Genomic DNA, 72,089 nt, shown 5'->3' with positions numbered 1-72,089 from the left:
AGAGTTCAAATCATGATTTAGCACTGCTACTGAAATTAAGCTGACTATAGGAATAATTCATCATATCAGAAGGATACTTCTTTGTTTTTGAGAAAATGAATAATTTCCACAAGGAACGTATTTTGTGTGGGAAACAACGGAAATTCGATTTGCCTCCTTATAAAATGTAACAAAAAAGCATAGATTTCTAAACATGATTCAATATTACTTATTGAAATCATCTTAACTTTACAAATTTAATTTCAGAGGATTAAACGAACAATCAGTGATAAAAAAGGAATATCTGATATAGGATTATTTTTTATGAAAAGAATAGGCAAAAAGGAACATATTTTTGTAACGAACATGAATAATTTCGATAGGAAGTAGACAACACAAATATTTCCCTAGGAAACTATACATATTCAACTGGTATTGATGAAGAGTTTGCTAGGGAAAAGGAAATTTAGATGGTACTATTTTACGCGTAAGTATTTCCGATATTTTCATCAGAAACCTTATAATTTGCGTTTGTTTTTTATGATACCAAAGAAGACGACTTTGTAAAAAGATCTACATTCGTATACACCACGTGGCAAAAAATGAAAATTAGAAAAAGGGGGGCGGGGGTCATTCCAGAAACGCCTGTGCCCGAAGTAACTCAATTTGTTTTACAAGAATGCCATTTTTTTTACCATTGCTACATGATGATATGATGTTGTTTATATTGTAGTACATCTCGTCATACACATCCTACCGATTTACTTTGGAACAATTGTGTCGTTGACATATGCACATTATAACAGTAAAAAAACAACGTAACATCTATTATGGCAAGTTAAAGATAGAGGACTTCCCAATGGACAGCGTTACTGGAAAATTATACTGTAACTTTCTCACAAAGATCATCTAAGACCAACATAATATACAAGTTTACAATCAAGCATATAATAAGCATGTTTGTGTACAAGTCAATTAGTAAAAACTTTGCATGATTTCGCTCTCATTTGAATTTACTGACATTTCATAGCTGTATAACTCAAAAAAGGATTATATGTTTTTTTGAACCAAAAAAGCATTTTTTAGTTTAAATGGATACATACAACATTTAATACCGAATATCTAAGATTTGACTCCAAGCGTACTTTCTCCTTTGGAATTAATAATTATGTATATTTTATTTAATTTAAAGTGAAAAATAAAATAAAACAGTTTCAAGCAGAATACCGGGCTCCGGTCCTTAGTCACACTTCAATGACTTTGGTAATTCATCATATTGATCTGATGAAAAGACGGCTAGATATATCTACGTGTTAAGGATGTTTGCTCATCTTGTTTTTGATTTTTTGCCAGATATTTGGAATCCTTTGGTTATTCCACGTAGTACTATTACAAAATTTGCCTGCTAACCCCTACTTTTCTTTTCATAATTCTATTACATATAGTTTTAAAAGCCATATTTGAAAATCATATTAAATCCTTGTTATTTTTTCATAGTTTTTAAAAGAAAAAAGATGCCAAAGTTAAATGAATGAAAAATCTAGAGAGAATCATTTCCCGTCAAATTTTCAATGGCTTATATCTCGAAATCAAGCACACAGACCCTTCGTTTATTTCTGCTTTTTAGTTCCTTTATTTATATACCATCAATTTATAACACTGTTTTAAAAAGCTTGTTATTTTGAAACAAAGTGGCGAACAACCTTAACGGTTTTAACTATTATACTTAAAGTACTACATAAGGTAAAATGGTAACAACGCCCTAAGGGGTTTGATCTGGTGGAAATTAGAGATTGAGATATAGTTTAAGTAGATTGTTGAATTCTGAGATGCTACGTGTATAAATTTGTCTTAAAGGGCCTTCATTTCTAATCATCATAAACAGTTATTATTTAAAATTTTCAATGGTTTCTAGGATTTAAATATTTCCTTTGACGTCAATGTGCTTGAATATTAGATACAAAACTAAAAATAATTGAATGATGGCTTTCAAAAATCAGAACTAGGGATATAATGTGCTGGGAGGGTCAAGTGTATTCGCACGCGTCATCCGTCATATTGTCCAGTACTTGTTCCTCAAAACAGACACTCAAGATGAAGAACAGGAATAAAATCCCTGTTCATTGATAATTTTCTACCTTTTCTATGTATTGTGTGCGATTTTGTCCCATGTACATTTACTCCATATCCTTTTATATTCTACTTATCTGTTCTTCAGCTCAAATAGTTACTATCCTCTTCCATGGATCAAAGTTGAATGGAGACAATAACTGCAACATAGCCGAAGCGAAAATGTCAAGTTAATTTCACGTGAATCTCATGTGAAAGTTACGCAAATTTCACGTGAATCTATTGTGAAAGTCACGTAAATTTCACGTAAAAATAACATGCATTTTTTAAATAACGTATTTCAAATAACATCTAAGTTTTAAAATTTAATCAAAATCATGAAAAATACCAATTTTGTTTTTTGTAAAGTTCATGTGAAATTCATGTGAAAAATTGTATGTGAGATTCATGTGAATCTCAATTCATGTGAAATTGTCATAAAAATTGTCACGTGAGTTTCATGTATAAGCTCGTTTGAGGTGAACCTCACATGAAAATTTTCACGTGAATTTCATGTGAGATTGATGTGAAATTCACGTGAGCAAATTTTGCCTGTGTAGTGCGGCGTGTATATAATTATTAAGGTTTATTATCTGCTAAAACACTCCGTTTCAATCAGTTAGTGTTACTAGTATTTAATTTGATTTTATCAGAATTCTTGGTGTCCTTTTCTTGGAAAGAAGTTACAACCCTCTCTAGGGTCGGGTGGCACATTGATAGTAAGCAATTATGTCATCAGTGAATATATGACGTTTTGGTGTTCATACGTATACGATACAAATCAACGATAATTTTTGGAAAAGAAATAATTGTTGAATTGATGTGGAATGGGAGTATTGGGGCTCAAGACAGGGTTTTGTCCATGAAACACTTTCAGGGCAATTATTATGATGGCTTATAATTTAGTCCGTCCCATTATTCCGCTCATTTAACTTTCCCTTAGCGAAACGCAAGGACTTGTATGACGTAGGAAACTACCGGATTATATCGTTACTATAAACCAATTTACGATAGCAGCCAAATCACTAATGAAGTGTTAATATCAATTAACACTGAATTTCACCTTGCCTGAACAGTGATGGCTGTGATTGCATTCCCCTAAAACAGATGTGTCAGGTTACCGTAAAAAAGACACTCTTAACGGACCAGGAAGTTTTCAATTAAACTCATCAAACGAAACGCAGATATTCAGATCTTATATTAAAGAAAAAGTAATCCGATACTAAGTCTAGCATAAATAAATAATTATATTTAAGAAATAACATTCCTTGAAATAATAACCAAAGTAGATGGGATAATTACAAAACTAAACATACTGAAGATGAAGATTCAGTTACGACTTATCTAGCATTAAAAAATATTACAAAAATTGATTTTCTTTGATAAGAACAATTCAACAGTGTGAAGGTCGAACTATTGTTAAATCAAAACTGCAACTTCTGATAGTCACAAGTTGTGTTGTTATCATTGTTTGCATTCATTTATCCTATAATTAATTCAGTAACACAGCAATTTTTGGCGATCTTCATTCATTAAAGTGGATCTGGAAACTGGAAGAAAATGTGAATAGAGTTAATGACATACCAACAAAACATTATGTCTTTACATTTTTCTGTAAATATGTGATAAAACCAGGAGAAAAAAATTGTATATAAGTATATTTGTCTTGGAATAGAAGATACGTGTTAAAAGTAAGTTAAACAGTTTATTTAACCTTTCTTTGTAAAACAAGGAGATGTGGTATGATAACCAATGAGACAAGTATCCAACAGATTTCAAATGACGTGAATGTCAGCAAATACAGGTCCCCGTTCGGCCTTCTCTAGTTCACTTTAGTATTCCACAAACAATTCGAATATGGCTGTGATATTGTTTTTATTAAATGAAGTTAGTTTCTATCTGTCTGGAAAATATTCTTAGGAGTGCGTGTCTGGCTAGCCGGATGAACATTGTGGGGACTATTTGTTTGGCTACTTATAATAGAATCTTTCCTGCTTACTGGATGAATTATGCTAGGAAATCTTTCAATAGGTTATGGTGTTTCCGGCTAGTTTTGGATAAAAGAATGAAGTGTAAGGCCCGATTAAAAAAAAAAAACTTTTAGAAAGCGTGCCCGTTGCATATAATCATTTGTAATATCATAATTATTAACTCTCCGAAATATTTTTTTCTCTCTATATTTTGAAAGTGTATTATGAATTACAACATCTCTCGGGCATTAATACGGCTTATGATTTTTTATTCCTTTTAGTATCTTCTTTTCTTTTAAATACAAAAATAGAACTTTTTTCAATTTTTAATACAATGGTGACTCATTGTAAAGCTAAGAACTAGGCCAGTAACAATTATGTACATCTATCAGCAGAATTGGAAAGTAACACCTGTATTTCTAAATTGTATTCACACCAAGGTGGAAATTATCATCTCTGTATCTTCATAGATGTATACATCTATGGTATCTATAATAATGGTATAGTGCAAATGTTGAATTTCAACTGGTATTGGAAATATTGAAATTTAACTCGCAATATATAATGTATCAAATATCACTTGCATATCATTTTTGTCTATTAAATGGACTTTATAACCACAAAGTTTCTCCAAAAAGGTATACCGTAAATTAACTACGTTGTGACATAGTTAACAACTCGTTGATTAATATTCTGAAGGTTACAACCGGTATACACTTGTAATTGACCTTAATGACCTGTACCAAGTTAAGTAAAGCTGTCTGTAATTAAGTGGCTGCTGGTGCTATAACAGAGACAAAATGCCTGACTGAAAACGAATAATTTCAACAGAGAAAACTGACAAATATAAGGGAAATATAAAATTTATTACAAAAAAAAATAATATAGTATTGCCCTTGGGAAATCATCTCAGCTAATTTTGAAAATATTTTAGCTAATTTTGAAAATATTTTTCCGTCGAATTATCTGAATCCTGAGCTGTTGTAAAACGTAGTTTGCGCGAACTATTGATGATTGCGAAACAGTGGTTGACAGGAAATTCGACGTGACCTTTACTATCAACTGTAGTATAACTAATGAAATGTGAGTTGTAATTTGATAGAACTTGGGGGATAAGAAATTGTCATTTAAAAGACTGAACAGTGATAAAAAATGCAATGAATAGCCATTTCTCAGATTATATATGAGAAAAAATATATATATATGAGCTGAGTAGTCCCCCAAGTTGTAAGATATTAAGTGAGGTGGAATTCAAAAGAGGGTATAAAGGGAGCCTTCAAGTCGCATGTGGTGAAAATGTAAAAGAGAGAGAGAAAAACAAAATGAATATACAAAATATGATTCACAATAACATAACTGTAAAGTTTGAATGTATCTAGAAAAATAAAACAGCAACTCGTCACATGGCTGAATATTTAGAAAACTATAAAGTTCACATGTGTTACTTTTCACGTTCCCTGCAGGCTCTAAATTGAAATACGCATTTCTCGGCAAAAATTCAATGATACAAGTTCCGTAAATTACAGTAAAATATAAGTCTACATGTATCAGGGGAAAAACAGCAACTCTTCGAACGACTGAATATTCTATGAAATCGGTTAATTCGAATTCAAATAATTGTCACTATAGATAAGGCTTAAAGTTAAAATACATTGTTTCTTCTGCTAAACGATATTGTATAAAGATAGTCTAAGTGTCCACTCTTCGAATGGCTGAATAGTTCATAACAATTAAAGTTAATTCAAATAAAAGTTCAATTATGGTCAACAAGTTCACAGTTAAAGTACATTGTTCTTTGATAAAATAACATACATTCAAGTTCGATAATGTCCAAATATCGAATATGACTCAGATATTTTTAGACAATGTCAAAGACTTCTGTGCTTTTCGAATCGTGTCCTTGGAAATACAGTAGAATCAAAATATTTTGAAACTGTAAATTCACCACATCTAAGAAATCCAAAAAAGGCTACTGTTCAAGCCGTTTCTAACATACAATCAGTAAAGGTAGAGAAAACACCTGCTCTAAGAGAATTGCAAAATCTCCCAAGTACCTGAAAAGTAATAGGAAGACGTGGTTTTGAATTATGCTCTCCTTGTATACATTTGACGGCGCGCATTACTATATTGAGTCTATGGAGTGTCGATTCATTTGTAAAATCAAACGGATGGTCACAGTTACTTTGGATATAAAAAAACCGAATTCCACATAAATACAATTTAATGGTTGTATGTAAAAGTCTCAAGTTTTTGTAACAATGTGCGACAAAATAAATCAAAATATCATCAGAAATCGGAGGCATGGGTTTACCTAACCAGACAACATCGTTGCTAGCAAGAAATGAGGTATAAGCTCGATATCCAACTTTATAAGTCTGAGATGTTCTAGTTGATAACTCATGTCGCCATAAATCCGACACTGTAGACTTTAATTCCACATTTACTCGTGAGACTGGCGGGCACTTGTGAGGTACTTTGTCTGCTAAAGATGCAAGGATCTTGAAACGCTCTAGCTGTAAACGAGAAAGAGAGTCACTGATATTATTCTGAACTCCAGGAACGTGTTCGGCTCGAAAACAAAAAAATATTTTTACAGGCATACAAAGTAAGAGTTCTCATAAGTTTCATTATCAATAAACATCTGGAACGACCTTTTTCAACAATATGTACGGTGGCATCCTTGTCACATCGAAATAAGATTCTTTTAGTAGTCCATGAATGACCCCATAACAAAGACTATAGGATAGAGTTCTAGAAAAGCCATGGAATATTTCTTTTCACATTGAGAATATAAATCATCCGGCCAAGGAGAGCAAAACCATTTCCCCTTGAAATAACCACCATAACCAATGGTAGAAGCCGCATCTGTATATAACTCGATATCCCTAACACTAGTTTAGTCAGAATCATAAAACATGTTAATGCCATTCCAGTTTACCAAAAACGAGTAACAAAAACGCAAATCGGTACGACATTCATCGGTCAAATAAATTTTGTCTTTGAGATCCTTGACAGTTGTTGATAAAGATATAAGATATGAAACACATGAACGACCCGGAATTATAACCCGCATGGTAAAATTGAAATGCCCTAACAATTGTAGAAGTTCACCTTTAGTACAAGATTGTCTGTTTAAAAACTTCTTGATAAATTCACTGATGCAACTTGTTTTATCTAAAGGAAAGCGGGTCTCCATCTTTTCCGTATCAAATATAATACCCAAATATTCAATAACTGTACAAGGGCTAACAACCTTGTTTTTAGCCAGTGGAATATTAAGTCTTTTAAAAAGAGTAGTCATTAATGCCATAGTTCTCTCTGCGCAAGAATCGGGTTTGTCTATAGTCAAGAAATCACCTAAAAGGTGAAATGTTTATTCAATTTTGTAGATATTAGTAGCAATCGAGCAAATTGCTCTGGATAAGTTATCGAAAATATTTGGCGAGCTCCTACAACCAAACGCTAGCCTATTAAAGAAATAGTATTCTTTATACCATGTAATGCAAAATAAATGCCACTGGTCCTTTCTAATACCGAATTGTTTGAAAGCGGACTCTATATCGAATTTTGAGCACAATAAAAAACGACCTAATTTTCGTATAACTTTGATCGCATCGTCTATTATGACATACGGCATTGAACAATCTTCTTTACTGATCAAGTCATTAATACTACAATCATCATCAACGTCATGTGGGACTGATAAATCCAATATAAACCGCTTTTTTCCCGGAGTACTTCCCCACAGCAAGTCCCAAAGGGTTGACTCGATAATAGTTAAACGGTGGAATTTTATACGGACCTGACAAGAAACCTTTTTCACATTCTTTGTCAATAAGCTCCCGCACGGATAAAGGTTGAGAGCGAGCTGAAAAGTTAATCTTACATTCAAGAGTCGGTATATCAGTACATTTAACCATAGTGTCAAACCCCTCGTTTATCCCACTACAAAGATAATTTTACAAAATTTATATCCGGATGTGTTTTTTCAATAAATCACGTAACAAGTTAACATTGATCGGTGAATTTTCGATAACGGGAATTGTTACTAGTCATTTTTTATCTTCGTTGATTGTTGTCGACCCTCTAGAAGATTTGTTCTTTTGAGTATCTTTGTTGCAGTTAAAGGCGGAATGAAAAGCGAAACAAGAACTGCAAATATGAGTCAAAGAACAACCCTGTCTGGCACATCCCCTTGTGGTGTTATAGTTATTGTAGATCTCTTTCCCATCGTGCAAAACTCGTGTTCTACCCCTCCTATCAACGCAAAGATGGTCTATTCTTCGGATAAGTATTACGTTCTACTGATTGAGAAGAAAGAGGGCAACAATTTGTTCCGTGATTGATAGCGAAACAAAGTCTACAAACGTCTGTTCTTGCAGGCGGAGCTAAAAGCGTAAGAATGTCATTGTCTTTTACTCCCCAGTCAAATTTAACTTTGAAATCGCAAAGGGCAGTTTCAGCTTTGGCTGCAAAAAGCTTATGATATTCATAGAATTTCTCACCGTAGCTAGATTCAATCTGTAATATGTAAGCTAGTTTACAATCTAATTCTTCGCTGCGTTGAGGAAAAACCCTACACACCACGCGCTTATATTTGCCAAAAGCGCATACGAACTCTTTAATAGTGAGCGATCTATGAAGCCGGATATCCTTTTTTCCTGGCAAATTAATTTCTAGACCACTGTTAGTAAGTAAAGTATTAGCCGCCTGAACGGATTCGTAATCTTTCATTAGTAATCCGGCTAAATTAACGTCCCTACCTTCAATTATTTGCTTTTTAAATGAAAAAAAGTGGTGAAATGATATTCAAAAAGGGAACAGACGATGATGGCACTCCGTTAATAGTAGCTGTGTTAAGTGTGGGATTTATCCTGCAATCGCTTTCACTAGGAGAAACACCGTACCATTTGTATAATGTAAACACATGATCATCTGCTGTGTGCACTTGATGAAACCTATTTCGTCTTGTATCTTGTATATTCACAGAAAACTCCGCTGATATTAAAAGGAGTATTAGAATTATTCCTATTGGTGTTAGAATTCATAGAATCCCTTAGTTCTATTACAACTTCTGTGGAATTTCCTATCAGATGTGGAAGTTCATTAGACGAATGACTGGTCACAGTTTGTAAAGTTGGCGAGCCTTCCTGGTCTTCATTTGACAATTGTTCAGGTTTGGAAACTGATTTGAGGTTATCAAAATAAATTTGTTGTAACACTGTTTTACTTCATTTTGAAGTAATGTTTATTCTAATATTTGTCAGTTCTTCCTTGAATTTCTTAACTGACCAAGACGAACAGTCACTTTCTTGTCTGTTGATTTGAATTGAATACAGAGAAAACCGACTTGCAGATTTCCCTTTTCTTCGAGAAGTCATAATGTAAAGTAATCCGTAAAAACATGCAAAAGTTAAAAACAAAACTTTAGATACATATAAAAAAGTGTTGTAATTCCAGAATAATAATATTTTTGGTTAGATAAGAACTGCTAACGAAACTGATCGAAACAAGAAGACAGCGTTATCTATCAAAATAATTTCAATAATAATTGTTTTTACGGCTATGATCTGACCGCTATCTGACTGCTAAGCTATAAATTCTCGACGAGACACAGAAACAAAAACAAACACCCGAAAGTAGTTATGGATCATTAAGAGAAGAACTTCTCAAACGAGCAATAAAATACAGCTGTCGAAACAATTATAAACCAAATTATATGCTATATATTCAAATAATTTAACAATAATCAGAATCTATTAACATTTATTATTTCATTGCATTTCAAGGGCGAGGACTGCAGGGTATACGTAGGGCCTGCATTTCTTTGGATCCAAAACGTATTGCTGAAAATGAAAATGAAAACCAAATGTACAGAACATAATTTCCTTAAAATTTATTTTACAAGAGTTATTTTCAAAGGTATTCTAACCTTTTCTTAACTTCCCAGTATCACAGCATAATGTACATTGTATGTACTAATATGTCTTACATGTAAGAGATAACTGTATTGTATTTGAAGCTTTACGGACGTCCATCTGTTGTTTTACTGTCGCAAATTGAGTTTTCCTGGCGACGCCTATGATGTTAGAGTGCCTCCTCGCAATTGTGTTGAGCCAATCAAAATCACTAAGAATTCAAATGAAACATACATGTAATGTAGTTATTCGAGCATATGTTAAACCTGCTGTAAAATGGTTCTAATTTTAAATGTAAAAGATTTAAAAATCAATTGAGTATGATAATTTATAAAAAGGATATTTTGTATGGCCGGAAAGACCAACTTATAAGAGATATTCTGGGATATAAATGATTGTTTAAAGGTTTGTGTTTTACCACATAGCACCATAACCTTTATTTTTTTCCCTTTGACATTGCAATTGCTTTGGTTAAGTATGAAGCCGTATCCATCGTTCTTCTTGAGGAACCAACTGTTCTTGAACATTTTTGGTAAATTAGATTTTTTGTCTAACTAAAACTGTCGACTTTAAATTATAAAATTTAATCACTGAGGTTAAAACCGTATTTTCATACATGCCCCCCCCCCCCCCCCCCAACATCAGTGATCGGGTTTCATACGGACCCCTGCTGCCTCGAGATTTACTACGACACAAGCGCAAAGCATTGACACATATCCATTACGAAAAGATATTCATTTTATTTCGTTTCTCTGCTGTGTACCATAACAAGAACATTTGTTCGTTTTCAAACGAAGATTAAAGTCGGGATAAAGTTTAACAATTTTATAAACAATCCAATTAGAATATATGAGACTTTACAATATTGAGTTCCGGGTTTACGGTTAGTGTCCTTTTTCTGAACTCAATATAGACTAATTTTAAGAAGTGCACAAAAAACATAATGATTAAGATAAACATGTAACTATGCATTTAGTAAAACATGCCTATTGTAAAGATAAATCTGTTGAAACTGTATTTGACATGTAGATATAAAATCCATTACCGGATTAGTAGAAATCTGCATTAAAACAAAAAGATAATAACATGGAACATATAAGCTAGAGATGACAATTGAAAAGTGTACAAAATTAAAATTTGAAAGATATTAGTCCAACTAGTTGTAATAATTTTTGTCCGGTCTATAATAGTCTGTTTTCCCTCATTAGTTGATGAGATTATGTGGTGAATATTTTTTTTTTAGAACATTTCTAACAATCTCTGCGCATACTACTCTAAAAGATTCAACTTTCAGTATATTGTTAACTTTAAAAGGTAAAAACAAAAAAGAAAAGAAAAGAATCCTTTAATCATTTGATTCGTTAAGGCTTACCGGTACAATATTGCTCTGTTTTTGTTAAATTATATGTTTGGTATATAATGGAATTATAATTAATTAGTTTGGTAATGAAAACAATACGTTATAAATTTATTGCGTCCGAAGCGCTTTTCTTGATTTACCTTCATCATGAACAGTCAAAGCAGAATATTTGAAAGCAAAGGATGTATAAGAACCGAAAGAGTTGAAGAGCTATATGATCTAAAAGGACCTAAAACAATAGCCAAATCCACCTAATGTCAACTTTGCCTGATGGAGTTGAAATCTAGTTTCTTTATAATTTGATAATTTTATAAAAGATTATTTTGTTTCTGTTGTAATTTATCTGCATTGACCTTTTGTACAAATTTATTGCAGGTATTGCACAAGGTCGTGCCTTTCTGTTTTTTTTTTAAAAATTGCTGTATGAAATATACTCTGCAGAACAGCTGGCGGCATTTCAGTTTGTTACATGTAAACGGCATCCTATAATAAAACTAGGTTAATTTTATTTTGAGTTGCCCGACAGTTATTTCGAACATTGTTTGATAATGTATTGCTGACCATTGGTTGTTGTGCTTGTAATTATGTTTTTAATATTTGTCATACCAATATTGTAGTCTAAGAGTAAACTGCTTCCTCTGAACTGATCTTTTTATTCTACGTTCTTTTAAGAATTTTGTTTTCCAATTTATTCAGATTAAAAAGTGAACGACTCGGATCTAAATAAATGGAGAGAATGTGTCCATGGGACACAGATGATGCCTCGCTTGCATATAACGTTATAAAGGGGCAACACTAGAGAACTGTATGAGTGACGACACCCAAATTCGAACTTGATCTGTGTTTTATGGTAAAAACATTGTGTATAAGTTTCATAACATTTGGTTGAGGCAAACTTAGGACGGACGGACATGGGTAACACTTAATACCCTCTTCTACTAGCGGCTAAGGCATAAAAAAGAAGTTCAACCCCGACACATGTTAACGTGCCAGTCCCTATTCAGAACCTCGTTAGTGCTTGTCTTCATATTTTATTTCCGGGAATTTCGTGTTTGAAAAATATTTTTGATAGTCTCTGTTAGATTCATTTACAATTCCTTTTTATCTCGCAACGATTAAAAGAATTTTATAGATGCTTGAATATTGTTGAAAACGGTACGTTCACCTGTAGATTATTTTTCTTTGTCTGTCGTATGGTAACTGTTTTATTTACTTATATCCGACATTCCCTTTGATTCACATTTGTGTCGCAGATTTTAATTTTCTAAAGTTGTTTTGTCTTTTGGTCCATGTAACATCTTCTCCAGATGTGTACAAAATATATTGTAGACACGCCTTTGTCTGTAAATTTTAGTACAACTGAGAAAACATTAAATACATATGGTCAGCGTACCTGGGTCAACAATGTGTTGTAAATATAAGGACAAGATAATGTTATTTTATACATGCATGTACGTCGCGACAGACACACGGGCAACATAGTGTTAGTTTATACATTCATGTACATCGCGACAGACATATGGGCAACATAGTGTTGATTTATGCATACATGTTCATCCCGACAGACATAAACGGGCAAGATAGTGTTAATTTATACATACATGTACATTGCGACAGACCTATGTGCAACATAGTGTTAACTTATACATACATGTACATCGCAACAAACCTACGGGCAACATATTGTTAATCATACACTTACATGTACATCACGACAGATATAATGCAACATAGTGTTAATATATACATATATGTACACTGCGACAGACCTACGGGCAACGTTGTGTTAATTTATACCTTACATGTACATCGCTAGAGACCCAGGGGCAATCTTGGTGTTTATTTATACATACATGTACATTGCGACGGACCTACGGGCAACATAGTATTAATTTATACATTCTTGCACACTTCGACAGGCCTACGGGCAACATTGTATTAATTTTTACATGATAAGTACATTGCGACGGATCTACGGGCAACATAGTAATAATTCATAAATACAATTTACATCGCAACACACCTACGGCAACCTAGTGATAATTTATATACATATAATACAGAATGATATACATATAATATGTTAATTCTTCATACACTATTTGGTTGAATTGCTTCTAGTTCTTTCCAAGTATTAATCCATAAAATATCGAATTCAGTTCAATACTTCTTAAGGGGATGATGGGTAGTAACAGCAGACGAAAACATGAGAAACATGCTACAGTTATTCTGTACTTTATATCAATTTAAAAGTATCTTCTGTTTGACAAGGTGTATTCGAAAATTTACTTTGCTCTTTCAAAAAGTCAAAAAAAGACGAACTAATTAAGTGGTAGGTGCATGTACACTAGTTAAAAGGGTTTCAACGGTTGTGAAATTTCAAATTTAGTCGAACTATAACAGGTACATGCGATACACGTTAGAATATACAATTAAAAATAGGATTTGAAAATATGCGATTTCTGTTGATGGGATTTTGAATTCTATTTATGCAATTAGATATTTCTGTTATTTGTTTTTACATGCTTAACTCCCGTGTTTATAAATTATATCAAATTTTTGGTTTATTAAACAATACAGTCAGTACGTTTGCTCCAAGTTATATCGATTAAAAAACAGCAAAAAAAAATCCCATACTTAATCCAGAATAATTTGTGAATTTCTATGGCATCTAGCACTGTAGTAAAGTAATGTAGACAAGATTTACCTAATAAAAAAATCCAACAATGAAAATTCTAATGAAAAATCCCAGACAATTTGTGTAGACTCTAAAAAATGTAATAACGAGATCTTTATATTGTTTCATAAATAACCATTAGACTGAAGCTTTGCAAGTTAATGCCTTTAGCGACAAAGCCATACATAGTACAATAATACTGATCAGTCGCTTGTGTTAATTTATACATTACATCGTGTTAATTCATACGTAACATGTACTTTGCGACGGATCTACGTGCCACAAAGTGTTTATTTATACATACATGTACATCGCGACAGATCTACGGGCAACATAGTTTAAATTTTTACACACATGTACACCGCGACAGACATACGGACAACATAGTGTTAATTTATGCATACATGTACATCGCGACAGACATACGGACAACATAGTGTTAATTTATGCATACATGTACATCGCGACAGACCTGCAGGCAAACTTACCTATTATGTCTGTTTGTTTTGCTAATACATTGTTGTCAATATAATGGAATTCTATATGACTGTCATACAAGTGAAAGGTTTAGCTTGCTATAAAACCAGGTTTAATCCACCATTTTCTACATAAGGGAATGCCTATTTTTTCTTGGGACCAAACCTTCTCCCTTTTCTGCACCAATAGTATAACACCACAACATAGAAAAACACACTATAAAATATCAATTGGAAGGCTTAACTCAATCAAAAAACGTAAATTAACACACAATGAATTTTCAGTTTGTTACATGTAAACGGCATCCTATAATAAAACTAGGTTAATTTTATTTTGAGTTGCCCGACAGTTATTGCGAACATTGTTTGGTAATGTATTGCTGACCATTGGTTGTTGTGCTTGTAATTATGTTTTGATATTTGTCATACCAATATTGTAGTCTAAGAGTTAACTGCTTCCTCTGAACTGATCTTTTTATTCTACGTTCTTTTAAGAATTTTGTTTTCCAATTTATTCAGATTAAAAAGTGAACGACTCAGATCTAAATAGATGGAGAGACTGTGTCCATGGGACACAGATGATGCCTCGCTTGCATATAACGTTATAAAGGGGCAAACTAGAGAACTGTAAAAGTGACGTCACCCAAATTCGAACTTGATCTGAGTTGTATGGTAAAAACATTGTGTATAAGTTTCATAACATCTGGTTGAGGCAAACTTAGGACGGACGGACAAGGGCAACACTTAATACTCTCTTCGACTAGCGGCGGGGGCATAAAAAACCCCGACACATGTTAACGTGCCAGTCCCTATTCAGAACCTTGTTAGTGCTTGTCTTAATATTTTATTTCCGGGAATTTCGTGTTTGAAAAATATTTTTGATAGTCTCTGTTAGATTCATTTACAATTTTATCTCGCAACGATTAAAAGAATTTTATAGATGCTTGAATATTGTTGAAACGGTACGTTCACCTGTAGATTATTTTTTTTTATCTGTCGTATGGTTATTGTTTCATTTTCTACATAAGGGAATGCCTATTTTTTCTTAAAATGTCCTGTACCAAGTCAGCAAAATGGCCATTGTTATATTATAGTTCGTTTCTGTGTGTGTTACATTTTAATGTTGTGTTTCTGTTGTGTCATAGTTCTCCTCTTATATTTGATGTGTTTCCCTCAGTTTTAGTTTGTAACCCGGATTTGTTTTTTTTCTCAATCGATTTATTAATTTCCAACAGCGGTATACTACTGTTGCCTTTATGTATAAAGTCAGGATATGACAGTTGTTTTCCATTTGTTTGATGTGTTTGAGCTTTTAATTTTGCCACTTGATAAAGGACTTTCCGTTTTGAATTTTCCTTGGAGTTCAGAATTTTTGATATTTTACTTTTGACTGCAAGGGACTTGGAAAAGGTAATTTAATTTTTGAATTCTTGAAGAAACGAAAAAAACATATTGTATTGCCGATATTTTGTGTTACCTAAATAATGCTTTTATTTATTCTAATAACATTTACGATAATAATTTTACTGCACCAGATGTGAATTTCGACAATTAATGTCTCTCCAGTGATGCTCGATGCCGAACTATTTTGAAATCCAGAAGCTAATACAAACGTTTAAAAATAGCCAAAAAGGACAAAAAGTAAAGCACAACCCGGACAAGGAATAGAGCTATGCAATGATTAACAAATTGATAAAATAGCAAATAAAATAGTCCTAGTTAGTTTACTTATAAAAAAAAATAAAGCTGTTGTAAAATATGAATAATTATTATTTAAGGATACAGTAAGCTGTTCAAAAAGTTGGCAAATGCACATGCTAGATGAATCAATCTGATGTCTATCAAAACAACATGCCATTCATGTTTGCCCATGTATTTTGTTCTCTGTAGCTAAATAACCTGTCGAAAAAAAAAAAAAAAAAAAAAAACAATAGGAAAATACTAGTCCTATAAAATGTTCACAAAATTATTTTATAGTGCATAATTCGGCATATGTCTCAACCCCCAAAACAGCCTGTTCTTTCTCTTTCTAGTCACAGCGCATATTTTGATCCTCTCAATTATAAATGAAAGTAGCACATCGACTTGTGCATTAAAAAGTCAAAGAATGCTTTTTACTTCGTTTTATTACTTTTCATATCTTTACACGTTTGGAATATGCGGTCAATTCTTAAAATTGGCAATAATTACATTCACAGTAAACATAATAAATCTTTTAAACGCACATGGAAGAAGGAATAACTTATCTTTAAGAAAATATACAGTCAGTTTATTAGTTTAGTCAACAGTTATGTGCATTTACGCGAAAATGGATAATCGTTATAATTTGTAAGTGTAATCCAACACTAGTTACACCTCACACCGAGATTACACCATTGCATACTAAAGTGGTTACTCGAAGAGAGTAATAGTTAAGAGTTCTCACATCATAAACAGTCTTAAAGTAAAATATTTACACTGTTAATATTTACATGATTATTTTATTCACCACGCAACTTCCTTCTCCTTCAAACATGTCAGGAAATCAAATATAACGAGAAAACCTTTATGAGTTAAATTTTAGGAGCTCGAGTATCTGCAAACAAGAAGTGGCTACGCAGATTATATGAAATTGTCTTTTGGTCATCTTTGATCATATAGCTCTGTAACTGTTTCGGTTCTATACATCCTTGGGTTTCGAATAAGCTTTGAGCGTTCCTAATGAAGGTAAATCCAGAAAAGCGCTTCGAACGCATGGAACTTATAAAGTGTTATTTTCATTTTATAACCAAAAAGATTATTATACGACCCATATTAATGTCGTTTCTTTTGCGTTAATAAAATAAAGGAATAATGCATTGTAGAAAGTTTATATGCCTATACTGTCCACATAAAATCGGTTAATACAGTAAAGTTGCCTCTTATTTGGCTCCAAGAGTTAATACAGGCTAAGTAAAGTCATTTTAGGTCGTTCACTAGCTCATTCTAAAATGATGCAGATAACACATTAACGTTTGTACAGTGGATTACTGCACAGACAGGATCTTGGGCTCAGCTTTCATAATTATTGAATTTTTCAACGATGAATATGAATACTAAATTGACTGTTTCCTTTTTTTTAATTAGCTATGTCTGCTTCTTAAGTCTGTTGCAGTAGCTTAGTGTGATAAATAATGTAGGAAGTGTCTAATATAAAAAAAAATATCAATATACCATGCTTATAATTGTTTACGCCAGACGCCCTTTTCGTCTACAAAAGATTAATCAGTGACGCTCGATTAAAAAAATTTAAAAAAGACTAAATAAAGTACAAAGTTGAGGAGCATTGAGAACCCGAAATTCCGAAAGGTTTTGCCAAATACAGCTAAGGTAATCTATTCCTGGGGTAGTATACTATTGTTGGAAATACTTTTAACAGCACTTTGTGGTACCATTTGGTCACTAATTGTAAAGTACCATGATTTCCTATCTAAGGACTGGAAGATGTAACAGGTAAACATCGATAATTTGATAATTATGCATATAATAAAAGGTAATTAAGTTGAAAAAAGTGCATTTTGAATTCTGGCGCTATAGATACCTTTGAAAAACAAAATTGGCGCACAAATATATATCTCAGTAATTGGCGCAAAAGGGCTGATTCTGATAGGGCGATTGGTTTAGATGTTGAATCGTGTTTTTCGAACACTCTATTCATTTTTGTGTTTGTTAGGGATTTTATCTTGTGTCTAGTGACAAGCTTTGAATATAAAGCTATACTTTACATCTTGTATTAACACAATAATTGCATTTCCCTTTTCTGTCCCTTTCAACAAAAGAACCATTTCCATTGCTTGAATTATTCAATACTTACAATTTCCTACCATTATCTCTCATCTCTCATGTTGTTGTCCGTTAATAGAAACGGAAGTTGTTTATCGATGTAATTTTCTTAGTCAATTTTACATTTATGTAATACGACTACAGTTCTAACAATTCCAATGAACAAAACCATTACTTCCGTTATGACAATGTTTAGACATTTGCGATGTTTATTGACATCGCTGACTGTTGTATTAATTGCAGTTTAAATTAATGTATGTTGGAATCGGTATGATCTAATCTGAACATTAAATTAAACTATGGATTAAACATGTATATGAAATTAATGATCTTCCACCCAGATAATTTTTGTGGACAATTTTATAAGAACAAGTATTTTTGACTTTCGAAACTTTCACCTCTAAGAGTACGAAGATACTGCAAACGCAAGTGTTGTGCGCATGGAAATAATAATATACCTTATTTGATGAGATGGAAAAAAGGATTTATTCACTATGAACATTATACTTACCAGGGGAAAAGGCCAGGGTTGATATAACCTTGTCAATGTATTTTTTTTAAAAACGTTGTATCTTCAATAAAAAGTAAAATAACAAAAATACCGAACTCCAAGGAAAATTCAAAACGGAAAGTCCCTTATCAAATGACAAAATAAACAGCTCAAACACATCAAACAAATGGAAAACAACTGTCATATTCCTGACTTGGTACAGGCATTTCCTTATATAGAAAATGGTAGATTAAATCTGATTTTATAGCTAGCTAAACCTCTCACTTGTATGCCTTGTATGACAGTCGCGTACAATTCCATTATATTGACAGCAATGTGTGAACAAAACAAACAGACATAATTCGTAAAAATGTAAAAAATAGGGGTACAGAAGTCAACATTGTGTTTTAATCGTAATCACTATAAAAACAAACAAATATGTCAACAAAAAACAAACAAAATGGCGTCTTAGTAACTGTCTTCCTATTGGACAAAATGCATGTTTATGCCTATACAACTGCTTCATTTAAGCTTCAATCACGGTGTTGCTAAAATGTTTGCTCGATGCTTCATCACACCCTTGCTTCATGATGATTTTAATACCCTTTCTTAAACAATGTTTTATAATTATTTTTGCTTATATAATATTTCTAAGTCGAAAAATATATTCTGTAAGTGAATTGTCTGCCTATTTAGATATATCCGATTGCAATTTCAACGTTGCTGTCTATCATGATATAGGCTTATTCACTACTATGTGCTGTAGGCGTAGATCATATTATCATGGAAAATGGGGGAAAAGTGAAGAACAGATTTGATAATAACACCTGTTCCTTTTACAATTTCATGAAATTAAAGTAAGCTATTCATTTCTAAATTCGGATAAATTGAAATGAGTGAATAGACACTCATTCTAAGCAAATTGAAATAACAAGTCCAACTTGGGTTTTATGAAAAAAAGAATGAACAACGTATACAAATGTACGTTGTTTATGGAACGGAAAAGGAGTTAGGCTCTAAAATGGCCCCTATTTTTAGCTAAAATTTCAAATAAGGATTTATTGACCAATATCTTGATGAATTATAGCTAATATAATGACTAAATAGTAAATGTGTCTTTTTGTTCAAAATTAGCGTACTTTTTTCATGACGTTACAGAAGCACTCATTTTGATTTTTCCACGAAAATTCAATGAAAAGGAGTAAACTTCCTTTGATTTTTTTCCAGGAAACAAAGAGCGCATGTGTCGACATAAAAATCTTTTAACTTAATGTTGTTATGACATTTTACATGTCTGACTTGAATATTTAGTTTGTGAAGCTTGCGCTCTATGTTTCCTATGCCTTAATTAATTTGGTTGACATGTAGACGATTTTGTCGAATTTCGCAAAAAAACTCTATTTTTTTTTTTAACTATTTGTGATGTAACAATCAACGCGTTATAATAAAACTTAGTTCTATTTATTATTTAAGTTTCTCACGTGTCTTTTTGTCAACTTAAACCACTTTTTATCTATTAGACATTGAATTTAATAATTTAATAATCGGGGCCAAATATTGCCCATAAAGAACTTGCACCGTACTCCTTTATACTTCTATACTTCATTAAAAACAACTTTCAAACTAACAAACAGGTTTACGGAAACTGACTTCAACAAAAAACAGTCAATATTCTTATAGGAAATATTCCAGTGAATACGATATTCCACAAATTGCATTTCTTACCAGAATTTACACGATGAAGCATTGCTGTTGACAAGAAATTCAGTTCTCTTTGTTGCCCTGCCATCGAATGCAACGGTATTTTCACTTGTCATGAGCAATTCGACGGTGGCTACTATTTGACAAGGAAATGTTTATCATTTGAGAGCACGTAATGCCAATCCTGGTTTTTGATTGGTCTCGTGTTGCTAAGTTTCCTTTATTCGACTGATGATTGCGATTGTTCTCTAAGTACTTATTTATGTGTTATTTAAGGGTAAAGTTTGATATTTTGCATATCATTCTGTGTCCATTTTAGTTTTTCAAATTATTTTAAACTCTTAATTACATGTTATTCAAGGTGAACTTTTTCTTTAACTCTTAGCACATGTAGCATTGGGCTTTAATATTTAGTTATCATTAATACTACAGACTTAACGGACACATACAAAAGAACAGCAACTTTTAAACAATTTTGAATAATTTTTCACTTTTTTTTATGAATAATGGAAGTTATTACAACATTAAATGCATTTAAAAAAAATCAAAATATGTATATTTCAGGATTCTGATGACTATGAATGATACAAATTGTCCATTTGGTTTTGAAGTGATAGAAGGGATTACCAATGCTACTGAACTTGACAAACTGATATGGCCTTGCGAACTGAGAGTATTTTGGGTGGAAATATATCCTTTTGTGACATTGGTACGTGGTCTCCTGTCATATGGTACAGTCTTCATTATTGTATTAGGCTTAATGTTCAACCTTACCTCTTTATTGGTATTGACCAGGAAGCACATGCGAAAGTCAACAATGAATCTATATCTCTCCGCTCTCGCAATATATGATTGCCTTGCTTTGACTATGAACTTTATGATTGGAGTACTTCGAGGACAGAACAAACATATAAACAAAGATTTCCAAGACCATGAAGATCTCTGCAAATTCCATGGCGTTATAGTGGAGGTATTTAATTTACTATCGATATGGATTATTGTATCTTTTACAATCGAAAGGTTTATTATGATTAAATTCCCACTCAAAGGAAAGCAACTGATGACGCCAAGGCGCGCAGTGTTCGTGATAATTGGCGTATCCCTAGGCGTTCTTGTCTTCTCAATGCATAAAATTGCCGTTTCGGGCTTTGAGGGGGATTCGGTATTTGGATATGCAGCCTGCAAAACAAGAAGAGCTATATTTGTAGAGATCATTTATTTCTACGTAGCTTTCAACACATGGTTTCCAACTCTAACAATAGTAACACTCAATACATTAATTCTTCTGGAAATACGGAAGAACAAAAAGAAAAGGGAGCAAATGACGTCACAGTCAATGTCAAAGTCTGACGAAAAAGCAACAAAACTTCTGTTACTTGTTTCATCTGCATATGTTGTGCTGGTCCTACCTCTTGGATTGATACAATCCACAGAACTTATATGGAATAATACACAGAAGGTTCTTCCAACAGACCCAGACTATATCTACTTCATGTCGACAAAAATAAGGTTAAAATGGGCAAGAGCATTTTTCTTCTTCTTTTACCAGCTGAATTTTGCTGTCAACTTTTTCTTATACGTATCTTCTTCATCTGCTACAAGATTTCGGGCAACTCTGAAGATGCTATTAGGAATAAAGGTTGATGAACAGGAAATGACATGGAACAATACAATGAAATCAAGAGCAACTAAAATTAATTCGGTTGCACCCGCACAATCTGACGACGGACCTTCAAGCAGAGATCTGCATTCCAAAAAAACCGAATTCATTCCTGAAAGTGAAGCATGAAACGAAAAATTGTGAATTAAAAGCAAGCGTTATACTGACCTGAACATGAAACTTGTATTAGGGAATAGTGTTCCTATTTAAATGTTGTCTTTATTTCATCTGGTATTATGTAAATAGCTCATCATAGATAAATGATAATTAAGAGTAAAGTAGCTATAAAATGTATTTTCTTATCACTTCATTGTACATACTAGTAACTATACCAAAAAATCGACAACTTTTAGAGTTACAGGTGTAGAAGAATTTAAATAATATATCAATTTTTAGAATAATAACAGGCTGAGAAAAGTATAGCATTTTTATTTAAAATAATCATGTATAGTTTAGATATATTTAATTTTTAAACGGACTTAAAATGCATAAATCGCAAAATTTACATTTTTCTTGTAAATAATCGTTGGGTTTTCAATAAGTTCTATTAGTTTACGTTTTTGTGAATTAATTGGTACTTGAATTTTGCAGGTAATTTGAATGCTTATAATATGATTTTAAGTTATAAAAAACGGATCGTTCATAGCTAAAAGGTTAAAAAATTTATAGCCTTGGTCCTTTTGTAATTGCGAAGTGCGCACAAATGTGCATGGTGTGATGTTCAACGATTCAAATTTGTACAAATGAAACCTAGAGATAAATATAAACGGTACGTTTACACAGAATTTTAAATTAGCAAAGGTTGAAAAATGAAACAACACTTTATAAATTCGTGTGTCCAAACCGCTATTCTGGATTTACCTTCATCAGAAACCCTCAAACTTAAACATTTGAAGGCCATGGATGTATAAATACATAAAAAACTTTAACAGTTGTATGACAAAAAGGAACAAATAGAGAATAACCAAATTCATTTAAGGTCAAATTTGCCTGAGGGAGTGTGAATTTTAGTTTCTTATTAATTTCTTTAACTATCTTTTAGAAAAATATGTTATAAATCTAAAGTAACGTATTCCAAAATTTCGAAGGTCACTTGTAAAGAAGTGGGGCAATGATCATATTTTGGTGGGATTTTTCATATTTGTTCAACTTTTTGGAATTTAAAATGTTGGTTAGATTTTGCAAAAAATGTTCATGAAATTAGACGAGAATCTACTTTGACGGTCCTTGATAAAGATAGCTAATATATCAAAAGTCAAAATTTCCTTTCTTTGTATATACAACAATGTACATGGCTTCAAAAAATTTGTGCATCTTAGATACTGTCTTTAGTGGTCGTCTTTGTCTTTCTGTTATGTGGATTATGTAATGTTATAGTCTTAAATTATTTCGTTAGTTATCTCGTTTAAATTATTTTCGAGCTTTTGCCTGTTAGCCTTGTGGCATGGATGCTAACTCTTAGTTGAATGCTGTATTATTTTTTTGTCATTTTGTATTTTGAGGACAGTTTCTTCAGTTTTAGTTTGCTCTTACTGCAAAATGCTACTTGCTTAAAACTTGAAAACTAGTGAGAAACAAAGGGAACTTACTGTAACAACACAAACTAAGTATAAACGGTAAATATCAGATGGAAAGGGCTTGACTCATCGGTACTAAGCACAAAACAAAAACCAAATGACAATTTGACTCCATTGAGCTTCTTGTTTAAAAGAAATATGCATTGTAGATATTGTTTATCATGATAATAAATCAAAGTTTCAAAGAAATCAAATTTAAAACATATATTTAGACTTCTATGAAACAGTTACTGAAATGTTAACAACTTTAGAAAAACAAATATCATGTTCATTTATTCTTATGTACTTACACACAGAACACATATTGTAATGTTAACATGTTAAAATAGACACAAATAAATATTTTGTGATTGTTCATTGTTATCATTATATAATAGACACAACAATATTAAATTTATTTTAATGTTTAGTCATTTTACGTGATGCAATATTGTCTAGACCCAAGCCAATTTTAAGAGTTTGACGTATGACCCTTCCGGATCAACTAGGATCATTCTCTGATTGCGGCGGGGTAAGTGTTGCTCAGTAAATATGTTTTGTTTCGTATACCGTTGTTTGTCCATTTGAATTGACAATATATGCAGGAGTTATTGTACTAACACCTTTTTTGAGTATTGTAAAATAATCAAAATTTTGTATTTCTCCTAACCCCTGCTGTAATCGGACCTTTTGTTCACTTCTCAGGGTAACTTTACTTGAAAATATAATAATAAGGTTAAGACAACATTTTCACAACAGTCCCCAAATTCTCAAAACATGCAAAATGACCAAGCCGTACATTCCTGAGAGTTTAAAAATGTAATATGAGCGGACGCAGACATTTCGCTTTGGTGTAGTAATCTATTTTTTTTATTCATTTCATGCAATATAATTTTTTTTCTCGCATGAGTTGTCGGGACGAAAATAAAAGAAATAAAACTGCCAACATTGTTTTGGTCAGCATAAGTTATTGATTTTGGTGGATCTGTTTTTTTCATTTGTATTAAGAAATATAGAATTCAAATCAGAAATAATATTTTAATTTGTAACAATATAGTTGTAACAAGAACAAGTAAATATAACATATAAATTAGAACGGAAGGATTTTCCTAAAAAAACACACATTTAACTAAATTACTACGCATTTCAACATTTATTCAAGAGCTTTAAATACAAAAAATCTTTCAATATATATTGCAAATATATATATGCAAAATTCATTATGACAACAACAAATGCCGATGAAAGATATTCATCGTTGTGAATTTTTTTACATTAATTTTACTGATACAAAAATATCATATTTACACAATTGTACTGTTAAAATATTGCTTAGATTCGTCCAAAGTAAATCGAGAGAAGAGCTAGGAAAACAGCGAATGTCAAGGACATTTGCACCATGTCACCTGTAAATGAAACAATTTGAATTTTACACATACCTGTTAACAGATTATTAGCAGTATGGTAGAATATATTTTAGGTGTCAAACTGTAGGGATACGTAATCCAGTTTTTTTTTCTAAATGCTTTGGTTCATGTCAATGCAAACAGCAAAAACAATGAATTTTATTGTTAAATTTAAATCAAATTTGCCCCTTCATTTACTTAGTTTAAAATGTACATTACCACTAAATATATGGAGATTTAAGATATCTCAGCAAATAACAAACATGTCTAATTCTGTAATATCTGGCTGTCAAACTCCTATATGATGATTGTTGCAAAATGAGTCTCAAAACACATTTGTGTGATGTTTATTTTGATACCACATCACTGTAAACACAACTTTTTATGGTACTGTTTCGTAGAGGAGTATCCACCGACTTGCCAATGCGTCTGTGATTCGGTTCTACATTATACGCATAGAAAACTAGCTAAGCGATAGTTAAATATAGTGTTAGAAATCGAAACTCAAGAAGAATGAAACAGGTCAGAAGCAACTGAAAATGGACAAATGCTCAACCTTAACTTTATAATAAACGCAACGGAAACATAAAGGTAACAACACAACTGATTGCTTGTGCAGTATTACACTTTCTAAACCCGGGAGCGCAATCATGTTCCAAGGAAAAGTCAATCGTAACCTGTACCCATCAAATTACTCAAATCAGAGGAAAGAATATGAAGTACAATAAATCCTATGTTAATATAAAAATAGGGAGATGAGTTATGAATGCCAATGAGACAACTATCCACCAAAGTTCAAATAAAGTGGATGTAAGCAATTAAACCGTTTTGTACTTTTCATCAACATTTGCGCACACTTCTAGAACACTATAGTTCACCCCGGTTTTTGAGGGTGTTTGTGTTGCTTAAATTTTAATTTTCCGAGATGGGTATTGTGGACAAGTGTGTCTTTTTATCTTTTTCCTTCGAATAAGCTGTTGTCTGTTCTTCTTTGATTGAGTATTGATAATTCAAACGTGATAAACGTGTCCTTTTTCTTTTTAAAGGGTCATCTTCCTCAGTTAAAGTTGCTATTCACTTGTTCTGTTGATTAATAGGGTATGATTTTGTTAGTTTTTATGGACGTCCCCTTTTGGAATTTGCCTTTGAGTTCGGTCTTTTGTTATACGCTTAAAGCTCGTCGAGCGTACCAAATCCGTCGCGTTTCAAATAGTGTAGCGCTATTTGATATTTCTATCATACACATCACTTACATCCTGAGAAGGTAGTATTAGCTACACTGGACAAAGCAGCAAGCTGAGATGAATCCAAAGCACTTCTTTGGCCAGTTGTAGTCGACTGAGCTTGGCTTACACTAAGGGTGTTGATTTGAGTTGTTGTAAGTCCCTGCAGTAAAAATAAACATGATATATGATTTCGATGTAAATAACTGGCCATTATTTACACATTTCAAAACATAGATAGGAAGAGGGTACATGTTAATATGACATAGTTAATTATAATATTTTTTTTTATGTTTCAAATTTTATACTCTACTGAAAATAAAACATATGCACAACTAGTGAAAATTTCTATGGTGTTCAAATACATGAATCAAATTCTAGTAGTCATATTTTTCTTTGTTTAGTTCATTTCCAAATAAATTTTAGTTCTCGGTAAAAACATTTTATACAAATTATGATAGGAAATCCCAATAGCATAACATTTAATTTCCTACACACTACCTGACAAGTAAATAAGCATTTTTCCATTTTAGATTGTTTTCTTCATCAGTTTCTGTCGTAGTCATGAATATAGATATTTTTCACTGAACGTTAAGCAAACACCATCAACACAATCGTCCTTTTTTGTTTTCTTTAGAACTACTTACAGCAAATGTTGAAGATGGAATGTATGATACGTGATTCGAGTCAATAGCATCAATTTGGCTTTCGGACAGTGTTGATATGTCAGAGCTTGTTAAACCACCTGAAAACATATAAATATAAATCAACTCATTGTTGTGTATGGAATAAAGCATATCAAAGGCATATTTTTTTTCTGATTTTGATACATTTAATATTATTGATTACTTGAAGTCAAGGTAGACCAGGTGCGTCGACATGCAGTGCATCTCCAGATATGCATGTATCATCTGTTCTCCATATTGAAAACTAGAGGCTCTAAAGAGCATGTATCGCTCACCTATGTCTATGAGCATCTTCAACAATGGACTCTCCCCAACATTGCGGACTAGAATAGAATTCATGACAAAAATATTTTTTTTGGTTGATCTTGTATTGCTGACAATTTTTTCTGTTTACAGTTTCTCTCTATTTTCTTTCGGTTTGCCCAAAACATAAAAAACGGGAAAAATATCAATTAAGGCAATCACTCCTATTAAGAATAAACCAACAACTTAAGCAAAATGTTACTTATTTGTAGATCTTGTCTTGCTGATCATTTCTGCTATTTAAAGTGTCTTTGTATCTTTTATAGTTTTTAAGGTAGTAGGCAAAAACTTAAAAATATTGGTTGAAATCGTATTTAAAGAGCAAGTTCTCCTACAAGTAGTCGACTGATGATTCAGGCTATTTGACTTACTTGTAGGTCTAGTCTTGCTGATCATTTTTGCTTATTTAAGTTTCAATCTATTTATTATAGATTTTCAGATATTAGGCATAATTGCAAAAACAAATGGTAAAAATCATTATCAAAGGGTAATAACTCCAATAAAGAGTCATCTGACGATTTCGACCATTGACCTTATTTGTAGATCTTGCCTTGTTGATAATTTTGGTACATGAAGTTTCTCTCTATCTAATAAAACTTTTCAGATATGAGGCAAACACGAAAAAAATCGGTAAAATTCGTCATTTAAGTGCAATAACTCCTATAAGAAGTAATCTGACAGTTTTGAAGCAAACAGACAATATGTAGATCTCATTATTTTGAGCAAGATTTTCTCCATTCATAGCGGTTTTCAAGATAATAGACCAAACTTGCATGTTACCCCTATGTTCTATTTTTAGCCATGTCGGCCATGTTGGTGGGCACGCGGGGTCATCGGACACATTTTAAAACTAGATACCCTAATAATGATTGTGTCCATGTTTGGTTAAATTTGGCCAGGTAGTTTAAGAGAAGTTTTTTGTAAAAATTAACGACGACAGACGACGACGACGACGGATGACGGACGCCAAGTGACGAGAAAAACTCATTTAGCCTTTTTGGCCAGGTCAGCAGAAAATGTACTTTTACCAGGATTTTCTTTCTGTTTTTCATTTCGAACTACTTTATTCGTTTTACTGACCTATGACAATGCCAATATTTGATATTGTTGTTGAATCCCAGGTTGTGATATCGCTTCCATATGCAGACTTAGCCAATGTAAGGAAGGAAGATAGCTGACCATCTGAACAACTGGTAACCTCACCGACAGCGTCAGCAGCCGATCTGTATAAACATACAAATGAAACAGGCATGCACATAATATAACAATCTGTATATTACAAATATTTCGGTTCATTACTTTTTTTTTAAAGTAAAGCTAATATATATATATATGAGCAGATTTAACAAGAAAATGTATTGTGTTCGACTTATACTATTTTCCGGGCAGATAACGACGGACGCCATGTTATCACAACTGCTTTTTAAAATTAAACTGAAATGAAAGAAAAGAAAAAAATTAAATTAATAGAATTATCAAAAAACAAAACAATGAGCTTGACATGACATCAGATTGATATGTTCCTGAAGGAGTTCACCCGTCTTCCCCGAGGGTATTTTCGTGACGATAAAGTTGACGCCGTTGTAAGTTTTGTTCCATTAAAATGTTTGAAAGAGTTACTCCCCATTTGAGAATAAGTCTTATGCATTTTATTGTTTTTGCCCCTAAACATTTAGTACTAAAAGAATTAGACATTTCACCCCTAATGTTATGGAAATTGGTCGTTTGCACAATCTCGCGTATTTGAAGTAACATAGAGTATATTTGCCAATCAATCGTCAGTCAAAGTGCAATTCATACTGTTATTCCAATATTTTGAAAGTCGTTTGACCAACATTCGAAAACATTATTTTACGTTCGTTTTAATTTTATTCACTAAGGAGAATGATAACACTAAAACTATTTCAAATAATTCAACATGACTTTGAAAAGGGGAATAAAATCACAAAAACAGTTCTATTATTAATGAACTATCCATTTGAATAACATTTAGGATTTAACATAGCTAAACGGACGCCTTAAATTTATAACGTGTTGTTTTCATTTCTTAAGGAGTATATGAAATGTTTCATTCATCTGAAAAGTAACTTATTTTTATTATTTCTTTGTTACATAAATAACTAACAAATAAAGCAGACAACATTAATAATCTCAGACTTGTATGCTCGTTTTAGAAACATGATTTGTTCTGGAGGCGAAATACAATTTTTTTTTAACGATTATTATTTGCAGGTGTATGACATGATATATCTGTATCAACTCGAGTCTTACCACTACGCGTCTAGTCAACGATACTTACGAATAAACACTATGGCTTATGACATTGATGTGGTTAGTCTCTGCTCCGCAGGTCATATGACCGAGTGATCGCAATTCACTCGATGAAATTGTGCTAGCATCATCAGATTTTTCCAAAGTCAACCATCTTTCAAATAGTGCGTTTTTCTGTAAAAAAAATTAATTTATCATAAATGGCTAGATTTGCACAGGTGGTGAAGAGTATTCTAGAAGCTTTTGTTCGGTGTTCTAAAATTTCAGATTTCCAAGTTAAAAAGTTAAAAAACAAAATTATTTTTTTACCTGAGCATCTGTCCAACCATCATATTCTCCAAGTTTACTGATGGCATCCAAATCAAGTGTCAAGGTGCCAATTTCAGAAACTGTTAATCCTTGTACGATAACGCCTGCACTATAAACAGTCGTTGCGGTCCATGTTGTTGGATCTCCCCAAACCTAGGGTAAATAAATGTATACATGGTATGCTGCTAGGTTATATACATAAGAATTTATTTTATCTTGGAGGACACTTTATCATGTAATTATTTATAAAACAAATCTGGTACAAAGAGATAAAAGATCATACTTTTTACATTCAAAGATCCTATAGATTTACATGTAACGCTTAAAATAATCATCGGATGTTGAAAAAATAACGTTGACGAAACAGTAACGTATTTCTTGTTGAAAAAAAAAACATAATTTATTTATTTTTGAAGCTAAAATCCTAATGATCAATAAAATCCGATGCAAACGAAATACACAGACTTGTCAACTATTGTTTTACATTTGTCATTTCGGGGCCTTTTATGGCTGACTATGCGGTATGGGTTTGTCTCGTTGGCAATTATACCACATCTTCTTATTTTTTATATGACATGCATATTCTTGGAATACGTTTTGAAACTAAACAGTCAGGTCAAGAAGAAACTATTTTCCTAGGGAACAAAATGTTATTCTGTGTAGCTATGTAATAGCCAGATTACTGTAACATTCAAGAGGTCGAAAACCAAAACAAGTTCGTTTGTAACATATACAAAGAATGTGTTTGCTTCTGAGTTTATATGTAAAGTTAAATCTAAATTTCTTTCTGATCCATAAAATTTTCAACACACGAAAGGAAGTGTTTAACATATCCATTCAAATGCCAATGGAGGCAAAGCTTCTAAAGTTGTTTGCAAAAATACTATAGATTTAGTAAAAAATATAAATAGGAAGATGCCAATGTAATTTTCCAAATCATAAGCCAGAGAAGGAAAGACAGCATATTATAAAAAAAAATACAACGGACCTTATTATGTCTGTTGAAATTTAAATTTGATGTAACAGAAAAAAACATAGTCAGAGTAAATATGGCTGAATAACAATATCTTTAATATAAGATTAAACACATTTTGTAGGAGTTTGGCCATGTGAAAACGTATTTTTGTAGTTTGTTGTCCAGTTGACACATCAATGAATTCCCAAAAATGTATATAACCTTATAATTAAAAGCTTACAGTGTTACGTTTTCCAACATTAACTAGAGCGTCTATCTGGTCAGTACTGTAGTCTGTTACTGCTCCCAATATATCAACACAGTCTGTAAATTCTGTATCATCTAAGTTGTTAATCTGATCAACGGTGATTGCAGATAACCCGGATGTTCCAATGGTTGTCATGTAAGAACAGGTCAGTGATGCTGGCAAACAAAAAGCAGAAAATTGAAGCTGTAGAACAATGAATACTACAATGTTGGTACACTTTACACTGTTCACATTGCGAAGATTGTCAACGTCATTTTTACAATCCGACATATAAGTTTTGACTGAAATGTACCCTAGTTGAAATGCTTTTTTGGTTTTTGAAGCTCTTTATGTACGATTACTAAAGGAAAGCTGTGCAAAAAGTCGTTGATATTTCTATTCATATTTCTACATGTTTACATGTACCACTAAAAAATTGTCAATAGTTCAAACATTCACCTCCAGATATCTAATCAGGTTTTTTTGGCTATTTTGTTTCCGACTTATTGGTATGTGAAGCACATTTTAATTGATTTTAATTTTAAAGTGACTTACATGTAGACCTTTTTCTTCGTCCAGCACTTCCGCTTGAGGAAGAAGTGCATGCATCTTGTGCAGCCAAAAGTTTTCTCATTACTCGCTTTTTATTTGTCTTGAATGTGCTATCGTCTGATGATGTTGTGTCCATTTTGAAACCTTTGATTTTCCTTTTTTTCTCCTTTTCTTCCTTATCTTTAAATGACTTTACAACTTTATCACTCATATCACAAAGAACTGACTGAAAAAAACAAACAGTTGAAGTATCTTTGAAGTAAAAAGTAATCGAGTATCAATACACATATCAGTGTACAAATGAAGGATCTATAGTTTTAATCAAATTATATAACCAAAAGGGCATTGTTTTATAGACACAAGAACATATCGACTTTTGTGATATAAGTTCTCATAATGTTCAATCTAATCAAAGATAAAACATCTTACTTGGTCTTGTTTATTAATATTGATATGCGTTGAAGGACGAATTTGAGATGCCCACGTTTCGACCATAGGTCGCCCGCTAGTGACCCTCAATCGAATTTCTTTCTAAAACCAGACACGTACTACATATCAGAAAAAAAAAGCAAGTGATAGATTTAATTTAAATCAAACTGCAAAATTTTCGATAACTTATCAGAATAAAAAGATTTTTGCACTTAAAGAAGCGTTCGTAGCAATCAATCCTGAACCATTCAAAACATAAGGTATACAAATTTCGGACGATGTTACGAGTGTATATTGTAAGATCATGAACTGGATAAAGAAGATAAAAAAACTAACTAATACTAACGACTTACAAAAATGGAAATAAAAAAAAGTGATCTTGAATGAATGGAAGCCAAATCTGAAACTTCAATCAGATGTAAACCGCCTTTCCGTTTTACATAACACTTCTAAAATCTATTTAATGTTCATAAACGTTACGGTCACGTGATTACATTTATAAATACAAATTCAAATTTTTAATGCCATATAAACAATAAAGCATGTAGGTATGAGTAACATTTATGCCATGAACTAAGTTTTATCTCTGTTCCTGGTAATTATGACAAATCAACAATTCTCCAAATTTCCAAGAATTTTTTTTAACCAAAGTTACAGTTAAAATGCAAATGGTTATCAATAATACTTCTTATGGATATAATAAACTGTTTATTTCTAGTAAATACAGACAAGTTCTGATGCACTCAATGTTCTTAAGTCTCAAGCACTAATTTTTATCAAGGATTGTTCTTTTTTATTTACCTTGTCAATAGCATCAAGTTGTGTATCAGACATTTCTGCAACAGATGTTCCAAGAGTCATAATACTGGTTGCATCCACTTTGGATCCGTCGCTCCTAAAACAAATCCCGCAAACTTTGCTGTAAATCTTCAATCAAAAGTTGCTAGTCTTATGAGACGGTGAAAATCATGATTCTTTTTTGTGAATATTCAGTTGAAAGCAAGTCAAAAAGTTTAATTTGTTTTCAGAAGTTTTTCAGATAAATATATTTGTTTTACACAAATCAATTTAATAAAAACAACAAAATTACTAACAATAGAAAAGAATTAAAAATTTGAAAACTGAAAATTACATTTTGTCTTTTGAAGAAAAAAAATACAGCTTAGTTCAGAATATCTATAGAAGAGAGGATACAAAAATAACGGTAAAAAAGAGAGAGAATCTTACAAATCAAGTTTTTTCAGGACAGCCGATCCTAAAGCCTTTCTTTCTACTGAACCAAGTGAACATTTTTCAATGGTGGTTGCATATTCTTCCAAAGCGTCGGCGTCAAGTCTATCGAGTACTGTGCTATCAATACCACAAACCATATTACCAGCAGTATCTAGATCGTCTTTCGTAATTTCACCAGAAGTTGTCTTTCCCTGAATTATGTAAATGATACACGTACTTCTATGTTTAATGTATCTTTTTGCAATAAATTCTCCTATGTGCGAGACCAGCAGGCAATTATTTGTTTAATTTATAAATTTTTCTTAACATCTTTATTACAAAAGACTAGCTGTACAACATGTTTAAAAAAAGAAATGTTTTATCCAAAATATTGTAATTCAGGAACAAATACGGGATGCAGCACTACATAACATAGAAAAAAGGGGGAAAATAGCTTAAAGGATTTTACACAGACTTTAAGAGAATGCTCTTTACTTTAAAAATCAAGATGCTTTCGCTGATTTCAGAAACACGTGTTATGTGTTCATCCGGGATACTATCCGTTCTTATCATACTATCAGTTGCAATATGAATTACTGACAGAAGATAAACATAAGCATTTGAAGCGAAGAGAAAAAGATATGTAGCTTACAACTGAGTCCATAACAAACTTGAATCCGTCCTTCATTTGTGTCTTTGATAGAACTTCAGTATCAGCTTGAGAGATGGTACTGACAATGGCATCCTTATTGCTTGTTCCAAATTTTTTCATTTCATTATAGCTACAAATGCATTGAAAGTTAATTGCAATTATTTTTAAATCATATGTTTTCTACAATGTTAAATGAAAATCGATCCTTCAAGAAAAAAAGTGACGCAAGCGTTGCTGCATGCGCTCTATTCTTCCTTGGCAACTGATACCATGTGAAACTTTGGCAAAGTTTTGCTTTTTCGAAAGCATTAGTGTTAAGAGTTTGTCGTAAGAATGTATTTTACAACGAGAGAATTTGTATTAAACATCCTATTTTCTTATTTTTACATGCAATTTCATGCCCTGAGTAATGTGAAGAGGGTTTACAGAACTCATGTGTAACATTTTGTGAAGTAGTGATACGCAATATTTGTATCAAAGAAAAAACATGTTCAATTTTTGTATCCAATAAATGGATGAAAGGTCATGACTTTCGTCATTTTCAGAAGGAAACGAAAGAAAAACGCATACTCGTAAATCACTAGTATTTGTTATCCTGCTCCTGGTAAATGTACCTCCAATGCCTAACTCTATTTTCAAACAGTCAATCAAGTTTTTGGGTTTTTTTTATATTTAAAGCCGGTATTCTAATAAAGCAATATAATGTAAAGTAGACCTAATATTTTCATTCGTTTATAAGTCTTCGATACAAAATTAATTTCAGTAAAAAAAAGATGACATTGGAAATCCTTCTTAATTGTTTAACAATTGCTAAGAAGATATTGCCAGCAGCGGGTCGATACTGCTGGACTACTTTTCTCTGCGAGTATTATTTGCTCATCGGTCAGTGCTTCGATACTGACATGATTTTCAACATACTTTTCTTAAATTAAAGTTTGATAAATTCAGAAATAATTAAGCAACACATTTTCAGCTCATTGATGCAAAATTGACCTGAAATGAATTTGGCTATTCTTCTTTTTGGTTGTAAAACGTTTAGTTAAGACAAAAAATGAAAGTTTTTGGTGTGAGCGTTCCTGTTAATGTTAAATCCCATTAATCACTTCGTAAGCACAACATTTATTTTCATTAACCTTTACACATAAAACTATTTAACATGACTTTAGAAAGGTTATAGGAACGTTCTCCATCCCAATTTTTAAGACACGGCAATATTTACGATCAAGAGATTATGTTTGGTTTAGATGATTGTTTGTACATGGCAAAACATGGCAAAAAAAAATTACCTACACGAAACACAACAAAGGCAATTTGTGTTCTTTGTAAAGTAGTTATTGACTGGTATTAAAAATGTTTCAAAAACACGTGTTGTCTCATTAACGTTGACATATCCTTATTTTAGGTGCTAAATAAACTCATCATATAGATACCAGGATTGAAATTTTGTATATAGGATTTGTGAATTGTCTCTGTCTTTATTTCTGTGTTTTCTGATGTCATACAGGAATGTATTTCGCCTAAGATTTCTATATTCTAAATGGATTTATGAGAGTTGAACATCGAAAACAACTGTTGCCTGTACTTTACGTTTCAATAGAGATATTTAAGCATGAAATAATAAATACTTCAACTAAAACACAGATCGTGTAATAATGTTGAAAGACAAACCGATCTGTTTTGATAATTCAGAAAAGACTGGTAGTGTTTGTAGCATCTTTTTCAAGTACATGAAAGTATGAGTAAAAGATCTACATTATATGGCTTTTAAAACTTTTTCATAGTCGTTCAGGCACATAAAGTATTTCTCTATATATAACTAACATGTTTTTTGCAGTAATTGTTTTCACTTTACTCAATTTCATGTAAAAATGATTCTTGACCACGTTATCAGTCACTGTGTATTTTGTATTTTAATGCTGTATGCAGCTTACCTGAACTGTGCCAGCAGGTTTGGAGCAGACTGACTCAATGTTGCACTGTCTGTGTTTGATTCTACTTCTGCTGTTGACGAAGAATCGAAGTTAGTTGCTTCTTTAAACGCTTTGACAGCAGCATCGACCTAGTATAACATATTGAAATAAATAGTAAGGGTTTCTTTTTTTTTTAAATTTTATGTTTCACAACGAGAAAGAATAGGATATCGCTTGATATAAATTCGTGTTATCTAATTTCAATATCATAATAAACGAGCCTTTGTCGAGTGTATTATTATTGTTGACATCAAATAAGAAGAGCTGATATCAAACGATATTCAATTCTCACTCGTTTAGCGATATCCAATTATCAAGGATTGTTAAACCTTCCTGTAATTTGTTTTATTCGTGTGGCCTTTTTGCCACTCTAACCAAAGTAACGCATTTATATTTTAACTTATTCACACTCCGTCCAATGTGATCCTGGAATTATCTCTTTATGCGGGAAATATGTAAAAGGCCTCAATTATAAGAGAAATACTTTTTTATGAGGTATGTTGTAGGATTGTAAGCTTTATAATCTGCAGATAGAGTATCACCAATATCAGGATAGTTAACGAACTTTTGGAAAAAATGAAGATGTACATAAATGTACCATGGATATACATTGTAGTCTTACAGCAACCAAGTCAATGAAATGCACTGTCGATAATAAAATGAATACAATTACACATTTTTAGATCAGCAATATATTATGCAATACCTGCATATTGTGCATGCATATCACACCTGGTTTAACTTGATCCCAATCATTATCAAACATAGTGTCACATAAACAGAAATATTTAGCTAATATACAGTCATTTATCAGCACTTAAAAAGTTTTACGATCTCCAGTAGAACCGAATCGATCGTTATAGCAGACAAATTTCCTGAAGTGTCCCACTTTCTTTTATATATTTTGAATTAATCTATTATAAGCCATTACCAGCTTTGATTACTGGGAAAAACGAATATATTAGTACAAACTACTTTATCATTACAAAACCATATTAAATGATACAAAATGCCATGAAAAACTCGAAAAATAATAGGAATATTATTGAAAGAAAATGAACGAAAACACAAACACAAGCGAACAAAAATTTCCACTCTTAAGTTAAGATTGACGGAGCGATATGTCTTCATTAAACACATGGAAGTCAGTCTATTATGTATTAAAAATAAGTTCCAACCGTATCCTAACAGTCGGTCTTTATGTGCAAATCAAGGAAAAAGCAGCCCTTTATTTATAATTATAGCCCCTCGGGAAGATTAGTGACGATGTGATTGGTTTTACACCGTCACGTAGTGACCCTTATGGATTTGTAGGGGTCAGTAGTTTTCATATGGGTATCATGACGTAAAGTCACGTCACGTCATGTCAACTGTTTTTGTTTTTGTTTGTACAAAACTTGACAGGAAAAGTCCCGTGTGCGATAAATTCGTTATACTGTTCGCTACTGTCCCCTACAGATCCAAAAAGGGTTAGTAAAATACAAAAAGAATTCAGCCTAATGTCTCATCCCTTGTCAAGTATTTCAATTTTGATATGATAGATACAGCATATTCACTTAACGTTCAAATATTAAGTTGAAGAACTTAATAGAATAAAATATGCGTTATAACAATAAAGGAACAAATAGGCAAGAAGAGGAGTACAGTTGATATAAGTGTATAAAAATGCTGTCTGTCCGAAAAATACATGCATCAAAACATAGCATACATGTCGTCAATGAAAACTGATGTCAATTTTATAGGACATTTTGGTTATGTCGGAGTTAGCTTTTATAACGTAATATTTAACCATTTATTTGTATCTACTTTGACATATTTATTCATGACACAGATATTACATAATTGTTATTAAAGACAAAGAAAATGATAAAAGATTTATAAGTTGAAATACCTATCGTTTCCTTGTTTTCAAGATGGCAGCAGCATTGAACAATTATCATTCATGCGTGCTTAGCTGGAGGATATGATGAAAACTATGTGTATTAATATGAGTTTAACATAGTTGATAAATAAAAAATAATATGATCAATATTATTGTAGAATAAAAAACAAAGCATAAATAACCTTTTTGTTCAGTATGTTAATATTAAAAACCACATCATTACTGAACGCTTTGATATTGAAGCTGTAACAATTCAAGTGTTCATGTGAACTTATTTCAGCGTTACTCTGAAATATTTACCTGTTCTTTTTCAATACACTGCGATTTCGTAATAGCGTTCATTTTGTCCACACATTCACTGTCTCTTGAAATATTTTTGATATCGGCTACAGTTAGGCCACATGCAATCTTCTCCATGTTAGCCAGACGTTGTAGTGTGAAGTTTGTGTCAGCTCCCCCAAGGTCGCCGATTGAATCTTTCACCTTTTTCACTAAGATTTTAGCCTTAATAAACATATATAATAAATAGTGTAACAGCATTGCTTCAGAATATTAACAATGCCATCAAAATATGACATATGATACTGAAATAGTTTCAAATTTCTAACTTATGGAAGGTGGGGGTAAACATTAATGTTTTGATAATCCATATTATAGAACCTGTTTCCCGAAATATATTATATTATTTTAGCAAAGAGCAAGGACGAGATTTGTGACAAAGACTAACCCTACCCAGATTTAGGCAGAAAACATATACATATATTCAAACAAACAACATGCTAAAAAAAATCTGTCATCACCCCAACTTCAGCAATAACAAAAAAATATAATTGTCACTCTATTTTCTTTTTAACTCTTGCATATATTTTCTTAAATCGTTTAAGGAAAAAAAAGAGCGACTGCAGTGCAATTTTTACATTTGCTGATGTGTATTTCTTAACTTTGTTAATGCAAAAAGTACTGCACAGCAAACTTCTTAAGTCAATTAGCTACATGGCCTACAGTCAAGAGAGTTCAACAGAAAGTAAAGCTAGCCTTACTAAGCTATTAAGCATATTAAAAAAAAACAAAATCGAGGGGCATCAAAATGTGTTGCTTTTGAAAACAAAAGTCTTATGAATATTAGTTTCTGAAATAAAGAGTTTACAAACCCGTTTTGTATCCACTTCAATGGTAACTTCAGACGACTCCCCGGTAATATCAGGTAGATCTGAGAGATCTGCGTTCTTAAGAAGTTCAGTTGGAACATCATCGCCAAGCCCACTTTCAATTGCAACTTTGACACCTGTTGCACTTGCAGCAGCCTACAAATTATGAAAGTACAAAAGCAATAGAAATCTTTCATAAATAAGCATCGTTTATTTTGTCATATTGTCACACATAAACCCTACTGTGGTGGCAAAGAAAACTTTACAAAGGACACAGCCAAAAACCTTTCGAAAAAAAAACTGTATCGACAAAAACCTTTCCAAAGTAACAAAATATGCAGATAAGTGAGAACCATGAATACATTAGATGTCAGACGGGTAAGAGAGCACAGTGATTAACTTGTCATTCTAAATTTCTTATAAAATAAAAGAAAAATAAGTAAAGGTACATGTTTAACATCTGAAGATACAACACTAGTACATGATTTATCGTATTTACCGCTCATTTTCATCTTAACATCAGCTGAAAAGTCTAAACAATAAATTATCCAGGCATGTTCATTCTTAACAGTCAATTTTCATTTCGCTTGCAGTTAATTCAGTACTGTTTTGTAGCTTTTCAGTTATTTCAGTACAGTTTTGTAGCTTTTCAGTTAATTCAGTACAGTGTTGATGTGTACAGCTGAACAGTCCGAACATATATTCAAGAGACCTAAAACAACTACTGAACAGTCCGAACATAGATTGATCTGATCTTTATTGACTGCAATCACATTGTCTGAATCGTGCTTAAAATTGACTGAAAAACTGAGCATTACTTCATTGTTCAGTCTTTTAAAATGACCGTTTTTTTACACATTGTGACTTGGATGGAGAGTTGTCTCATTGGCACTCATACCACATCTTCTTATTTCTATGATATCGTTTTAGCTAATTAATAATATTTCTCCCTTGAAATGTTTAAGAGAAAACATTAAAAAAACTTACTTTTTCCATCAGAGTTGCAATCATAGATTTCGGTGGACTCACGTCGCTTTTCATAATGTTGTCTGCAAACATTTCGATGATACTATCGGAAAATGAGGCATCAGGTATCTTCTTTAAATCAGTGGCAACCATGGCAACGACACTTGTTCCAAGCTTCTCAAGGTCAGAACTAGTAAAATCACCCTTAGAAATACAACATATGATTACTATATATATGCACGAGTACATGCACCACAAATTGGAATATTTGACCTCCAAATTATATCATCGAAAATTCAATTTACTGTAGTTTGAAAATGAACCGAATAATGTTGATTTATAATACACGAGTTTACTTACATTAGTTTTTCCTAAAGCCGTCTTTGCAGATTCCAGCAATTTTTTACCCTAAAATATAACATGGACATTCATTTGTGTGCATTCATGACAATACATTAAAAACTTTTCATAACTTATCATGGATGTCACTAGTGGAGCAGAATCTTCTAATCTTTCTGGAACATCTGAGATCTTCCCCCTTTTTTGTAGGGTTTGTGTCGTTTAGTCTTTTGTTTTGTGAAATTATTTGTATTTTCGTCATCCTTCGTTTTTTGCAATGACATTGTCGTTCTATTTCGACTAAGGAGTTTTGAAAGTCCCTTTTTTAATATCTTCCGCCTTTCTTTTTTAATCAAAAATTCTTTGTAACACATATTTTACGTGAAAAAAATTAAAAGATAAAAATCATTGACGCCCAGTTATGAAACAAATAATAAATGAACACAATTCGATGCCTTATTTGTTAAAAAAGAATGATGTATGATATCTCGGGTTTCATCTTCTTTAAATTTCCTCACAGCAATTGAACTCTACCTAATATTTCTAAATATACTAACAAAGTAAAAAGAGACAGAAGATTCCAAGAGGACAGCAATACTCATACATGTAAGTCTAAGTAAGATCCTGCTACACTTATGACACCCGTCGTGTTTATCAAGGTAAGCAGAAATTTGTTTTTAAGTCGCGTTCGAAGATGTCACCATTGTGGAAATATAGGTCATGATTATGACCTCCACAATTAATTGAGGCATGTTCTCTAACATAGATATTCCATAACGATCAACGAAATTAAGATATCGTCCATAAATCAAAGGCAACAGCAGTCTACCGATGGTCAAATCTCATAAATCCTTCCTTTTGGTCCCATCCGATACTTGAATAATCCAAACCATTGAATATCATAAAACTTTATATACTGCAACTAGTTGTGTTTATTTCCTTAATATCGTAACAAAGCTATATTTTGTGCAATGTCAATTAATTTCATCATCGATCACTTTTTCCACAAACAAGGGTTCATTTAGGGATGAAAATATGTTTGAAATTTGTATTACAATTTAAATAGCTATATTAAAGTATGAATTTAAGTTGCAGTATAAAAACAATATTAGGTCAATGTCAGAAAAATATAAACTTTTTTGTATTCGACACAAAACTGGGGAAGGGCTCGGTACAATCTTGCCCATTCCCAGTTTCTCAGCCTCATACAAAAAAGTTTATATTTCTCTGACATTTACCATATATTTTATATATACAAAAGGTAGAAAGATTAACGTGACTATACAAATGTTAAAATCTGATATTTTTCAATATTTGAATGACAGTAACAGCATAGTTTGCCACTGTGGTCTTTTCTATAAACTTTCAAACATATCTTGTAGATTGCAAATGCAACAATTATTTTGGTTATGATTATATTTGTAATTTTACGAGGGTGCATCTCGAAACACACCATACAATATTAAATCTGTTACTCACCATTGACTTTGAAGTAACCGTAACGTTCTTCATTTTACCACCTGAGATTGCAGATTCCATGGCAGCAGAAGGAATATTATCAAATGACTGCATGGGTAAAAATTGAATCAAAGGTCCAATACAATCGATGGTAGCGTCGTCGTATGTTGAAGGGTCAGCTAAGCTTGGTACCCGTTTTAAAACAACATCTGCTAGTTTTGCAAGCTGAAAATAAAAGTCAAAGATGAAACTGGTGTTGTAAAAACGTCATTGTTTAATTGTTTTACAGAAATTCAAATTAAAATATTTTACTATGTTGGAAAATCCACAACTTAAGGTAAAACAGTGTATGTATTCCTATTATGAAGATTATCACGCTTAGCTGCATATCAAGAAAAAAATTGTTAATACATACATCAGCTTTGTCAAAGTCATCAGCTTTATCACATATCTCACAAACAGCGGTTTCAAGTTCGGTAGTGTCAAGCTCTGCCAGTAAACTTCTGTTGTAAACCATCATCTTAAAAGAGCTGTCAAGAAACAGAAGGAATTTTATATATAAATGGACATCAAAGGTATTTTTGAATTATAGTAGGAAACTTGATTCTAGTAAGACTATTTAATGCAATTTCTGTTTGAAACTTGAAGTAACTTGTGTTCAAATATAAATCTGCAATAGAATTTCAAGTTAGTTTCAAAGAAAAATTCGCTTAAAATTTCTGGATAAAAAATCGATTCTCAGGCAATAACCTAGTATTAGCATTAATGTTGTTGTTTCCTTTTTAGTTTTTGAACAAAATCCAGCATATGTTCCTAACTTACTAGATACGACTCTCCCCGTGTATAGTCAACAACAAACTAGTCAACCTTAGGCCTTTTACAATTCCTTTTTTCTAGTTGTATCTGTATTGTTCGACTTTTTTTTAAAAGAGCTTAGCTAGCCTTATGCTTTCACTAATTTGGTTTTGAGTTATTATTAAACTTGAAGCCGTTTTTGTTTTGTAATTAGAAATCCTTAGAGATAACTAAAAAACATATTAAAAGAGATTTACTTGACAATCTGGTCTTTTGTTAAGTCTTTCGGATCAACAGTCTCTAAAACTTCTTTCATGAATTTTATGCCTTCTTTTGTATCAGTTTTGCTGTAGTCAACTTTTGACAACATCTACAGAAATCAAAACAAAAACTTCATAAATTGTTATAGATATTTGTGAATTAGAAATTCGTGTAACAAAGATGTAAATTTTTATACGATTCATTGGCTATTCTGATCAATAAGGGAGAAATAACAAACTATTAGTAAAATTTGAAATACACAAGTCCAAATTGATTGACATAATAAGGAAAATATTGCTCATACTAATCAATGAAACCGGTGAATTGAACACTTGCTATAGGGAACTTGCTACAAAAACTTTTAAAGAAATGTCGTAAGTTGGAACACGTTTGATGGTTTCTAAAAACAGTGATTCTTTTTAGGTGCATTTTATCAAAAAAGCTATGAGGTTTAGGAATTTTCTTCACAAGCTTTCTTTGTGACGTTACTGTCTTATTGTTACAAATCATGTAGTTATTTGATCTTTGTTTAAGATGTATATCAATTAATTTGTTTATAGTCTATAGACATTCCTTTGGTATGTCTCGCCTCTCTTTTAAAGAAAAACAACTACGTTTTACTCTATTTTCTTTTTCAGAATTTCTTTGGTCGTTGTACAAGATTATATCTTCCGCTGTTCCTTATGTTGCTTTAAGATATTTAATCCGCAGTACAGCCCAATTTTTTTAGTGAGGTTAGGACGGCAAAATTTTATACATAAGCACTCAAGTATAGTGAGCTAAATATTTTTCATACGATATTCACAAAATTAAAATGGTATTTTGGCTTTACATCGCTGTTGATTACAATTTTGAAAAATTGTCACATCTTGAGAAAAAAAACTGTAATCATTTGACACCTAGAACCTGAATGAATTCATTTGTTGCTGATTTATTTTTTTCAAAAATATTTTTTGCTGTGGCCGTTCTTCTATTCTTTTTTTCTTGTATTATAATTGTGTAATAAAAATCATATCAATCATATCAAAATTGCAAGGTGAAGCCACCGTTTGACATACTTTGATTAACACTTACCACAGTAGAGGCATATTGTTTTCGATTTATGGCAATGAAAGGCAATGATGAAATAATGGTAACATGAACTTGAAAATACAAGTTGATACAAGCCAAAGTGGGGATTTGACCAGCCAGATGTCGCTGTTTTTTTAACCTGGAAACTTGATCGTGCCAAGTCAGTCCATTTTCATTCTAACGTTTTTGGTTTTAATTTACCACGAATTAGGGTCAATTCAACTTTAAACTTTACACACATGTTCATAACTTTCTAAAATAAATATGAAATTAAGGTTTTGTCTAGAGCTATGGTGTCCAAGTGACATATATTCTTATATTTAAATAATGATAAATAGTGTACAATAGTTGACATTCTTGCCTGATGAATTATATAAATACTTACCTCAGATTTATCCATAAGGTCACCCATTATGGACGGATCAGCTCCACAGAAAGATAACAGATCCGCTAATTTGTCCTTTTCGTCAGAAGATACTACAGTTCCTTTTCTTTTGTCATCTAACAATTTGGAAGTTGTAATGTTTGCGAGAATGTTGATTTCACGTTTGTCGAGCTTGTGACAATGTTGTGCTAGGCTATCGATGCTACAATGAATACAAACCTCCTGAATTGATTTGATGTTTAGTTGCAAATATTGTACCGAGCTGAACATTATAAACTGATCGAGATGATTTTTAAACATATAAATATAAGAAGATGTCGTATGGTTGCCAATGAGACAACTCTCCAACAGAGACCAAATGACGTAGACATTAGCAACCGTACGGCCTTAAACAATGAACAAAACCCATACTGCCTTTTTGCCTTTTTGCAAAATCTTATTTAGTCAGAACAGATTTTTATATGCATATACAACACCAATACCATTTAATTGAAAATCTCTAAGTAAAATTTATGGACTCGGTTGACTATCGATAGTGATTAAAAAACAATCATGAGGTCCATAAAAAGAACTTTTTTGCCCAACCGATATTTTTTTTTATCTCAAGTAACGTTTCACCATAAAAAAGTAACGAAGCTTGAAAACCTTAAAGTCAATGGAAAACTGAGGACAACGTAATAGTTTACCTGACAGATCGTTTTATCTTTTTATTTTTCATAATTTATAATGTCCGCGTTTGATCAAAATAAGTTCACTAAATGGTTCTTAATATTTTTAGAAGTTGCAGTTAAAATGTTTGTTAAATATTCAAACCCCAACCATATTTTGAAAAAGACACCAATTAGAAACAGGAAGCCAAATTAGGCCAGATAAGAAGTTAAACAATAGTAATGTGTAACAAAGAAAACATAAGTTAATATAATATGAACTATCCTTAAACGTAGAGTAGGTTCTCCGGAGCTGTAAGCCATTCCTACTCTAGTAGCGATACCCGTCATGTTAATTGTAAAATCCGGGGATGAATCATATTCGGTCAGAATGCTTCAAGCACTACCAAATAAAGAGATGTCGCGTTTAACCCTTAGTAATTGCTAAATCGTTTGTAAATGTGTATTCCTCGGTCGATGGTATAAACTTAAATAAAAAACTGAACCTATTTATGCAGATCATTCCCACCAGAAACAGAAAATAGAAAAAAAAAGCATACAGAACTTCACTAATTAGCGAGAGAGATTATTTTCGACATTAAAGGAACAACATGTATCCAATTTCTTATGCTGAATGCTTTATAGTATAAAATTGAGAATGGAAATTGGGAATGTGTCAAAGAGACAACAACCCGACCATAGAATAGACAACAGCAGAAGGTCACCAACAGGTCTTCAATGCAGCGAGAAATTCCCGCACCCGGAGGCGTCCTTCAGCTGGCCCCTAAACAAATATATCTACTAGTTCAGTGATAATGAACGCCATACTAAACTCCAAATTGTACACAAGAAACTAAAATTAAAAATAATACAAGACTGACAAAGGCTAGAGGCTCCTGACTTGGGACAGGCGCAAAAATGCGACGGGGTTAAACATGTTTATGAGATCTCAACCCTCCCCCTATACCTCTAGCCAATGTAGAAAAGTAAACGCATAACAGTACGCACATTAAAATTCAGTTCAAGAGAGGTCCGAGTCTGATGTCAGAAGATGTAACCAAAGAAAATAAACAAAATGACAATAATACATAAATAACAACAGACTACTAGCAGTTAACTGACATGCCAGCTCCAGACTTCAATTAAACTGATTGAAAGATTATGTCTTTATCATATGAATATCAGGCACAATCCTTCCCGTTAGGGGTTTAGTATCATACCATCATAACATATATGAGAAGAACATAACCCGTGTCATGCCAACAACTGGTTTTTAAATAAATGTGTTTAGTGCCGATGCAAAGACCCTATAAGTGAATCAATATTAACGCCAAAATATGCAATCTTTAATGACCTGACAACAGTATCGTAACTATATCCCTTCTTAATAAGTCTATTTAAAGGTTTTGTTAGCTTCAGAGGTGAATACTGACATTTTTGTGCTTTATAAAGAATATTTCCATAAAAAAGTGGATGTGAAATACCTGAACGTATAAGAAGTCTGCATGTTGAGCTATATTTACGAATGATGTCCTTATACCGATGATAAAATTTAGTAAATGTTTTGACTAGTTTGTGATATCGAAAACCCTGGTGTAATAATTTTTCAGTAATACATAAATTTCTCTCGTTAAAATCTAAAACATTGTTACATACACGAGCGAATCGAACAAGTTGAGATATATAAACACCGTAAGATGGTGACAACGGAACGTCACCATCTAAAAATGGATAATTAACGATAGGAAATGAAAAATCATCTCTTTTATCATATATTTTAGTATTAAGCTTTCCGTTAATGATATAGATATCAAGATCGAGGAAAGGGCAGTGGTCATTGTTAGTATTAGCTTTATTTAAAGTAAGTTCAACAGGATAAATTTCTTTAGTATACATACTGAAGTCGTCATTATTGAGAGCCAAAATATCATCCAAATATCTAAAAGTATTATTAAATTTGTGTATCAGATGTTGTTTCGATGGGTCTTTGCTGATTTTTGTCATAAATTGTAACTCATAGCAATACAAAAAAAGGTCCGCAATAAGTGGTGCACATTTAGTCTCCATTGGAATTCCGATAACCTGACGATATACGGAATCTTCAAAGCGAACAAAAATGTTATCTAGTAAAAATTCAAGGGCATATAGTAGAATACTTCAATGGGGTAACAGTATAATTTTTCACGACGGTATATACGATAACCATTGTAGTAGCGATGAAAATTTCCAAAAATAAAATCGATAAATGAATAAAATAAATAGGATGATCAGTAAATAAAATGTGTTCCTTTGTTTCACAGCCAAACCTCTTTGACAACAGTACAGCATGATTTGTTTTTTAATTCCAATGCACGAATTATTTATTTGGCCATAACCTCTACTTGTATCTAAATTGATAGGTATTTATACTTCAGTTCATACATTTATAAAGAAGTCCATTTAATTGAAAGTGTAATTATATTGCGATTAAATATTTCAATTCACTAAACCTGCTTTCACATAATGTCATCATGAAAGAATGGAGGTGTTTAGTTCGATTCTTTGCATAATTCATTATTATAATGTCTATTTATACAATTATGACTTTTCAATCTATTTAATGTGTTTATTAATATTTGTATACTAACTTATCAACCATGACATCAGGGCAATCAGATCAAAACAAACCAGACAAGATTTCATTTTTAGGAAAAAGCGTAGACATCTTCACTTATAGTGAAAAATAACATTTTGAATTTATAATGGAAAACGTGCATGCATCTTTGTATGGCAATGAGAGGTAACAATCAAACCCTTGAATCTCAAAGATTTGCACATTCTACAGTTTTTAAGACATATCAAAAGTGCAATTAACTGAAAACTTGTCTTAATTCAAAGCGTCAATATTTATCGACCAAAGCAACAAATTTAACCGACATAAACATGTCAACCATTCGTTAAACGACTCAGCTGGTGTAAATACTTTTTGACAGTTTCACGATTTAAGCATGATTGAAAAACAGGCAAATTACTTCAACTACGCCATGCATTGCATCCTGGTTAAACATCTATAGTAAAGTCATTTATTATCACCCAATGAACTATGGTTACTCATTTATATATATTTTTGTGCGTATCTAATATATACAATCTATAGATTTATTTGCGCAAATAAACGATAGCATGGCGACAACAGGGAATGCCAAGATCCTGGTAAAAGCGGTAAAAATGACAAACAAAAAAAATTCGAAGGACAAGACATGAAGAAACAGTCTTTACCCAGTCCGGCAGTCAAGCCTTTTCGACGCCAATACACAGTGCATTATACATTTATTAAAATAAATAAAATATTTAGTTAAGTATTTACTTTTCATGGTATCAGAATTAATATAAATATACATTTTAGTTAATATTTTTATATTTAACTCGATTCACTTTAATAAAGTGTAATTATATGACGATTAAAAATTTCATTCACTAGACTTGCTTTCCAATAATGTTTCCTAAGTCATCATGAAATGATCGAGGTGTTTATTTCAATTCGTTGAATAATTAATTATCAAAACATCTACTTATACAATGATAACTTTTCAATCTTTCTAATGTGTAAGTTAAACATTGGTATACTCACTTATCAACCATGACGTCAGGTGGTGCTATTTTTAGACATTCCATGTCAAGAATATCAGGAGAATATTTCATGGTCAAATTCCATTGTTCTTTGTCCCAGTTCGAGCAGTTCCTCACGTCAACAAGCGATGCAATAGTTTTTGCATCTGCTGTTCCAGAGGCCTGACAATAAATATGGTTAGTATAAAAGTTTATTTGCTGTAAAAACTATTCATAGATTGGGAACTATCAAGATGATGTTCATGGTGTAAGATAAATAAATGCGATGAAAAATGTAAGGTCAAGAATCAGGTCCTTATCTTCAGAAAGATGATTCGCCTTCCGCCAAGCATAAATGTTCTTTAAGGGTATCGATGGCGTTGCATTTGACATGTGCATGGTATTTTGTCCGAACAATACACCATTTTGAGTAGGTTACACCATTTGATTTCTTCTCATTTATAGAGTTACAATGGCACATCGGGTCGTATTTAATCAAATAAAAATACGGAAAAGCCATATTTATATATATGTGTAAAGTTAATGTATTATTAGATAATCAACAAAGTACATGTATTCAAATATGGTGCCTATATAAAACATACATAGTACATGTAGTATATGAATAAGTATATGTGGATAGAAAATTGGAAGATTATTGATGATCAGCCGCTTGTCCGTCGTGTAAAACTGATGACCAGCAAATGTTTATGTATGAGCGGCTCTGATGAAAGTAAATCCTGGTAAGCGATTCGGACGTACTGAATTTGAAAAGAGTTTATTCAACTTCATTGTCTCTCCCTCTCGGCAAATACAAGTATTTAGCAGCAACTTTAATTCCATGATTTTATCAATGATACTGTGAATTAACAAGAAACTGGCGTGGTTGACGAAACATGATTTTGAGGGTACTTGAGATACCATACATGTAACAAATCAGACTGACATTGATAAGATGTCAGACATTAGATAAATTCTGTTTATATGTTGACATTACATTACAAACATTTGATACGATACTGTTGCTAAAAACCCTTAAAAAACATTTCATTGTATTTGAGAAAATTCTTACCAGCAGAATTCTGGCACAATCTATATTTCTGTCAATGGCAACCCTGGTAAAGCAGTCGATATATGTAAGATCCTCACACATTACAAGCTGTTGATCTTTAGTCATTAGTTTAAACATGCTACGCTCAACATTGAGCTGAAAAAGGAAAAATTTCATCTTACAAGGTAGACATTTTTGGCAGAGATATAAGGGTACTCTGAAAAAAACATGCGAGTGTATTCAGATGAATTGTTCATGTATCTTGCATCATATGCCAGGAACATTTTATACATCAACAAAATTTTAATTGTCACATTTTGCTTTAACGTATTATTTTGTGGAGACTGTCGTCTGCAATCTAATGAAACATAAAAGTTAATTCCTCAATGTTAAACTACAGTGCAGTATAGGCTTCAGTTACCTCGAGAATGGCGAAAGGAACCTTTGGTAAAAGTCGTAAATCTGCAACTTGAACTTGTCTTGGGTCTCTAATAAAATCCAGTAGATTATCTTTTTCTCTTTGTTTTAGAGCAGCCCAAGTCTTCATGTAGAATTCAAGACCATCACAAGTTGCCATATATGCAGTTGTTGTGAACACTTAAAACAAAAATAAAATTTTCATCAATTTTAAAGCTTTAAATCAATCTGCTACTGTTATCATGTGATTATGTGTTTTGTTCATTGGTGAAGACATTCTATTATATTGTAGATTAAGTGCTTGTCATTCCGTGTAGACGATTTTCTATTCATTCGGATTGTCTGTTTTTTTATTCTCAATTTTGAGAAAAAGTAATGTTGAATTGCTGTTTCTTTGACATTAGCAAAACATACTAATGAAAAAAAATATTATTTCTAAGAAGGAACATCATTTCATACTATAAAACGAAATTGTATAATTACCTCGAAAATTGTAAACGTAACGATTGGCAATTGTCGTAAAATTCTTATATAACATATTACTACACACCCAACAAATCCGTTTATTAATTTTTATTGTTTTTTATTTTCCGAAAGCTTTAGTGCTTGGAGTTGGCTTTCAATAAATTAGAGCGATCTGTTTAATACGGAATTGTTCAGTATTGTTTTGTGAGAATTTGTGTTCTTCTTATTATACTTTTACAATAAATAAATTAAGTACTTTTCCTGCGCTGATCTTTTTCACATGCTCTTTTTTGTAACTTCTACTATTTCCGATCGAACGTCTTTTTGAGGCACTTTTGAAAAGAATCACGTGAGATAAACCAGCGAAAGACTTAATTGAACATTCCATTTGGTAGAATTATTTGTACCAAAATGATCGTTGATTATCTCAGCTTTCTATGTTAATTCGGAAAGACATAAATAAAATGGGTCAATTTCTTACGCTTTGAAATTTTCAGTTGTCTGAAACTTGCAGCCAATTTCAGCCAAGCCAGGACGAAGTGTCTTATTTTGAATTATTTATGCAAAAAATGGATTCATTGTGGTTTATTGGTCTTCATATATATCCAGATATCTAATATTTGTTTCCAAGCACTACTAATGAGGGTAGGAATGCCCTTTACCGTCAGGCGTCATACAATAATTTTCGGCTACCGTTAGCGTGAAATTGGTTAAAATTTTACCGCGATTCGTCAAAATATCCTTATAGTGATTCGTCAAAGGTTTCAAACATTTATCGTTACCGTTATTTTTGGAAAAAATTTAACGTGACCCGTCAAAATCAGTCGAAAATCGATTTTTTTTATCGTCTAAAAGAATGTGTACATTTTAGCGTCATGTACCAAAAATTGCCGTTAACGTCATTTGGCAAGAATTTTTACCGTTATTTGTCATGAAGGTACCCCCATTACGACCCTCACTAATGATAAAGATTTTTTCTAAGTACACTAATATTCATTAAATCAGTTTCAGTAGCTACCGATTTAGAGAAGTACTTACATGAAGTATTGGAAAGAAAATCATAATCGTCCCGGGTTCTCGGAGGCATATCATCATAAACTTTCTGTTTGATATCACCGAAGTCATCAAATGCCATGCACACCTTTGTCTTGTCTTTAAAGTACTGGCACGATTGGCATTCCTTGGGACATGGAAAACTCACAGGAACAGGTGATCCGGTTGGTACTGATAAAACATAAAATTATAAAATATGATACATAAGGATGTACTTAGGTGAGGTTTAGGAATTTTTGTTAAATGTTCGGACTCCTTGGTTTTTTTCCTACGATACAGGGTGAAATATTTTGCTCCATAACACCCATTTTTCTTTTCATATAAGACTTCAAAACCTCATAAAAGTATATTTACCAAAATTTAAGCAGATTCTAGATTTCTTTTCTTTCGATGCGAGACCCAAATAATACCAATGCAAATATAAGGCAAAAGTCCGAGTAAGCCTTTTCCCGCCATTTAAATTTTTTTTTAAATATCTCGAAAAGGAGCTCCATAACCTATCAATATTTTTAGCTTATTTTGTTCCTTAATTAATGCTCTTCTGACTTAAAGTATCAATTTTAAATTCTAGATTTTTTTAATTTCACCTAAGTACATACATAAGTGTAAATTCTTAGATTTTTTATTTTATATATTATATTGTATTGATTTCTTGAGTTTACTTTACTTCTTTATTTTGATCATCATGTAAATTTCATTTTTAATGTATATTGTTTTTATTGAAAGATAGATTTGACTTTTACTTCTGTTATCAGATTTTTTTTTTAATTTAAGTTTTGCTTTCCAGTGAAGAAACCAATTATAGAAATAACGTTTCATATTAGGAACGTAGCTAATGTGGAATGTTTGATTCGCCCAGACATTATTTAAAAGAACGCTGGAAATCACGAATTCACCAACATCCCAACTGACTCAATTTTCGGAAAATGACATCTGTAACAAACATAAACTTTTAGCAAAATTAAGTATCTTGTATAAAATTTTACAGGTAAAATAAAGGTAAAAATTTGACTATAATTCAGAAATAAACTATAATTGTTAAAACAACAAAACACCCTATGTTTTATAAACCTGCAATTAAATGTGGGCAAACCAGGATGACACCCTTTTAGCTACCTCTTTACAAGCAGAATTAATTACTTTTGGAGCGTCAAATTCGTTGGAAGTAATTGATAAATTGCATGCTCATATTGGTGATTTCGAATCTGTTCAAAGTTTAGATTTTTCTACCCTATATACCACTTTGCCTCATAATCTCATTAAGAACTAATTCACAGAATAACAGAACATTCAGGTTTTTTGCAGAATTTGTTGTCATAGCATTTTATCTTTGATAGTAAGTTTTTGTTAAAGATATGCAAAACATTTTTAAGCTTCGACCGATTTAATAAAAAGAGACAGCAAAAATACCATGGAGTAAGACATGACTCGACATTGTGCATCCCCCTCCCTGTTTTGGTGGGGTTCGTGTTGCTTATTTTAAAGTTTTTATTTATTTTATTACATAGAATTAAGACCAATTAAAATCAAGTTATTTTATACATTTAAACATCTCTGAAATACTTAATAAGTACAATGTATGAGGAAGAAGTGTAATTGATTTTGAGTTACACATTATAAATATTTTCAAGTCTCAATTTAATCACAGGTTTCCACCTTGTTATATCTTTCTACTTTCCAGTTTTCTAAGATTTTTTTTTTATTTTAATAGTCCTAAAAAACCAATCTTTGACGAAGAATCGTCAATATTTAATGAAAGGTTGTCTAGAGGAAATAACTGTTTCAAGAGGATTCGGTTTTTATACTTCATGGAATCTGTATGAATGAACACATATGAAAACGAAATTTACAAAAGTAATATCTTTTTATTATTACTTGTTTAAGTTATGCCTCTGACTGATTATACCATTTTCCCCTTTTTTCATTTTAATTCCAATTGATAATCTAATTTTTAGTTAATAGTTTTTGTATCCTTAATAATGAATATTTTTTGCTTCAATCCAAAACATGCAGATTTTAGATTAAACATATTCGCTACAAGTACTCACCGACTGGTTTAACAAATTTAGACTGTGTAAACCCTCCAGAGGGTTGAGGTGGCATTGATGGTCCATTGCCTGGTAAAGTAAACCCTCCATGCGGTTTCGGTGGCATTGAAGGCCCGTTACCTGGAAAAGTCATACCAGATTGGTGAGGTGGCATTGATGGTCCATTACCTGGTAAAGTAAACCCTCCATGCGGTTTCCGTGGCATTGAAGGCCCGTTACCTGGAAAAGTCATACCAGATTGGTGAGGTGGCATTGAAGGTCCATTACCTGGTAAAGTAAACCCTCCATGCGGTTTCGGTGGCATGGAAGGCCTGTTACCTGGAAAAGTCATACCAGATTGGTGAGGTGGCATTGAAGGTCCATTGCCTGGTAAAGTGAACCCTCCATGCGGTTTCGGTGGCATTGAAGGCCCGTTACCCGGAAAAGTCATACCAGATTGGTGAGGTGGCATTGAAGGTCCATTACCTGGAAAAGTAGACCCTCCATGCGGTTTCGGTGGCATGGAAGGCCCGTTACCTGGAAAAGTCATACCAGATTGATGAGGTGGCTTTGAAGGTCCATTACCTGGTAAAGTAAACCCCCCATGCGGTTTCGGTGGCATTGAAGGCCCATTACCTGGAAAAGTCATACCCCAAAAAGATTGCGATGGCATTGACGGCCAATTTGCTGGTAGAGTCATCCCTCCAGAAGGTTGCGGTGGCATTGACGGCCCATTCCCTTTTTTATTTATTCCACCAGAAGTTTTCGTCGGCATTGACAGTCCATTCCCTGGTGTTGATAGTTGAAATCCAGAAGAAGGCTTTTGAGCAACAATGACTTAAAAAGAATATAGAAATTCATAACAATGAAATTGATTTGTTCATATATACATAAATATAAATGTAAGTACAGTAAAGTGTATATGCAATACAAACATTGTTAAATAATAAGAACAGATATACATACTTTAAATGGAAGTAAGGTCCAATTTCATATTTTTATATATTACATTGTATACTGTAGTCCGTTCGTATATTACAAATATATTCATATATATTGCCTTTGAACAGGATCTGCTCACCCTTCCGGAGCACCTGAAATCGTGGCTCAGTTTTTAGTTTTCTATGTTTTGTTTTGTACAAAAATGTATACTATTGTTTGTCTTTTGGTCGTTTTTACGTTTTTTGCCATAGCGTTGTCAGTTCGTTTTCAACTTGTGAGTTTGAATGTCACTTTGGTATTTTTCGCCTCTCTATTACAACTATATCTTTATAAAATTGAGAATGGAAACGGGGAATTTGTCAAAGAGACAAAAACCCGACCAAAGAGCAGAAAACAGTCCAAGGCCACCAATGGGTCTTCAACACAGCGAGAAAATCCCGCACCCGCAGGCGGGCTTCAGCTGGCCCCTGAACAAAAACCTGTACTAGTGCAGCGAAAATGGACGTATGTATTGTTTGTTATACATGTATGTTTGTAAGCCATTGGCCCATATAGGCGTAAAGCGCTTTTTCAATAATGAAAGAAATATATTCTCACAATAAAACAATAACAAAACAAACTTTACAAATCGCCATAGACATTTTCCTTTGTCCAGCAAATTGCTTCAAAATTTAACATTTTGCGCAGTTTTTTTTTTTTATTTTATGATAACCTGTAAATTTGTAGATGTTCATTTGATCTTGAATCGAAAGTTTGGATATCATCATACATACATCATTTCTATAACTGTATGACTTACCTTGACAGATCAGGAGCCCTGCAAGTAGAGAAAAATATAAAACTGTAGTTTTAAAAAATGAGGAATTTTGGTTCTTCATATATCTCTTAATACAAAGGTTCCCTTTTTGTTTACCCGATAGATGCTCTTTTAGATATACATTTTGTATGTATTAGAATATTTAAACAAGTCTAAATTGAAAACAACGTTCAAACCTATGACTGCGTTGGATAAAAACCGCAATTTTTATACGTGTGCATGCAAAACAAATTTCTTGGTAGAGGGGTCTAAATACAGCACAAACAACATTTTCCAAAAGACCAAATGAGTGAAAAAGTATATTTTAACAAAACACATTTGACTAGCAGGTCGAACAACTGATGTTCTTAAACCCTGCTGACTGCCATTGGCGATTGCCAAATAAACGGATCACAAGATGTAACAAAATAGATCTTATTATTAATTTATTACCAAACAGAAAACAATACACTTGCGGAAAAGATGGTATACCGCAAACATGAGGTGCATATCCGGATTTCGACAATTAATGTCTCTTCAGTGATGTTAGGAATCGAAACGGTATTTGGAAGGCCATATAATTTACCTCAATTTAGGATAGACTCTTAAATTTTGAAAGAGTCAAAATAGGATGAACGGATCATATAAACCAGAAGGCAAATATAATACAAGCCCAAACGAAAAAATATAAACAAGTCTAAATTGAAAACAACGTTCAAACCTATGACTGCGTTGGATAAAAACCGCAATTTTTATACGTGTGCATGCAAAACAAATTTCTTGGTAGAGGGGTCTAAATACAGCACAAACAACATTTTCCAAAAGACCAAATGAGTGAAAAAGTATATTTTAACAAAACACATTTGACTAGCAGGTCGAACAACTGATGTTCTTAAACCCTGCTGACTGCAATTGGCGATTGCCAAATAAACGGATCACAAGATGTAACAAAATAGATCTTATTATTAATTTTTTACCAAACAGAAAACAATACACTTGCGGAAAAGATGGTATACCGCAAACATGAGGTGCATATCCGGATTTCGACAATTAATGTCTCTTCAGTGATGTTAGGAATCGAAACGGTATTTGGAAGGCCATATAATTTACCTCAATTTAGGATAGACTCTTAAATTTTGAAAGAGTCAAAATAGGATGAACGGATCATATAAACCAGAAGGCAAATATAATACAAGCCCAAACGAAAAAATATAAACATGCAAGTCTAAATTGAAAACAACGTTCAAACCTATGATTGCGTTGGATAAAAACCGCAATTTTTATACGTGTGCATGCAAAACAAATTTCTTGGTAGAGGGGTCTAAATACAGCACAAACAACATTTTCCAAAAGACCAAATGAGTGAAAAAGTATATTTTAACAAAACACATTTGACTAGCAGGTCGAACAACTGATGTTCTTAAACCCTGCTGACTGCAATTGGCGATTGCCAAATAAACGGATCACAAGATGTAACAAAATAGATCTTATTATTAATTTTTTACCAAACAGAAAACAATACACTTGCGGAAAAGATGGTATACCGCAAACATGAGGTGCATATCCGGATTTCGACAATTAATGTCTCTTCAGTGATGTTAGGAATCGAAACGGTATTTGGAAGGCCATATAATTTACCTCAATTTAGGATAGACTCTTAAATTTTGAAAGAGTCAAAATAGGATGAACGGATCATATAAACCAGAAGGCAAATATAATACAAGCCCAAACGAAAAAATATAAACATGCAAGTCTAAATTGAAAACAACGTTCAAACCTATGATTGCGTTGGATAAAAACCGCAATTTTTATACGTGTGCATGCAAAACAAATTTCTTGGTAGAGGGGTCTAAATACAGCACAAACAACATTTTCCAAAAGACCAAATGAGTGAAAAAGTATATTTTAACAAAACACATTTGACTAGCAGGTCGAACAACTGGTGTTAGAATATTTAAATATATAGAAGTTGTATGATATAATACAGTACCAGTATTCCAATTATGTAAATGATCTTCTGGAACAATTAATTGAGCAGTATGCGGTATAAAGCCCGGTTATCGCTATAAAAGTTAACTTGGTCAACGTTTTCTTTGACCTGGTAAACTTGGTCCAAGTCATCTGTTTTCACAATCAAAGTTTTTTCATCAAAAACTTGGTAAAGAAAACTGTACTGTGATTGTATAATTCCCATCCAAGTTTCAAGTAATGTAGGATGAGATTCTATTCCATCCAAGTCCGTCAAACTTTTTGATCAGTTTACTTTGGCGGTTGTCACTATCAAAAGATCCATCAAAAACTTTGACCAATTAAACTTTTACAAGAAAACTATGATTGTGACAACGGGCCTTAATGGGTACAGAACACCTAAAGAAGTTAACTCTTTAAAAATCAGCTGAACGTTTTAATCACCTTTTATTAGTGAAGAGAAATCAAGCTTCTCAATGATCAAAATTAGCTGCTATATATTCAATGAAATTATTCCTGTAAATTGTGCGGTTCAGATTTCTTGAAATTTTTATATTTTTGTCAACAGGTCAAAGCAAATATTTTGTCAACATTTTATGAAAATTAAACAAGCCAAATCTATTTTAGTCAAAGTGTTTGGTACCCCCTAGCCTGGCATCCTGACCCAGTCTAATACTTCGTCGATCGAGCAGTGAGTCGGGATCCCAGGCTAGGTACCCCTTTAGATGAGATTCCACAATGGTAACAGGCTTTGATTAATTTTCTACATGAACGCCAATTGTTGTGATAGACATAAAACTCGTAGACTAAAATATCGACTGTTAAAAATTAAAAAATGAGATGATTTGGTCCCTTTCAATTTCCAATCTAGTAAAATTTCAGAATGTCCTCGAAACGCAAAATTATACTTGTTTCAATTATTTTTTTTTTCTATTGAATATTTGTGTATCATTATTTATAAAGTATGCAGTTCCAGACAATATTGAATATAAAAATTCTTTTCCTGGAAGTTAAACTTATTATTTTGAAGGCGGTAATCTTTACATCATTTTTTTAAAAAATCTAATATGTAGTCTCAACCCGTCTCTCTCTGTTTGGAATTAATGCAATTCCCAGAGATTTTTTTCTGATGTACTGATATGTATTGTCTTGTCATTTGCCTTAAATTTTGTCTTGTGTGATGCATACGTGTGTATAAAATTGTGCATGTGTGATGCATACGTGTGCTTAAAAATGTACCTTTGTGATATTATGTCTTATATTAAAATGTGCTTTGTTAGATGAACTGAATTGGGTAAAGTGCGTTTTGGGGTCACATTTGAATGCATATTTAACTACATGATTGAATATATAATAATTTATTCCGGTTAATGTAAGTTTTTATTAAATTGGTGCTGATGTACAGTTTATAGTTTCATTTAGTATGCATCTTTAGAATAATGTTGTAATAAAAAATTAAAATAAAAAACATATTCTTATTTCATTAGAAAGTAGAGTTGTATCTAAATAATAGATGTGTTTCTGTTTGTAGAAAACAACCCCAATAAAATATATTTTGATATGCTTAGATATTTCGAGTTTGAATAGAAAATATAATTTCAACATTTTAAGAAATGGGTTTACACAAGTGTATTACTCTTAATGACTATTTTATTCAAACATATCCAATTTTAAATGAATTAAGTATAGTAGCCAAAAGACCTTTTAGTCCTTAATAGTAAAGCTGTTTCGAAAAATACGAAAGATTAAATTTAATTGTTCAATGTTAATATTTATTATGACAGTCAAAAAGAATGGTGTTAAATGTTTGGGAGAGAAATTAAAAGCTTAAATAATTCAACATACAATATCATTTTTTTCCAATTTTGAAAGTCATCGTCACAGTCCAATTATTAACAATTTCAATTTATTATCTTAATTAATAATAAGCAGGTTAAAACGTCGTCAGTAAAAAACAATGTAAGTGTAATCCTTATATTATTATTTAATTATACAAGTTATGCCTTGCCAAATATAAGGATGGTAATGAACAATGATAGACATATTCCCTACCTTCAATTATCTTCAAATTTTGTAAAAGGGTGATTTTTTTTTCAGATTTTTATCAAACTTCTATGAATCTTGAACATAATAATAAGTATTTAACTATTTTCTTACGTGATGAAATATTTTATTTAAGCAATACTGATTTCATTTGTGAAATAGGATTATCAGAGGATGAACGAACCAGTTACAAAAAGATTTTAAAAAACTGTCATGACTTTGTCTTTAGAAATCAGGATTTCATAAAAAGATATCCAGCTATTAATAATAGTTCACCTTTTTAATACGTATAAGTCTTATAAATATTAAAAGTCAAAGTATGAAATTTCAAAATGAATGTAAATACTACTAGCATCAAGTGTCAAAGTCATGTACATGTATGTAAGAAAAAACTAGTTATATTTCCAAAAGAATATATTTTGGCATGTCGAGTCTAATGGCAAGTTAAACCTGCGGATACAAGTTCATTGATGAAATAATAACATTTTACTGTTCCATATTTCACACTAAATATGAATTTTTTATGACACATTTCTCGTTAGAATAGAGGGCATTTATTGCTAAGAACACGTATTCCAACATGTAATTCTTATATCCTATTCAGTATCAAGAATACAAAATTTGTTTTCGGTACCATTGGGATTCCGAACACATTGAAAGAAACGAATGTTTTTCTCCTATTTATCTCGTTTTTATTGTCCCTTAATTTTGCTTCCCTATTTTATAATGTATCGAGTTCTTTAGTCAAAATAGAATACAAAATTCTATGGATGTAACGAACAATTTTGAGAAAAAAAAACATAATTTCAATGTATGTAAAGGATGCATAAGCAATCAAAATGTCTTTCGGGAGATTACTCTGATAAACCTTCGTATAAACGATATCAAGAAAGTTGTCATAAATAGGATAATTCTTACAAAGAAAATACAGAAGTTTAAATCTCGTAAAGTAGATTTTGAATAAACAAACAAATTGAATAAAAAAGGATATAGCGTGAACTCCAAAATGAGCAAAATCGGATGCGTCGACCGTGTACAAAATATAATCATCTCCTTCTTTGCATGCACCATGCGAATCCTGTCTAGTCAGGAGCCTGTTGATCAGTAGTCGTCGTTTGTTGGTGTGGTTCATAAGTGTTTATCGTTTCATTTAGTATGCATCTTTAGAATAATGTTGTAATAAAAAATTAAAATAAAAAACATATTCTTATTTCATTAGAAAGCAGAGTTGTATCTAAATAATATATGTGTTTCTGTTTGCAGAAAACAACCCCAATAAAATATATTTTGATATGCTTAGATATTTCGAGTTTGAATAGAAAATATAATTTCAACATTTTAAGAAATGGGTTTACACAAGTGTATTACTCTTAATGACTATTTTATTCAAACATATCCAATTTTAAATGTATTAAGTATAGTAGCCAAAAGACCTTTTAGTCCTTAATAGTAAAGCTGTTTCGAAAAATACGAAAGATTACATTTAATTGTTCAATGTTAATATTTATTATGACAGTCAAAAAGAATGGTGTTAAATGTTTGGGAGAGAAATTAAAAGCTTAAATAATTCAACATACAATATCATTTTTTTCCAATGTTGAAAGTCATCGTCACAGTCCAATTATTAACAATTTCAATTTATTATCTTAATTAATAATAAGCAGGTTAAAACATCGTCAGTAAAAAACAATGTAAGTGTAATCCTTATATTATTATTTAATTATACAAGTTATGCCCTGCCAAATATAAGGATGGTAATGAACAATGATAGACATATTCCCTACCTTCAATTATCTTCAAATTTTGTAAAAGGGTGATTTTTTTTTCAGATTTTTATCAAACTTCTATGAATCTTGAACATAATAATAAGTATTTAACTATTTTCTTACGTGATGAAATATTTTATTTAAGCAATATTGATTTCATTTGTGAAATAGGATTATCAGAGGATGAACGAACCAGTTACAAAAAGATTTTAAAAAACTGTCATGACTTTGTCTTTAGAAATCAGGATTTCATAAAAAGATATCCAGCTATTAATAATAGTTCACCTTTTTAATACGTATAAGTCTTATAAATATTAACAGTCAAAGTATGAAATTTCAAAATGAATGTAAATACTACTAGCATCAAGTGTCAAAGTCATGTACATGTATGTAAGAAAAAACTAGTTATATTTCCAAAAGAATATATTTTGGCATGTCGAGTCTAATGGCAAGTTAAACCTGCGGATACAAGTTCATTGATGAAATAATAACATTTTACTGTTCCATATTTCACACTAAATATGAATTTTTTATGACACATTTCTCGTTAGAATAGAGGGCATTTATTGCTAAGAACACGTATTCCAACATGTAATTCTTATATCCTATTCAGTATCAAGAATACAAAATTTGTTTTCGGTACCATTGGGATTCCGAACACATTGAAAGAAACGAATGTTTTTCTCCTATTTATCTCGTTTTTATTGTCCCTTAATTTTGCTTCCCTATTTTATAATGTATCGAGTTCTTTAGTCAAAATAGAATACAAAATTCTATGGATGTAACGAACAATTTTGAGAAAAAAAAACATAATTTCAATGTATGTAAAGGATGCATAAGCAATCAAAATGTCTTTCGGGAGATTACTCTGATAAACCTTCGTATAAACGATATCAAGAAAGTTGTCATAAATAGGATAATTCTTACAAAGAAAATACAGAAGTTTAAATCTCGTAAAGTAGATTTTGAATAAACAAACAAATTGAATAAAAAAGGATATAGCGTGAACTCCAAAATGAGCAAAATCGGATGCGTCGACCGTGTACAAAATATAATCATCTCCTTCTTTGCATGCACCATGCGAATCCTGTCTAGTCAGGAGCCTGTTGATCAGTAGTCGTCGTTTGTTGGTGTGGTTCATAAGTGTTTATCGTTTCATTTAGTATGCATCTTTAGAATAATGTTGTAATAAAAAATTAAAATAAAAAACATATTCTTATTTCATTAGAAAGCAGAGTTGTATCTAAATAATATATGTGTTTCTGTTTGCAGAAAACAACCCCAATAAAATATATTTTGATATGCTTAGATATTTCGAGTTTGAATAGAAAATATAATTTCAACATTTTAAGAAATGGGTTTACACAAGTGTATTACTCTTAATGACTATTTTATTCAAACATATCCAATTTTAAATGTATTAAGTATAGTAGCCAAAAGACCTTTTAGTCCTTAATAGTAAAGCTGTTTCGAAAAATACGAAAGATTAAATTTAACTGTTCAATGTTAATATTTATTATGACAGTCAAAAAGAATGGTGTTAAATGTTTGGGAGAGAAATTAAAAGCTTAAATAATTCAACATGCAATATCATTTTTTTCCAATGTTGAAAGTCATCGTCACAGTCCAATTATTAACAATTTCAATTTATTATCTTAATTAATAATAAGCAGGTTAAAACGTCGTCAGTAAAAAACAATGTAAGTGTAATCCGTATATTATTATTTAATTATACAAGTTATGCCCTGCCAAATATAAGGATGGTAATGAACAATGATAGACATATTCCCTACCTTCAATTATCTTCAAATTTTGTAAAAGGGTGATTTTTTTTCAGATTTTTATCAAACTTCTATGAATCTTGAACATAATAATAAGTATTTAACTATTTTCTTACGTGATGAAATATTTTATTTAAGCAATATTGATTTCATTTGTGAAATAGGATTATCAGAGGATGAACGAACCAGTTACAAAAAGATTTTAAAAAACTGTCATGACTTTGTCTTTAGAAATCAGGATTTCATAAAAAGATATCCAGCTATTTATAATAGTTCACCTTTTTAATACGTATAAGTCTTATAAATATTAAAAGTCAAAGTATGAAATTTCAAAATGAATGTAAATACTACTAGCATCAAGTGTCAAAGTCATGTACATGTATGTAAGAAAAAACTAGTTATATTTCCAAAAGAATATATTTTGGCATGTCGAGTCTAATGGCAAGTTAAACCTGCGGATACAAGTTCATTGATGAAATAATAACATTTTACTGTTCCATATTTCACACTAAATATGAATTTTTTAAAGCACATTTCTCGTTAGAATAGAGGGCATTTATTGCTAAGAACACGTATTCCAACATGTAATTCTTATATCCTATTCAATATCAAGAATACAAAATTTGTTTTCGGTACCATTGGGATTCCGAACACATTGAAAGAAACGAATGTTTTTCTCCTACTTATCTCGTTTTTATTGTCCCTTAATTTTGCTTCACATTTTATAATGTATCGAGTTCTTTAGTCAAAATAGAATACAAAATTCTATGGATGTAACGAACAATTTTGAGAAAAAAAAACATAATTTCAATGTATGTAAAGGATGCATAAGCAATCAAAATGTCTTTCGGGAGATTACTCTGATAAACCTTCGTATAAACGATATCAAGAAAGTTGTCATAAATAGGATAATTCTTACAAAGAAAATACAGAAGTTTAAATCTCGTAAAGTAGATTTTGAAGAAACAAACAAATTGAATAAAAAAGGATATAGCGTGAACTCCAAAATTAGCAAAATCGGATGCGTCGACCGTGTACAAAATATAATCATCGCCTTCTTTGCATGCACCATGCGAATCCTGTCTAGTCAGGAGCCTGTTGATCAGTAGTTTGTTGGTGTGGTTCATAAGTGTTTATCATTTCTCGTTTTGTATATAGATTATACCGTTGGTTTTCCTGTTTGACTTGTTTTACACTAGTCATTTAGGGCCCTTTATAGCTTGCTGTTCGGTGTGAGCCAAGGCTCCGTGTTGAAGGCCGTACTTTGACCTATAATTGGTTACTTTTTATACATTGTGACTTGGATGAAGAGTTGTCTCATTGGCACTCATACCACATCCTCTTATTTATATAGTCAAAATGTCATAATGTGTACATATAATAGGATGCAATCGGAAGTCACCATTTAATTGATAAATGACGCAAAAACATGCGACATATCTTATTGATCAACCGATTCGTGATGATGGCCATACAACTTAAGTTGTGTCGATTTCAGTCGTTTTTCCTCATAAACTTGATGATATTGTTTTTGAGTTATCAGTAAATATCTGTTCATTATTTTTTTTTAAATGCAACATTCGCTGTAATGCTGGTAATTACACGACAGGGTATCATCAATATATCTGAAGTGAAAGAACTTAAAAGATTTTTTCTTTCTTTTTATCTTTAAGGTTTTGTTTGAATTGTGCATCAAACGAAAACATATTAAAACAAGACTGTCAGTAGTGGTTTACAATTAGTATTAATTGGAATGCTGTCTATTTGTTGATATATCAGTTCACGAAACTATGAATAATCTGTAGATAAAAAACTCGGATATTATAATAATATCGTCTTTGCTGTTTTAGTTGTTGATGATGGATGACTGCTTAACGTACGGCAAATTAATATGCATATTGAGAACATGTTAATGTAATATGAATATTGATCCTGCTTTGTACTAGACCGACACGCTGAGCCGGATTTTTAACGTGCTAGTTCACAAAGGTAGCAGTCCGCAAGAAGACATGTAACCTTACCCGGACACATCATTCTGACTCCGAGCCGACCAGTCTTTGCTCTTACTCCTTAATGCCGCGTGCTTAGCGGAGAAGCAGCAAATACCAATTTTAAAGTCTTTGGTTTGACCCTTCCGGGGTTCGAACCCACGACCTCCCGAACTCGAGGCGAACCCACTACCATGAAACCACCAAGGCGGTTCTGTTTTAGTTGTTGCTATCAATGCGATTATTCACAAAGAAGGATAACACTTAGTCTATATTTTTGTGATCTCATGTGTAAGAAATTAGTATTTGCGTTTTCCTTTTTTGTAGAAAATGCACTGTTTAACAAGTAGACACTAGTAGTTGATCTTTTAATTGAGTATTAAGAAATGTAGTGTACAAAAACCAAAAGTTTTGATATTATTGCAAAATTGTAATGATTGTGTTTGTAGATATTGGAGTAGATTCTTAGAATATTTAAGACTCCTCATCTGATCGACACCACTTGTTTTATTATAACTCATCACAATATTTTTAAAGGCTATGTTTCATGGTAAAATGAATGGTAGTAAATATTTTTGGAAGATGTTTAACAAAACATATAGAAAAAACCTGCTATATGTTGTTCTTTAAACATTTTTTGTTTGTTTTTTGTATATCCAATATAAAAACGGAAAATTTTCTTTGTTCTTTTTTATGTTAATACCAAAGGAGAGAGAATAACATATTTCCTTTTCTAAAATTTCTTCTTGCGTGAATTGTGGAGGTGTGTAAGTGAAATTTCTAGATTTGCCGTGAATTCCTAGTTATTTTTGTTAGGTAGTCCAAAAAAATAGTTTTTGCAAATGATACCATACTGTGTGAGGCTTTGTCATCTGGAACAATAACATATTTGAGAAGAAAAGCGTCCACAACTTCACTCTACATTAAAGGCTTAAACACTCGTTTGCTGATAGTACATTATAGTTTCGTAAGTTTAAAAAGCTCTTTAACTGAATAGATATTTTAAAATACTTAGTATGTTATCGCATGTCGAGGAACAAATATTCTGCAAGACGGAGAGAAAAAATATAATCAGATCAAAATTTTATGAAATATAACAAATAGTAATCACACAATGTTAAAAGAATATGTTAGAAAAGTAAAAAGGCTTAATATAAGTATCAGAATAAAATCCACAGAATGGCGAAAAGACCTTAAAACTCCAAGAACAACTAAGCAACTAAAGACGGAAGAAAATAATAATTTTAATAACCAAAACAATATCAAATGCTTCCATTGGAAAATTGGAAAGATTTTATAATCATAATCCGAATCAACATGAAATAAAAATGTCTTTCAATGGATCTTATTAATGTACGAAATGAAGCCAAAAAATGGTTGATTTTGTAAGCGCCATGGTTAATACATAGAAGAATGTTTAATCGATTGTAGATGGGTTTTTATTTCTAATAAAATATGAACCGGAAAATGTTCAGGACACAATTCACAAAATACGGGGAAATATGGAATTATTGTTATTTTCTAAAGTTGAAATCAGCTTTCTTTATGAAGGTGGCAAACAATGTCATTGTTTTATTGTATGCTGATTATAGTTAAAGGTTAATCGGTTTGCAATATTCTTTTCTCTCTTTTTTAAATGCGAGAAGATACTAAGGGGCAATTTAATAGATATAAGAAGATGTGGTATGAGTGCCAATGAGACAACTCTCCATCCAAGTAAAAATTTATAAAAGTAAACCATTATAGGTCACAATACGGTCTTCAACACGGAGCCTTGGCTCACACCGAACAGTAAGCTATAAAGGGCCCCAAAAAATTACTAGTGTAAAACCATTCAAACGGGAAAGCCAACGGTCTAATCTATATAAAAAACGAGAAACGAGAAACACTTATGAACCACATCAACAAACAACAACTACTGAACATCAGATTCCTGACTTAGGACAGGTGCAAACAAATGCAGCGGGTTTAAACGTTTTAATGGTACCAATCCTTCACCCTTTTTCTGAAACAATAGTGTAACATCACAACATAGAAAGACACACTATAAAATATCAACTGAAATAGCTTAACTCAATCAAAGGACATATTAACACCATTGAACATACACTGAACAAATAAATTTGACCTATGACACAATGTAAATACAAAATAAATAAACTAAGGGAAGAATAATGACTGTATAGAAACTGAAGATAATAAGACATTTTTCTGCCATTGTGTAACTTGGTAAGTTTTTACATGTTGGTATATGGAAAAACATTTAAATTGAAAAATATATTAATATCAATTTGCCGAAATGAATTAAGGGTAAATCATAATCCGAACAAAATTAATCAGAACATTTTTTATTATGTATTACTTTTGAAATAAGGACATAAATTGGACATTGATGTCTATTTCTGAAACCTTCTAGAACAACGTTATTTTAATCCATTCTGTTATGTGCATGTGCATTGAAAATCAATATGCATCGTAAAATAATTTCTTATATCACATTACGAAAAGGATGAAACTGAGTTAGGGCAACTGCTCTATTTTACCAATGATTCAAAAAGTAAAAGCAATTGATATCAATCATTGAAAACTATCGGAAATATCATAATGTTTACGTATTAATCATGGTTGTAAAAATGATTGTATTATACAGACGTCAGTTGAAACATGGTTCGATTTACCGAAACATAAATGAATGGATAAATAAAAAAATTAATAAATAAAACAAAAAAGCCACCATAAAATAACTGCATAGCCTATAAACGGAGCGAGACCAAGCGTGTCGGCAGGATAACCATTATGTATGTATTATATAGGAATATCATTCCATAGTCATTTCAAGTAATCAGCGACAATCAAGAAACATGACAAAACCGGAAATATTTCTATTAAAATAGAAATATTCAATTACTCTCGAAACAGACCAATGTCACTTACAGTTAACATGTTGTCCTTCGTAAGTTCCTAGGACGTTATCACGAACAGACTGACCGTTGACCAAAATGATGCCAACATTGATTACGTCACATGAGATCAACAAAAATGTTGATAACATAATGGTGTTGTCGCTGAATACAAAATAATTGAACATCAAATTTGTGAATTAAAAAAAAACTATAAGAAAATCGTCTTGTCGCTGAATACAGAATTAAGTTGAACATCAAATTGGTGAATTAAAAAACCACAAGAAAATAAAATCGTCTTGTCGCTGAATACAAAATATAGTTGAACTTCAAATTGGTGAATTAAAAAAAAAACCTATAAAATAAAGAGCAATTACATTATGGTGGCATGAGAGGCCAAAAAACAAAAGACATTGAAAAGACATGTACCGTCAATAGACGGATAACATTGTTTGATTGAATATTTTTTGCTTAAATATAGTTTTTTTTTTCATTTTCCAATTTTATCAAGAAATACCGAGGCCCTTTCGCTTTCTGCATACTTAGTTTGAAAAGAAATATAAATTGTATTTCAAAAAACTTTACAACAAAAACCTAAAAATATTGTTGTTGTATTAAAGTATAAGAAACTTGCAGGCAAACATCTTTTGAAACCAGTAAACTACTCTGAATATTCATATACGATTATTACTATTTTTGAGACGACCGCTTACATTTTGTCTGTCGATGTTTTTGTCAATTGAAAGTGCAGACAGTAAACATTGTTGGAAATATGTCTCATAGTTAGGGATGTTTGGGATCTTGTGAGTGTTAAGGATGCCATTTAATCCGTTAATTCATTCAGCCTTAGAGAGTTTAAACAATTAAATTATACTCCGTATTATTAGAGTAGAGATTGACATTTGTCAGTTTTTCCCGTGCTTAAAAGGTTGTCCAGTCATTGAATATTGGAAACAATTTTCTATATGTTCTTTCTACATTAAGGTTTTCACATTTCAGACAAAATGAAGAACACCAGCTATCCAATGTGAGCTGCACTTACCAAATCTTTGAAAAACTTTAAAATTATAACCTTTTAAGGTTTCAGTAAAAATTAGATATATTTAAAATTCGGAGTGATATTTTTCAAAAAAAAAAATGTGTATTTTACGAACCTTAATTTAAGGCTTCAAAAAATTCTGAAGATGATTTTATTAAAAAGTAATTCTTTTTAGTTGAAAATTTAATAAAAAAATTAAAATAAATATGATTTTACTTTAAAAACAGAACACTTTGGTTTCAGACATATAAATAAGAAGATGTGGTATGAGTGCCAATGACACAACTCTGCACATTTCAATTATTTAACTAATGAAGTTGAGAACTAAATAAATCAGCACGCAATTTTTTATGGGAGAGTTTAAAGTAATCATACCTGCTCCAAGAAGAAACATATACATATAAGAATCCATCATTGACTCAACCCACCGACCAGCAGCGGAATAATGTTCGTTAAAGATCACAAATTTTAATATATATGTTAGATATAGTTTAATTATAAATATGGATTGACCTAAAACATTTCTATTGTAGTTTTGAATTCTTTAAATCAACAAGCATTACCTTGTTGCTTAGCTATTTTTCAACAGACATTTATTACTATTTGATCATCTTCGATTTTAGTAAATTCATTGATTGTAGTAAATATAAAACAATTAAATATTTTAACAGTTATCTCTTAGATGAACATGTGGAACGACTACTCAAATTACTATTTGCACGGGAATGATCGATATTATTACCTAAGGTCACGAGCTAAAATATAGAAAGGTTTTGCCAATTATTTAAAAAAGATTAATTTAATAATACAAATTATAAAAAACAGTTTATTGGTTGATTATTATTATATATTAACACTTCTGTCATTTTTTTTTGTACTGAAAAATAATTACAAAGAGAATACTAAAATAGAAATGTGTAGCGTTCAGTTACTTCATAAGTTGATGTTGAAAACATCGCCACTCTATCTTAAAAAAATTAATGTTTGATGTTTATGTATGTTTCTTGAGTCATGTTGATATTTGGGACCTTTTTATATTGTCAAAGGACAAGAGATTTATAGGATATCTTTTTAAAAGAAACTTACAAACTTGCATCTTCTGCAAGATTGGAATAACCGTTGGAAAGTTTTCAAGACTAATTTTAATTTAGAAAATCAGATGCAAAAAAAAGAAAAGCTGATTAATTGTCTTAATTAATGTCTCGTTCATGATAGAATTAAATATTCCGAAAGGAACTTTACACAAAATCATTCTACAAATTTAATATCGAGCGCGAATGACAATTAATTATTCTCGGAAACAATTGTTTGTTCTCACCAGCGGACAAAGCAGATAATAATGTTTTTGTATGACGTAAGCATGTCTGCATCGATGTTCTTTTTACCTCGGTTTTAATTCGAAATAGCTTTGATTCCGATTACTGCGAAAAAAAACTACGGAACGATAGAAACAGGGAAATTTGTTTTATGTTTTGGTGATTATATATTATTTGATGCCAGAAAAGCGCTTCGGGCGCATGAAATTTATAACGTGTTGTTTTCATTTTATACCGTTTTGTACATAGTCACAGTTTTCCAACTTACTAGATATACATTCAGTTATATCATTTGATCCAATGCGTCTAGAATTATCAATCTAACATTTCAATTGGTTTTCCTTATTTCCTAGTTTTTATACTTGGTATTGGACATGACTATGAAATTGAATGCATTGCGTTTTATTTCTGCAAAGGAGAATGTTTTTTACATGACGACGCATATGTGCTTGATTCATTTCATTTCATTTCCATTTCCACAAATATTTTTATTATACTGTGATTTTTGACGTCCTTCATCCTTGAACTGACTAGATCATTTTGCCCGCTTGGCATTTTCAAGCATCCGTCTGTAATTCTTATGTATTATATTATTGATAGTTATTCAATCCGACCTACATATTCATATCAACTTATGAATTATCAAGTTTGTCTTTGCCGCGATATGAAAATTATCCTAATTAGAATATGAATACCTTTTCTCAAGGTACTGACGTAGATTTCATTCCTAACAAGACGCAGAAATGACGTAATATAAAACCACATTGACGGAAAGATAGTGATAGGAAAATCAAGTGTATACGCGAGAGAGTGAGAGAGATTTTAATGGTTTTACACCCATGCCTATCTGAGTGTAACTTGACTTTTGATTTTTAATCGACTTTCGTATTATACCCTCAAATTTCATACGGTCGATATTAGTATAATGCAAGAAGTTAACATTTTCAATATACTGTTGAAATTGTATCTACTGCACTTTTTCATACTTATGACGTATTACTATTATACATGTTATATGTATTTTTCACTTTCTAATGCAAAGAACTTTACTACTATTTTCAAAATATGATGCGATCAATGAAGCATTATGAAATATTCATGTTGAAAAAAAAAGGGAATATGCACAATGATGCGATCAATTAATCATAAATATTTATGTTAAGAAATTAAAAAAAAAGAAGGAATATGTGCAATGATGGAAACTTTATGTGTTGTATATTTATTGTATTATTCCTTATTGTCTGTCTCTATGGAAATGCACAATAAACAGTATTGGCTTATGTCTAGTACATATGAAAATTATACGAATTTTACATACATTTAATCGTTTAATATGGTTCCTTTGACCTAACAATCTCGAATTAGCTGAAACCGTTAGAAACTTATATCGACTTTTATTTTTTTAAATCAAATAATAAAAAATTCTTCTGATGATCATAGTAATATTATAAAATTTGGAGCAAATAGATAAAACAGATACTCAAAAATGGAAAAATGGTAATTAAATTATTGTACGATGGCTATCATGGTTAAAAGGCAGAAAATCTTGAATGTTACTCATTAATATATTACATAGGAGAAGAACATCCGATAGGTAATCCTGCAATCTCATTACGTGCAATAACCCAAGCAGAGAGGCGAAAGATATCAAAGTGGTAATCAAACTCATAAGTCGAAAACGAACTGACAATGTCGTGGAAAAATCGAAAACGACCAAAAGGAGAAAAACAGCATACAAACAAAACATATAAAACTGAGCGGCACGAACCTAACCTAAACCGAGGGTAATCTCAAGTGCTCTGAAAGGGTAAGCAGATCCTGTTCCACATGTGGCACCCATTTATAAGTTGCATTCTGCACAATATTAATTTTTAAAGCGCTTGTTTAAAGAAATAATTTTAACTTTTCCATTAGTAAGTAACCGGTTCTCCACGTGTAGGTGTCTAGATCATTGTCAGAAAGCAAGTCTTTACGAAATGTGAACGTCAATGGGTTGAATTATCATGAGCTTAAAAAATTATGCCAATCATATTGTAAAAGAGAAGATGTGAACACTAAGTCCTATTCCCTATTTATTAACTGTGA

The 72,089-nt window shown here is 31.8% G+C and overlaps 2 protein-coding genes across 2 annotated transcripts; one reads left to right on the top strand and one right to left on the bottom strand.

Annotated features, from left to right (window-relative positions):
• The first annotated feature begins 21,058 nt into the window (after nucleotides 1-21,058).
• On the top strand, nucleotides 21,059-22,487 carry LOC127709816 (G-protein coupled receptor 35-like). The gene has a single exon (XM_052215470.1). The coding sequence runs from the start codon at nucleotides 21,059-21,061 to the stop codon at nucleotides 22,268-22,270; it is 1,212 nt and encodes a 403-aa protein (XP_052071430.1). The 3' UTR covers nucleotides 22,271-22,487.
• A 2,234-nt stretch (nucleotides 22,488-24,721) lies between these two features.
• LOC127708116 (uncharacterized) lies at nucleotides 24,722-69,115 on the bottom strand. The gene is made up of 27 exons (XM_052212962.1): nucleotides 69,064-69,115; nucleotides 55,207-55,224; nucleotides 53,487-54,302; nucleotides 51,424-51,609; nucleotides 49,925-50,100; nucleotides 49,525-49,659; nucleotides 48,475-48,635; nucleotides 44,218-44,419; nucleotides 42,758-42,870; nucleotides 42,121-42,235; nucleotides 41,727-41,930; nucleotides 40,269-40,316; nucleotides 39,930-40,112; nucleotides 38,946-39,098; nucleotides 38,095-38,298; nucleotides 35,874-36,001; nucleotides 33,943-34,072; nucleotides 33,306-33,502; nucleotides 32,880-32,973; nucleotides 31,653-31,875; nucleotides 31,092-31,273; nucleotides 29,896-30,048; nucleotides 29,615-29,760; nucleotides 28,396-28,538; nucleotides 26,974-27,071; nucleotides 26,357-26,489; nucleotides 24,722-25,103 (listed from the first exon to the last, which is right to left on the bottom strand). Exons 1-27 carry the CDS (start codon nucleotides 69,101-69,103, stop codon nucleotides 25,030-25,032), a joined length of 4,455 nt encoding a protein of 1,484 aa, XP_052068922.1. The 5' UTR covers nucleotides 69,104-69,115; the 3' UTR covers nucleotides 24,722-25,029.
• Nucleotides 69,116-72,089: the final 2,974 nt, after the last annotated feature.

Source organism: Mytilus californianus, unplaced genomic scaffold (assembly GCF_021869535.1).
Source record: "Mytilus californianus isolate M0D057914Y unplaced genomic scaffold, xbMytCali1.0.p SCAF_7, whole genome shotgun sequence".
NCBI lineage: Eukaryota > Metazoa > Mollusca > Bivalvia > Mytilida > Mytilidae > Mytilus > Mytilus californianus.
This window is presented reverse-complemented; position numbering and strand designations above follow the sequence as displayed.

Bases quoted from the DNA above. Each gene is read 5' to 3' on its own strand.
- LOC127709816 (XM_052215470.1), top strand. From the start codon at position 21,059: ATGAATGATACAAATTGTCCATTTGGTTTTGAAGTGATAGAAGGGATT.
- LOC127708116 (XM_052212962.1), bottom strand. From the start codon at position 69,103: ATGATGGATTCTTATATGTATATGTTTCTTCTTGGAGCAG. The intron at 51,610-53,486 runs GTGAGTACTTGT...ATGTTTTATCAG, and splicing joins TAAATTTGTTAAACCAGTCG to TACCAACCGGATCACCTGTT. The intron at 42,236-42,757 runs GTAAATCTCTTT...GTTTCTTGACAG, and splicing joins ACAAAAGACCAGATTGTCAA to CTCTTTTAAGATGATGGTTT.